The sequence below is a fragment of the Semicossyphus pulcher genome, unplaced genomic scaffold (assembly GCF_022749685.1).
Source record: "Semicossyphus pulcher isolate SPU_LCO1_2020_fin unplaced genomic scaffold, fSemPul1.0.p SCAF_11, whole genome shotgun sequence".
NCBI lineage: Eukaryota > Metazoa > Chordata > Actinopteri > Labriformes > Labridae > Semicossyphus > Semicossyphus pulcher.
Window position 1 is genome coordinate 28,367,580 of NW_027211615.1, and position 56,041 is coordinate 28,423,620.

The 56,041-nt window shown below is 41.9% G+C and overlaps 3 protein-coding genes and 4 non-coding genes across 7 annotated transcripts; 5 read left to right on the top strand and 2 right to left on the bottom strand.

The window, feature by feature from the left end:
* Positions 1 to 2,639: 2,639 nt before the first annotated feature.
* rnaseh1 (ribonuclease H1) lies at positions 2,640 to 6,129 on the bottom strand. The gene is made up of 8 exons (XM_069657135.1): positions 5,648 to 6,129; positions 5,116 to 5,240; positions 4,481 to 4,660; positions 4,277 to 4,376; positions 4,077 to 4,131; positions 3,443 to 3,527; positions 3,186 to 3,310; positions 2,640 to 2,753 (listed from the first exon to the last, which is right to left on the bottom strand). Exons 1-8 carry the CDS (start codon positions 5,773 to 5,775, stop codon positions 2,640 to 2,642), a joined length of 912 nt encoding a protein of 303 aa, XP_069513236.1. The 5' UTR covers positions 5,776 to 6,129.
* A 116-nt stretch (positions 6,130 to 6,245) lies between these two features.
* On the top strand, positions 6,246 to 12,081 carry rps7 (ribosomal protein S7). Its single transcript, XM_069657305.1, has 7 exons — positions 6,246 to 6,273; positions 6,983 to 7,068; positions 7,410 to 7,481; positions 7,998 to 8,141; positions 9,450 to 9,514; positions 11,108 to 11,258; positions 11,970 to 12,081. Exons 2-7 carry the CDS (start codon positions 6,994 to 6,996, stop codon positions 12,045 to 12,047), a joined length of 585 nt encoding a protein of 194 aa, XP_069513406.1. The 5' UTR covers positions 6,246 to 6,273; positions 6,983 to 6,993; the 3' UTR covers positions 12,048 to 12,081.
* On the top strand, positions 7,601 to 7,818 carry LOC138587370 (small nucleolar RNA SNORA73 family). The gene has a single exon (XR_011307375.1). It is a non-coding gene; the product is annotated as a small nucleolar RNA SNORA73 family (small nucleolar RNA).
* On the top strand, positions 8,953 to 9,170 carry LOC138587369 (small nucleolar RNA SNORA73 family). The gene has a single exon (XR_011307374.1). It is a non-coding gene; the product is annotated as a small nucleolar RNA SNORA73 family (small nucleolar RNA).
* LOC138587372 (small nucleolar RNA SNORA73 family) lies at positions 10,342 to 10,559 on the top strand. Its single transcript, XR_011307377.1, has one exon. It is a non-coding gene; the product is annotated as a small nucleolar RNA SNORA73 family (small nucleolar RNA).
* On the top strand, positions 11,560 to 11,777 carry LOC138587368 (small nucleolar RNA SNORA73 family). The gene has a single exon (XR_011307373.1). It is a non-coding gene; the product is annotated as a small nucleolar RNA SNORA73 family (small nucleolar RNA).
* A 423-nt stretch (positions 12,082 to 12,504) lies between the features above and the next one.
* On the bottom strand, positions 12,505 to 55,678 carry cnksr3 (cnksr family member 3). The gene is made up of 21 exons (XM_069685327.1): positions 55,540 to 55,678; positions 41,098 to 41,258; positions 36,131 to 36,333; positions 35,178 to 35,265; positions 32,206 to 32,247; positions 30,219 to 30,338; positions 29,813 to 29,872; positions 29,520 to 29,588; positions 28,929 to 29,078; positions 26,775 to 26,905; positions 26,493 to 26,674; positions 26,165 to 26,248; positions 25,404 to 25,682; positions 21,330 to 21,396; positions 18,023 to 18,194; positions 17,670 to 17,743; positions 16,184 to 16,255; positions 15,817 to 15,872; positions 14,343 to 14,639; positions 13,969 to 14,141; positions 12,505 to 13,623 (listed from the first exon to the last, which is right to left on the bottom strand). The coding sequence occupies exons 1-21, from the start codon at positions 55,589 to 55,591 to the stop codon at positions 13,444 to 13,446; spliced, it is 2,712 nt and encodes a 903-aa protein (XP_069541428.1). The 5' UTR covers positions 55,592 to 55,678; the 3' UTR covers positions 12,505 to 13,443.
* Positions 55,679 to 56,041: the final 363 nt, after the last annotated feature.

The following is a 56,041-nucleotide window of genomic DNA, read 5'->3' on the forward strand; positions in this document are numbered from 1 at the left end:
AGTTTGTTCTTGTTTGGACAATGGATTTCATGTTTTAGCGTCGTGTGAAAGCTGTTACTTTAAAATCTATATCAATCACTAACTCTGCAGCTCCACACAGCTTTTCTGAACCTGTTGGACTTTGTGATTTCTGCTCCTGTTTTGGTTCAGTCTCGATGTTTTAATCAATCTGGTTTTCAGATGCAAACACGCTTAAAGCAGACGGACGAAGTTAGAAAACTAGCAGGTGAAGAAAGTGGAGTATTACATACTTTGAGAGACGTATTTCTCATGAGCTAGAGGAGACCAAACCAGAGCAGGAAGAGTGAAAGTTGGACTAAACTGCATACTAAGGAAGTTAGCAGTAACAACTTTATCAGATGACGTCTTGGCTGGTTGTGTCGGGGGGAAAATTAATCAATATAAATAAGAATCAACTTAATTTGTCTTCAGGTCAAAACTTCTCCAACTTCTCCAAACTCTTCAGTTGTAAGAATTTCTTGGCACTCCTCTCATCATGTTGCTTTGTTTCTGTAGAGTGTGTTAATGCCTATAGCACATACAGCTCGCACAGTTATTGACCCTGTGGTGCTGAAAAGTTTCCTGTAGAGTCTAAAAAAGTTTTAAAGGTAGCGTGGAGATGCACATGAATATGTTTCCTTCCTCTGGAGGACTGGACGTGTACACACCTACCTTTTTGTAGCAGGAGTTTAGCCTAGCTTTAGTTTAGCTCAGACCAAATGCTAAAGTAATATCACCTTGCGTTACCTGTGTAAAAACAGCCTCACAGGTGCTTTGCAATCTGCAATGTCTTCCTTAATGTTATAATCTTATGGATTTTCACCCAAACCCTCTTCTGTTTTTTGTTCTGACTCTGAGCGGTAAAGACGTTGACTCATAGAGCTCCAGGTAGTCAGCGACAGTAAGTATAAGTGTGCGACGCTTACCTGGGGAAGACGTGGCACCAGGATGCACCATGTGAAGAAGGCGAGCCAGCGGAGGCAGTGTGATGCTCTGGGCAAAGTTCTGCTGGGAAACCTTGGGTCCTGTCACTCATGTGGATGTTACTTTGACACGTACCACCTACCTGAACATTGCTGCAGACCAAGTTCATGGAAACGGTACTCCCTGATGGCAGTGGCCTCTCTCAGCAGGATGATGCGCCCTGCCACACTGCAGACATGGTTCAGGAATGGTTTGAGGAACACGATGAGTTCAAGGTGTTGACTTGGCCTTTAAATTCCCCAGTTTTCAATCCAATGGAGCGTCTGTGGGATGTGCTGGACAAACAAGTCCGATCCATGGAGGCCCCACCTCGCAGCTTACAGGACTTCTGCTGCTAACGTCTTGGTGCCAGATACCTTAGCACACCTTCAGAGGTCTAGTGGAGTCCATGCCTCGACGGGTCAGGGCTGCTTTGGAGGCAAAAGGGGACCTATGGCCGATCAGTGTAAGGCATTAGGTTGCTATGTGCTGAACAATACCTGATTGGCTGTATTTGATGTTTTTTCATAAAAGGTATAAGACAGTATTTCCCTGTTAATGTGTTGTCTGTTTTTGTGTGTTATGTGTTGGTGCTGTGTGTTGATGTGTGAGTGATTTTATGTGTCTGTTAATGAGATCGGATCCAAGAGACAGTTTGATGATGCTGAAGGGAATCTTAATAAATTAAATCAGATGTTTGCTCGAGCGGTTTGTTTCATCCCCGTCCAGTGTGAGAGGTGGTCTGCTCTGAACTGACCTGTCCATGTATGTTAATAGTCTCTTCAATAGATGAGGACTAAGTGTGGCAATTTTCAGTCTTTATTTCTATCAAAGATACAAGTATAACTCAGTTCACCACCTGCATGAGCAGCCACGTGGACACTTATCCATATTGTTTATTAAATGTTTTACTCGTTGAGAAGCGGCCTTTCAAACTGGACTTTTCTATGTTTGTTGTTGTAACAGACAGACTTGTATTTTACTTTATTCACATTTAGTTAAAATACAATGTGCACAAAACAATGTGTATGAAACTGTTTGTCTCTCATGTGTCGATCCGATCCTTAAATAAACCCTAAAACCGTCTGTGTTCTTGTCAAACGACGAGCTGGAGCTCCTCCTGCTGGACGATTGAGTGTACTACAACACTTCCTTCCTTGCATCCTAGACTGCTCAACTTCTTCTTAGTCTCCTCGTCCGCTTCCTCATCTTTCCGGTTTGTATTTTATTCCCCTCCTCATATTCCTGAGTCGCCCCTCCTGCTTCTGCTTCTCCCTTTTTCTATCCCCATTCTTCTTCTCTCATCTGCCGGCTTCTCCATTTCTCTCTCAACTGTTAAATAAAGGCTCAAACTAATCAATTCGAGTTTACTGCTTCAACCAAACGTTTGGTTTTTGGTGAAGAAGCAGGAAATCAAAGACTTTATTAACAGCAGAAATACAGTGTAAATAGCTTTAAAACAAAAACCGATGCACAAACCGACAGAAAAACAAACCTCTGAATCAAAGCAGGTGACGAAACCAGAGCACACACACACACACACACACACACACACACACACACACACACACACACACACACACACACACACACACACACACACACACACACACACACACACACACACACACACACACACACACACACACACACACACACACACACACACACTCTCTTTAACTGTACTCGTCTGATTCTTCACACGGCTCTAAAGGCTTCACCGCGCCTTCTCTCGACAGTCTGTCGGCCTCCTCGTTGCCTCTGTAGCCGACGTGACCGGGAATGTGCATCTAGAGTGACAGATCAGAAGAAAAGAGATTGTAAAGTTTTTAGGACTTTAATCTTGGTATATTAATCCCCTCCCCCTCAAAGCCCGTATTGTGTTGATGAAGAATCATGTTCCTCAACTGTAGATACCATTTTTAAAAAGACAATCCAACAGCATAATGCTGAAGCACTGCTTTATAATGAAGGTCATGTTGCTTTCACTGACTGACAACACGTGTTCACTGACTGTGGCTCTAGCGCCCCTTGTGGCCAGTCTTCTCACCGTTGAGTTAAGAGGCAGGTGGAGCACTTTAATGCGTTTCTTAAGGATACATTAATCGTCTCAATCTTTCATTTCAGGGTCAAAGTAAGGCGGGTTGAATGATCTGCAACAGAGCAGCTTGTTGGCTTCAGTGGTTCGTCTGCACAGGAGCCTGATGACGGCCGATACTCACCCAGACGACCTCCAGCTCTGCATTCAGTCTGTCCAGCTTCACAAAGTCTTCTTTGTTGGTGACCTGACCTCCAGACTTCAGCCTCCAGCCGTTCAGCTTCCAGTTCTTCACCCAGCTCGTCACACCTGCAGAGAGACACACCACAAAGTCTTCAAGGTCTACCGATGTCTGTGGAAATGTGAGATGAACGTGCCTTTGATCAGAGTTTAACTTAACAGATTCATCTTTAGAAAGAAAAGTTGATCTTAGCTCCTCACCGTTGATGGTAAACTTGCTGTCCGTGTAGAGAACCAGCTTCTTTATGTTCTGCTCTTTGGCCTGCTCTAACGCTTTGCAAGCAGCCTGCATCATAAACACAAAACAAACAGACAGTTAGTGACCTTGTTAAAAATACTAACACACTCTTGTTTTTGCAATCCATCTGTACTTTTATCATCCGTATTGTCTATACTCTAATGTCACTATGCGGAAATTTATTTTTGTGATACTGGACCATTTAAAAAAAAGTGTGTTTACTAAAGCTGTTAGTGCATGACAACTAAACGTTTCCAAAATGCAACACAGGCGTAACTATGTTTCGTTAGACTTTTTGAGAGAAGCATTGTGTTTGCAGCCTGAACCTCGACATGCACATCACAATATTCCACCTTTAACCATCACGTTTTTTATCATGGCGGTATTGTTCCTGTCACTGGAAGAGCTTTAGACTGCACTTAAGTTTTGGTGTCAAAGCCAGCGGCTTGCTCAGTTACAAACACAAAGATTGTTCTTTGTCATGTGAAGTAATTCCTGTTTTCTGCAGCTTTTATGAACTGCAGAAGTTATCATTGTGGACGTAGTCTGCTTTTAAGACTACAGGACTGCTGCTGAGGTGTGATGAGAGTAGCTCACCTGTATTTCTGCCCGCTGGTTGGTTTGTCTTCCATGTAGTCTATCTGCAACATTTCTGCAGGAAAGCAGATTTAAATGTAACACATTACTGGGTTTACTCATTTCATATTTGTTATGGAAAGTTTGAAAGTTTAATTAAACTAAATTAAGCTTAAATGCTTGTTTAATGTGGGCATATGTGTGCGTTTGTGTTTCCTCACAGTGGATTGTTGCAGCCCCAGTACACCCCGATGCCGGCTCGGGCGCCTTTCTTTCCATTTCCCGAACAGCAGCCGTCAGTGTAAACGACCACAGCATCACCTGAGCAGAAGTATAACAGCTGTGTGAGACATGAACTGACTTTCAAGAGCCAGATGAAGTTCATGTTTTACTCAGTATATGTCACATACGTTTGACCGTCTTACCCATGTATGTGAATCCGTCTGTGCTTTGAGAAGAGGAACTTTCAGACAGTTTGACTCGTTTGGGATGAGACTCCACCTTCTCCTCCGAGTGACATCTCTTCTTACCGAGAGGGATGTACTCCAGAGGCTCCGGGCCTCTTTTGGGAAGCATGTTGACGGCTGACTCCACAATCTTAGACACTGAAAGGCAAAAGCAAAAAGGGTTATGTGGTTTCCAAGATTCCATTATAAAACATTGCTTATTTTAGTAACTGCATGGAGGAACGTATCCCTGATCCAGAACTTTATACTACATATGAAAGTATGGCATAGCTATCTCCCAGAACTTCAATATTTCAGTTGCCAATCGTCCTTGCAACAAAGATGGAAATCTTTTTAGGGAACTATAAGCTGTGAAAAATTAAATCAAGCTGCTGTAAATTAACACATGAAACAGATACCCACACAGGGCTGTGATGCTTAGTCTACACAAGACAATAAAAGTAAACATTAAATTGCTGCTAGAATCAAAACTACAACCTCCTTAAATAAAGGGGCATCTTCAAATCTCTCATTGCTCAAGAACTTAAAATAACCAAGCTCTGCAACAAGTAGTTTTGGGGCATTGTACAGAAAAAAGGCTTCATATTTCTGACCTTTTGTCACATCTGGAACTAAAGTAGGTTCAATTCCTCTGATAAACGCCCAGGCATCTTTCTCTGATGCAAACTTCTTGAAGGAGGCTGATGGAAACTTGTCCACCTGGCTCTTACATTCATCCCTAAAGCAAAGGAGGAAAAATAGATAATCATTAATTGTTAAAGAAAACAGATCAAGAAACGTTCTTATTACTTATACAAATACATAAGGGCAAGTGTGTTGAAAAAATCACAAGTCATCCTATAAATGTTGTCAAAGCTTGTCAGCACCTCCAAACACTAAGATAACAGATGTTCATGTATTGCCTCCAAGCCAAATTAAAGACTCGATTTGTGTGATTGCAAAACACCTTAAAGTTTTCTCTTAGCTGATGTGTTATTTTGCCACACATTAGAAGAGGTTAAATTACCAGATATGTGAATGGAGCTCGGTATGTACATCCTCTTACTGACGGAAATGCATTCTAAGAGTACACATACTGTGTTTGACTTACAGACCAATGTGCTGACATGAGGTAAACCATCTCACCATGAAGTGTAGACTCCTGGTTTGAATCCTTTCTTCACAGCGTAGAAAAACTTGCCCTTCCCCATGTCGTCGATTGCGCTGCAAACGCTTCTTCGTGCTGCTCTGAAAAGACCTGCCAGTCTAAACATCACTATCTGCTAAAAACTGAAGTGAAGCTGAGATGGCTAACATCCCCATGGTAACTCAAACACAATAAAATATCATTTAGCCTGACTGGTTATTGTGTTTTTTCAAAAGGAACCATAAAATGTTTTGCGAATTCAGCTGCACAAACGAACGGTTGCCAAAACTAGCTAGCACCGTTATTAGCTAGCTAGTTCGCTTACTCTAACTCATAAAATGACAATGTAATAACCTCTATTTTACCCTGCTCGGTTAGGAATTAAGCGTTCTATTAAAACCTGAAAAGTCCCGCAACAAAGAAATTGCGAAGAAATCCAAAAGTTGTGTTGACAAGTTCACCGGATCACTTCCGTTTGTGTCCTGCCCTCACAAAGCTGTCGCGATGTTTTATCACTCCAAACGTGGACTCCGCTAATTCTCGCGATAACAAGATGAGTCGCGCTGATTGGATTAATAGAACTCTCGCGATGTTCCGGTCTCTTCCTTGGCCGTCGTTGACTGAGGTTAGTCGTGCTATTTTTCACTGGACTGGCTTTTCTTGTCTAAAATGGCCTTAAATGTTGTTAGTTTTTTTTGTTTTCTTACCGTAAAGCATATTAAGTATCGGATACTTTAGATTATGTGGTTTGTGGCGGCGGATGGCCGTTTTATATCTCAAAATAAAGCGTAGTAGAGAACCCCCGGTGAATGGGTCCTTGTAATAGGGAGTAGTTAGCAGGCCGTGCATGTGTTCAGATAGCGGCTACTGGAGAATGTGGCAGACTGAATACGTACAGCTAATTGTAAGAAACGCTTTTCTGACTTAAATATGTTCTGCTGTTGTCTACATAACATTCTCAAGCTAAATTGCAGCAGAGACAAATGACAGCCGGCTAAGTCAACTTATTTAGCTAGCTAACGTTCACTGTATCCTGGCTCGAAGTTATTCTAGCTAACTTGCAGTTTGTCCTCAGGGATTGTGAGTGTAGTCTGTTGGTTTTGTTGCTCCAGGAATGTGTAATAAGTCTAAAAACTTTTCTTTTTTTTTGGTCAGTTTGTCTTATAGCGACTTGTGAGTTAGCCCTTCGCTCCTAGTTAGCATTGAACTGGTTTGCCTTTAGCTCAGGGTGTACATGCTGGTTTGAAGGCGCTCTTAAAGGATTCATGTGAAGTGTGTTGAGAGATGGGGGCAGCCTGTATATGTAACGGACATGTGTATATTTTTCTTTGCAGAGACATAGGCCATGTTCAGTACCAGCGCCAAAATAGTGAAGCCCAATGGCGAAAAGCCAGACGAGTTTGAGTCTGGGATTTCCCAGGTAAGATCTTAAAAGCATCTTGTTGTTTTTTTTGTCGAGCTGCATGTGGCGTAAAGGGCTGACTGCTGATGCTAAACGCATACATGTTGGTGGTGCACCCTGATTTATTAGATTGAGAAATTAAGCCATAGCATTATCTTAAACCTCAACTTGATTGTTAACTTATTCCAGAATTACTTAATGCCACATTAGTGTTACTTCAGTTACATGTTAATACATTTGCCTTCTGTTTTGTAACTGTTACAACATTGAAAAATGACAGCCACGGGACAGCATGCAAAGAATAGCTGTAGAAATGAAAATAAGTATGCATCTTAATGGTTGTACTTGTCTCCTTGCAGGCTCTGCTCGAGCTGGAGATGAACTCCGACCTGAAGGCTCAGCTGAGAGAGCTGAACATCACTGCAGCAAAGGTAGGAGGCTTAAAGGAGCATTTCCACTCATCAGCCTCTTTTCACACTATATTAGCTTTTCAAAATTCAGAAAGAATTGACAAGCTGTCTTGTGTTAAGTGTTGTACTGTAAATCTAATCCGACGTGGACATCCAGGAGTTGCTTTCCTGGCTCTGTCCTGGTGGCGTATGGGAGCGTAGCTTTCGAGCTGAGACGTACATTCCCGTTCCACAATGTCGGAGAGAAAGCTCTGTCCCCGGCTGCTGGTCGGTGAGGGCGGGCGTCCTGCATATTCCTACATCTTCCCAGAGTCCTTTGGGGCTGTTACTGGGGAGCTAAACCATGCAGTGCACATTGTTTTCATAGTGAAGCTAAAATTAAAGTGGTGTTACACTGCTTACATTTTACTTCATTTTTACTTGTTTACAGGCCAACTATACATGTTGCTTTCTTACACAGAAGACTATTTGTAGTAGATTAATTTGCTTTGGTTTGTAATAAGTGAGGATGTCATTAAGTCTGGTTCTAATCTTCAGGAAATCGAGGTTGGTGGCAGCAGGAAAGCCATCATCATCTTCGTTCCCGTTCCTCAGCTGAAGTCCTTCCAGAAGATTCAGGTGCGTCTGGTGAGGGAGCTGGAAAAGAAGTTCAGCGGAAAGCACGTGGTCTTCATCGCACAGGTGAGCATGATGGTTGCCTTAGCTCCTTATGGGCAGATGAGTTTTACAGGTTGTGGGGTTTCCCTGTCCACCTGTGAATGGCATTGTGGTAGGAAGATGACATTCCCAGAGGTCCTTGAGGGGACTGACGGGGATTCCTAGCACATTATTTTTGCTGTACTTCAAGAATGCAACTCAACTTTTTATTGGTTTCGTTCACTTTGTGTACTAAACTATCTAAAAGCAATGACCTTATGAGGTGCAGGACCCGGGGACAAACTCATCAAATGGTGGTGTATTTGTTTAAGGGTCATTGACATGACAGTTTGAGAATCACTGCCTTATGGTGTGCTGTGAGGACAGCAGGAGGGAAATGCAGAAATCTTGGATGCAAATGCAATCCTGTATAAATGAAGTGGCTGTAGTGGCAGTAATGGAGGTCTTACCCCAATTCTTTTTAAGGCTATGAAAGATTATCTTTTTTGTGGGTTGGACCAATTTATTTAGGACAATTGTGACTTTTGATTTGCAAGAATTCGATGGTCATCCTGTCTTACTTGCTTGTGGCAAGGTGCTTATTTTCCTCAAGAAACTCTTGCAGGTTGTTGATTAGTGATTGGATTAGAACGGTTTCTTTTGATAATGCTCCAAAACCCACTGAACAGTCTGGTATAAAAAAGTTTGAGAAGTCACCATTGCTTACCTCTCCCAAATTATATGTTTTATTGGTCTGACAATAACAGCTTGCAAGTTGTCTTGCATAAGAACCTCTACCAGGACCAGTCACAGAAAGATGCTGAATGTGTCGTATAGTTTGTCCTGACTCGTTTAACCGACGTGGACATCCAGGAGTTGCTTTCCTGGCTCTGTCCTGGTGGCGTATGGGAGCATAGCTTTCGAGCTGAGACGTACATTCCCGTTCCACAATGTCGGAGAGAAAGCTCTGTCCCCGGCTGCTGGTCGGTGAGGGCGGGCGTCCTGCATATTCCTACATCTTCCCAGAGTCCTTTGGGGCCGTTACTGGGGAGCTAAACCATGCAGTGCACATTGTTTTACATCGTGGCTGACTTGAGCCCGCATTAATTGATTTGTTTTTATAATAAAAGTTAGAAATTTGATTGTTCTTAAAGAAAAGTATACTCTTCTGTGTTAGCCAGTTATGACTCTGAATTAGTCGAGTTACTTGGAGGAATAGGAATATCTGCACCTTATCATTCTGACCCTGATTCATTTAGTTGATTTTATTTCTTGAAAAATACTGTTTAACTTTTATCTTCAATAGTTTGTGAATCCTGATCAGAGTTTAATGTGAGTTCTTGTTTGTTTCAGAGGAGAATTCTGCCCAAACCCACCAGGAAAAGTCGCACGAAGAATAAGCAGAAGCGTCCCAGGAGGTGAGTCCGACAGGCTGGGCTTTAACTCCTTGTGTTAAAGCATGGGGATGAGTTTGTGTGGGATGTTAGTCTTGCACATTCTTATGGCCTTCACTGCTGTGGTATACCGTTCAGAGCCCTTTAAAAGGTACATGAACACTGGGGTTGCATGATGAGATGATTCATGTCTTTAGTTGTATTTTACATCATTGTACCAAATAGAGAAAACAGTTTACAGTAAGGAATGGCTCATCAACTCACCATCTCCGGAGTAAATATGTAACGTATGTGGCAGCTGAATGTTTTGGTTCTTGATGTGCTGGACTGTTAAAACAAGTACTTTTTAAAATAAAGCTGTCAAAGACCTTATGAAGTTTATAGATGGAATAATTTAATTTGAACTGTCGACTTTAGATCTGAGAGATTGTTATGGGCATCTTAAAGAGGACATAATTGTACTAACACATAATCTTTACTAAGAACCCTCTGAGCATAGTTGAGCTGTATCAAATGGTTTTATCACGAGATAATTGTTGCAAGAATGCCTTCAACAATTTGGCTCTACAAACGGTTTACGTCATACACCCCAAAGTTATTACTAAGTCATAACAGGAGACTTAAAGAAAGTTAAAGCTGCAAGCAGAGAAAATGTGTAATTTTGCTTGGAAACTATTTTCAGAAGAGTCCAAAGAACAACTTAAACTTTTGAAACATGCTCTTTACAAGGTCTGTAAGGCAGTTTCAACATTAATGTATAATGAAAACATTTCTGTGCATTGTTTTTAGTTGTGCTGAAACTGTTGAGACTAAATTAATCTCAGTCAAAAGATGATCGTATAAAGTTTTTACCGACGTGGACATCCAGGAGTTGCTTTCCTGGCTCTGTTCTGGTGGCGTATGGGAGCGTAGCCTTCGAGCTGAGACGTACATTCCCGTTCCACAATGTCGGAGAGAAAGCTCTGTCCCCGGCCGCTGGTCGGTGAGGGCGGGCGTCCTGCATATTCCTACATCTTCCCAGAGTCCTTTGGGGCCGTTACTGGGGAGCTAAACCATGCAGTGCACAAACTGACTATACAAACTTTATTCTTACCAATGCAAATACAGTGTGAAAATTTTAGCAGCAGAGGTGTGGAATAACTTGTTAATCCCATGTAATTAGCTCATGTAGGTTAGACTCATTGTGCCTTCAGTGCTGCCACGAAAGATTTCTTTGTTTTTTAATTTCCTTTTCATCTTTGGATCTATAAAGTCCAAAAAATGAGCTACATGCTATCACAATTTCCTAATGCTAGTGGTGAAATCTCAACATACTTCATGTCCGAAGCCCAACAGCCCAAAACTCAAAGATTTATTTTAGAGATCCTTCGATCAGTCAGAGAATTAATGAGATGAAATAAACGCTCTGTTTAGTAGCTTTCTGTGTTTAAAAGAAACAGAAAACCTGCATTTGAAAAGTTGAAACTGATGACTGTCGATGACCGACACCATCGATCTCTTAATATAACAGTTTTGGATTGATTTTATATCTTGACTCATCTGTCAGGCCCAGTAACTTCGTGTTTGTCCTGCATGAATGTGTGGTATTCATGTGATCTTTGTCTGCTCCTCCTCCAGCCGTACTCTGACCGCGGTCCACGACGCCATCCTGGAGGACCTGGTATTCCCGAGCGAGATCGTTGGAAAGAGGATCCGAGTGAAACTGGACAGCAGCAGGCTCATCAAGGTCCATCTGGACAAGGCTCAGCAGAACAACGTGGAACACAAAGTGAGTGCATACATGTGTCTGGATGTTTTTAATAACGGGAATACTTTCTGTACCAGTTTATCTGCTGGTTGATTCTATCACATTATCTTTAAACTTTCAGTTGCAGTTCTTTACTTTTCTGATGAATAATCAGCTGTCTGACATCGTGCATGGATCAAATATTTAATGATTGTATTAGAACCAGGATTTGATCAGATTTTGATCCACAATCTCTTCAGAACTGGTTTCAGAAAGCCGTCACTGCCTAAATAGGCGTCTTTATTCCCCACATCTGTGCACTCAATTGCTGCTTTAGTTTTTACCGACGTGGACATCCAGGAGTTGCTTTCCTGGCTCTGTCCTGGTGGCGTATGGGAGCGTAGCTTTCGAGCTGAGACGTACATTCCCGTTCCACAATGTCGGAGAGAAAGCTCTGTCCCCGGCTGCTGGTCGGTGAGGGCGGGCGTCCTGCATATTCCTACATCTTCCCAGAGTCCTTTGGGGCAGTTACTGGGGAGCTAAACCATGCAGTGCACAAACTTTTATCAACCTTAGTGGATATAAAAATGTACAATTGGGTCTGGGATCTGATTTGCTATTAGGAATCATCTAATCTGCAATTATAGCCTTATTTTTAGACTAATGTTCTTGTCAAAATAAGTTCTTATTTATCTTATGTGAATAAAACAAGTGTGATTTTGTAGTTAAAGTTTGTCTCCTGTTGTGTTTCAGGTGGAGACTTTCTCTGGTGTCTACAAGAAGCTCACAGGCAAAGACGTCGTGTTTGAATTCCCAGAATTCCAGCTCTAAATGCAGATGACAAAATAAATTTGTTTACTGTCAATGCTGTTGGTTGTCTCTTCACTGCTTGCACAAAGGTTTTGTATATTTCATTTAGAGTATAAAATCTGAAAGAATAATGTTAACACCTTATGTAAATGTGTGAAACTGTTCTCCCTGCCCGCTTTGGTTACATTATTCAGCTGCAGGACTGTCGTCGGCCTGGATGCTGCTTTTGTGTCCTCTGCTGCCCCCATCAGGCCAAAACTAGAATTGTTTTCCACCTTTAGTTTTTCTGCGTGTAGAGCACTGCAGCATCGGGGAAGTGATCTTGTTTCAATTGAAAATGGAGAAAATGTATATTTTTCTCTGCAGATTTAAAATGCTGACCTAATGTGTAAACGTGAAGTGGTGCTGTGCAGAGAAATAACACTCAAGTCATTTAAGATGTTTTTCTGCAGAATATTCAATATAAAAACTACTCGCAATATAAGGAACATTAAGTTATACAAACATCCCTTTGCATATTCATCTAAAACAACTTCTTTGTACACTGCTGCAGCATTTCCAAACGGAGAACAAATCTTCATGGAGAGGATAAACCTGCAAAACTTGGTCCTAAGATGTAGTGTGGACAAGGAAACCTGTTGCGCAACATATGTGGCTTCCAAAGAACACATGGTTTGGTAAGAGCAGCAGTAACATGATGCAGTTAAAGAAGCATAACATGGAAAGCACAGATAAATAAATGTACTTGGAGTAAATGTCCTTCACATTATAGCTCCATAAACAGTCACCAAGAACATGTTCAGCACATACTGTAAAACATGGATGACATGACGGCTCCCTCGAAGTGAAGCCAGACCCTCTCTATCGCCCCCTGCTGACTGGCTGCAGTATAGCTCATAAAGCCCGCCTCCTCCATGTTAACAGATGGGACATGAGTCAAACTATAAAATCAAAATACACGTCAAATACATTTTTCCTGTCATTATAGTTAGTTCTTATCATGCTGATTTATGTCCAAGTGTTCATCTTTCTCAAAAGTTTACTTTTAATTAGTTATTTGATGCTATATAAAAAGGGGGTGTGGCCTCATGATTGACAGCTCTGTTGACAAATCAGGCTCCAAGAAGCTGTTCTGCTGCAGACTGATCCCACCTGAGGGCTCCGACACGGCAAGGCCACAAAAGCACACACTCTGGATACACATGAGCAAGATGGCAGCGCCCGCTCCGCCTCGGGGATTTTAGCTCCACTTTTGTACAACAAGAGGAGGTGGAGATGCGGCGTCCATCTTTATATCCAATCATTGCCTAAGCACTGTAGCTCAGCTTCAGTTCATCCAATGAGCAGCACAGGGACAGGCTTTCGTTCTCACTTTAACACAGAAGAGGTTTGGTGCTTCATTGTAGAAAGAATCTGTTCATAGGTCTCTCAGCTGCTCAGGAGGTCCCGGCTCTGCAGCGCCCCCTGCTGCCTGGTCCCTTTGACTGATCTCCTGCAGTAAGATGGAGTTGGAGAGTCTCCACTTCCTGTATGTTGGCGCTGTGAGAGTCGGGTCTGTCAGGATCTGCTCCACCGCCACCAGCTCCGACTCTTTGGCCTGAAGGGCGGGTAAAAGGATTAGTGGTTTTGCACAGACATACAATCCAGGTGGCTTTCTCTCTAGCGCCACCGTGTGGACATTTTCCTGGAAGGAAAAAGTCACACATGCAGCCCACCTGGACAATGTTGGGACATTTTCAGGAGTGCAGTGCAGGTGAAAGGGGCTATGGGAAGAGATGAGAAGATTGGAAATAAATCTGCTCAAGGTCGAGCCAGCAGGTGGTTAGCCTAGCTTAGCATGAAGAGTTTGCCAGGTGAACTTTGTTAAAGGATTTCCAGGATGTCTCCTCCTGCCCTGATCTGTTTCTAACATCATAATCATTAGTCTCATGAGCTGCCTCACCTTTAACGTGCTGCTGAGCATCCTGAGCAGGTGAAGCTTTTCGTTGACTTTGTCGTTGGGACATCGTCTGATGAACGACGCTCTGAAGTCCCTCTGACCGGACTGTCCCATCGGAGACAAGCTGGCCGCCTTCAGGTGGTTGTAGAGGCTCTCCATCTCATCCGGAGGCTTCTCTGGAAAGAGGAGGAGATCAATACTGCATACAGGTAGTGATGCACTCCTGTAATACGACATATTGACGCTATACAAAATCCTTTACTTTTTACAACTCTAACATCTACTTTATCTACTTTTGAACAGACTTTCGAGGTCAAGGTTTAGGAAAAGACGTAGGACATATTTATCTTCGATTCGACCTCAGCTCAGCTGTTTACCTTGGATGACTTCTTCTCTAACTTCTCCCACATGGAGCAGTGAGTCGGCTCCTTCCGGCCCGGGGAGGTCCAACCAGGACAGATGCTCACCGCCCTCTGAGGCTTTTATTTGTCTCCTGTTCCTGCACAAAGACGCTCCCTCAGAGGTACTTCTTCTTCTGCTATCACCTGTCAGAGTGCAGGATGGAGACTCACAGGGAGACGGAGGAGCGTCTGCTGTTTCCTGTTCAGGGTTCAGATCACAGGAAGTGGACACACACTCATCGATGTCCTGATCGCTGCCCTCGCTGTAGCACTCTGCACACGCAAAGAAAGAAAGAATATTAATGGAAAGATGAAACGAGTATGGGAAAGAAAGGACCGAATGAACAGACAGAGACTAAAGATAAAAACAAGGAGACAAAAAAAGCAAAAGAGGAAGAAACAAGGGAAGTATGGAAGAGATAGAAGGAAGGAACCACATAAAGAAAGTTAAGATAAAGGATGGGTTAAACGACAGAAGAAAGGAGGTAGAGGCAAAGGGAAAAGACGGGAAGAAAGAAAGGATGAAAGGTTGACATGATTGGAAGATTTGGAAAGAGGAGGGAAAGGAATAAAGAGACAATAAAATATACGATAAAGAATGGAAATAAGAATATAATGAAGGGAAGATTGAAAGATAGACAGGACACAAAGATGGAAATGTAACATTTGAGACGGGAAGAAAAGACTACTGGAAGAATTTAGGGGAAAACAAAGAAGGGAAGAAAGAAATGAGAAAGATTCGACGGGAGCTAAAGGAAGAAAGAAGGGAAGAAGGAAATAAAGATGGGAGCAAGGGACGATAAGATAAATGGATGGAGTAACGAGAAAAAAGAGAGGACCACAAAAAATGTAGGGGCAAATAAAGTTTGGAAGAAGAAAAGATGTCGCTGGACGGATGGACGGAAAGAACCACAGGAAGAAAGGTTAAAGGTGGGGTTATTATGCTAATTTAATACCTGTGGAGTAGCTTAGCATAATCTACAGTTAAAAAAACTCCTCATACAGCCTCTGCCTGACACGACTCAGTCAGCGCTGTCCCTCTAAGAAACCCCGCCCCTACAAGCCCGCTCTCTTCTGATTGACATCCAACGTTTTAACATTAAGTCTTAAAATGTGAAACAGCATAATAAACCTCTTTAAGGCGAGGAACAGGGGGGAGGGGGAGGGGTAAGAAAAAGCTGATTATTGAAGAATTAATGGAGGAAAGAAAGATAAGGAAAAGGGACCAGAAACGTGTGAAGAAGGGAAGAATAAAAGAAAGGTGGAAAGATTAAAAGGATGGAAGTCATTAAGATGAAAACATGGGACAAGAAACTGAAGACGAAGAGGAAGAAGGGTGAGAAGAGTTAAAGGTAGAGAGAGGAGGGGAAAAGAGAAAAAGACCAACAGGCACAAATATCTGAATATTTCTGTCTGACTTTATTGTCATGTTGTGTGTTCACTGTGTGACCTTCAGTGTTGATCAGTCCACTCGGCTCGGCCGCCTCGGACAGTTTACTGATCCACCTGCGACACAAAAACAATTTAACATTCAGCACGATAAACCGAAATTAACAACACTGACTCTTCATTCACACGTCGCAGCACTAAACAGGAAGTAGACAAACAATGGAGGAGGAAGAGGAACTACATCTGTGTCTGTATCACTCGACGTGTTGATAAAGATAATTCATCCTGAGCAACATATGGTCTCAGATATCAGCTCCACAGGCTCAGTGTTATTCACGAGATGCAGAGAGAGAAAATATGACATGTTTGATTGGAAGCGTAAAGCGTGCTCAGTGTTAATAAAGTTATTTTTGTTCGTTAACGCTCACTTGTTCATGTCGGTGAAATTCTCTGCAGCCATGAAAATGGTCACGACCAGAGGATGACTCGCCGTCAGGGCGCTGAAACACAACACAGAGCGGAGAACGACACGAAATAAGGCTCAATTATTATCAGTTTATAAAATGAGAATAAGATTATAATGTAGAAGAAAAATAAAGGTCTGAGGTTTGACATTAATAATGACCTAAGATAAGATAATAAAGGATAAGATAACCTTTATTGATCCCCTATTCTGGGAAAAAACTTGTTACTGCGGCTCAAGAGTCAGAAAAGGAAATCAAGCAATAAACAAAAAATACAAACAACAGTAACAAGACAATAAGCAATAAATGTACTACTGATAATGATAATTAAAACTATATACATTATGATTATGTTCACCCTTTGCTTATTTAATTAGGACTTGGGTGGTTATTGCACAGAAAATAGCACAAATAGATGTCTCACATTTTTGTGACGCATTTTGATAAATTTACAATTAAAGAATTGTAGAATATTGTTGCACGATGTGGGAAACCTGTTAATAGAGAGGAAGCTCACATTAAAGCTCCTGTGAGGAACTTCTCTTTGCTGTTTGTCCTGTTCATGTTTAAGTTTTAACATAAAATCTGATCCTGCTTTCTTTAACAGTCGTATGTGTCACTCAGTTCAAATGTTTGCCCTGGAAAATGTAAACAAAGGCAGCGTAGAGTTAATCACTTCCTCTGACACCTCCCCGCCGCCAGCGGTTTCAGGCATTAAAAAATAACTATACAGAAATAATCAATCTTGTCAATGATGGTCTGGTTTGCTTTTGTAGAGTCATCAGAATACGTTTCATGTCTGTTTCATAACCAGTGAAAAACTCAGCTAAAGGAGCAGCAGACAGTTTGAGCGCAGAGTGATGACTAAGACTGTTTGTGGTTTCTGCTTTTATTTTCTCTATGCTCCGACCGTCCTCCACCACAGGCAGCAAAGACAAAGTGTATAAAGATGGATGACGCGTCTCTGTGAGCGGCACTAACACCTGCCACTCACTGAGTTCTGTGAGGGAATCAGCTCAGTGCAGGCTCAGGTGTGTGTGTGTGTGTGTGTGTGTGTGTGTAATTGTTCCTGTTTAAGACCAGGTGTAGGAAGCCTGTACCGTTGGGCTTCAGTGCTGTGTGCTGACTCGTTATCTCACCATCAGAGGTGGTGTGAGGTTCTCAGTGTGTTCACTTGTAGGGGGTGTGAATCAGCAGAAGCACCACAGGAACCTGTCTACATGACAGCTCACCATTCCTCCTGAGTGTGTTGTCTTAGTGCTGGGTCGCTCTGCCCTTTGTGTTTACCTTTTAAGGTATGGCCGGCAGCCTTTGTGTTTTTGAGAGGTAGCGTTTCCTTGGTCTCACTTAAAGTGAAGTTCCTAGTCAGCAGCAATTGTTTTTTCACCTCTTCTATAAAAAGGTTCACATTCAGTGTATACAGAATATGAGAGACACAAACATGTCTTACTGCTTCTTCCTGCACTGTTTGGCCGGTTCGATGGAGAAGCCGGACAGGTTGATGAATCCTTCTGCTTTGTCCGCCTGCAGAGAGGAGAGATAAAACATCAGAGACTCTTATTGTGTCTTTATTGAACTTTAATTTCATCGAGATAAAGATCTGCGTTTCAGACTGAGAATAAAAAGAATGAAGACAGAGTTCAACACGATTACAGGAAACTGAAAATGCTGACGAGATAACGTCAAATGATGGGCAGGTCAGTGAGTCTTGCTGATCAGTAAGTCTCAACCACCAATCAGTTGATTTTATTTCTATATCAATATACAGCTGAGGATCTTGTGTATTTCCAGCTCCTGACTCACCATCTTGTCAGCGTACCAGTACAGAGAACTCTTCTTCAGGACGAACCAGTATCTCTTCCACCTGCTCCCCAGGAAGCTGCGAACCTCCTTCCTGCGGTGAAGCCAGCCCTCACAGTCCACCACGCCCAGATCCTTCACCGAAACCCGCCGCCGACTCATGGCTGCAGTCCTCCTGAGGCACAGGTGCATGCAGGTAGGAGAAAATATATCAACAAGGAAACACGTCAAACACACGTCAAGAATTGCACCCAGTGTCACAGTCATAACTCAGACGGATTTGAACACATGTAGATAAAAACAAATTTTTACATTCAGTATTTGCACTTTCCAAAGACACCATTGCAATGGAATGTCCATCACTTATAAACACCGATAAATCGACTTAGAAATCACAGAAAAAAGACGCTCCACGTAAGGACAGAACCTGACTGAGAATAACACATTTTTAAGTTTTACTCAGTTTAAAAGTCATCTATTAAAAGTTGTCCTAACATTAATGGGTATATTGCTTACAAGAGTTACCAACACATAATTCGGCATACTTTCAGTGGTGCCGATGTTAATGAATAAAGGGAAAGAAAATACTGGGTTGAAGTTGTAGTCCTTGGCAACGCTTTACTTCCTGTTTACACCTCCTAGAGCATCAAGGTAACTGTAGATATAAAGCTAGTATGAAACGTAGGCTGTCCCCCAAATAGAAGTAAGAGAATAAATATTAATTTGAAATAACTGTGTTTTCTTATTATATATATATATATTTTAACAAATGGTTGATGAAGATATCTAGATTTCTAACTACTATTGTAATTTTCTTCAAATGTCCCCATCCCTGTGCGTTGCTCTCGCGGCATTAACCCTTCCACTGCCAGTACCTTTTCTGCTGCAATTATAGCTGCTCCAAATACTCCCACAAGTGAGGCATCTCCTTCCGAACTTAGCACAGACGAACTTGTTTTCCTTATTTAATTCCACTTGCCATTCTTGACTACGTTGCTCCACTTAATTAAAAAAAAACCCAAACCAAAATCCCTGCCTTGGCTCAATGACTCCACTAGAGCCCAAAGGAGGAGCTGCAGAAAAGCTCAAAACTTCCATTCTTGTCCAAAGTCATGACGACGTTACTCTGCAGAAACTGTGGCCCCACCTCAATCGTAACATATTAGATAAATATCAGTCAGGCTTCAGGGCAGCTCACGGTACAGTCTGCATTACTCAGAATCCATAATGACCTCCTTCTAAACTGATTCTGGAAATTTTGCTATCCTGATTTTGTTAGATGTCAGTGCAGCATTCGACACTGTGGATCATGCAACCTTAGTCAGTCGTCTCCAGCATTGTGTTGGTGCAGGTGGTACAGCTTTGTCTTGGTTTAGCTCCTATCTTGAAAACAGAACCTTTTCAGTAAACATCTGCAATTCCACTTCCACTCCAGCCAATTTAACACGTGGGGTACCACAAGGTTCCATCCTAGGCCCTATTCTTTTTACTATCTCCCTTTGGGTCAAATCATCCAGAAGCACAACCTGTCATACCACTGTTACGCTGACGACACTCAGCTCCATCTCCCAATTAAACCCAACAATGTGTCAGATCTTACTTCTCTTAAAAGCTGCCTTGAAGACATAAAAACTTGGACGGCCATAAACTTCCTACAACTAAACAAAAGCAAAACTGAAGCTGTGCTATTTGCCCCCCAAGATGCCATCAAACTGGTCTCCAATAACTGAGGTCACCTGTCCTCCTACATCAAACCCCAAGCTAAAAACTTTGGAATTATTTTTGACGCTGCTTTCACATTTGACCCCAGGTAAAAGCAGTTGTGAAATCCTTCTTTCAGCTCAGAACCATTTCAAAGTTAAAAACCATTCTCTCCTTCAGTGACTTAGAAACAGTGATCCACTCTTTCATCTCTTCCCGACTCGATTATTTGAACTCCCTGTATACTTGCATCAGCCAGTCGTCCCTGTCACGCCTGCAACTGGAGCAAAATGCTGCAGCCAGGCTGCTGACTGGTTCCAGGAAGAGGGAGCACTTTAGTCCCATCCTCTCTTCACTGGCTTCCAATCCACTTCAGGGTCGATTTTAAGGCTGCGCTGTTTGTTTTTAAAGCCCTGAACGACCTGGCCCCATCGTATGTCACAGACCTCCTCAGCCCTTACAAAAGCTCCAGGCCCCTCAGATCAGGTCTCCTGGCGGGCCCCCACTCTAATTTTAAACTTAAAGGTGATCACGCTTTCTCAGTCAAGGCCCCTCGACTGTGGACTAGCCTCCCATCCTCGGTCAGGTCTGCCCCCTCTGTTGAATCTTTTAAGGTTCGCCACAAAACATACATATGCTAGCTTTTGAATCCCTTGGTCCTGAATAGGCCGCCTGATGTGTATAAATTGTTGTCGTTTCATTTGTTCAGTCTTATGATGATTTTTTTATTTTCTGTTTTACTTCTCTTATACTTTGTACAGAACTTTGGTCAGCTGCTGCGGTTATTAAATGTGCTTCATAAATAAACTGAGTTGACTCCATTAAAGGAACGTGGCTTTAACCAACGGCTTTTAGCACCTGCAGCTGTTGTTATGTCAAGGCCTCCTGTCCTTGTGACCTTATGACATTTTCTTTTATGTCTTTAATATTATTTTTGGTTGTATTTCCTGTGCTGTGGTTTTAATGTATTTGGAGCAGCTTGTGTGGTGTGCATTTGCAAATAGGTTACATGTCACAAGGTCCAGCTGTGTCCTCGAAACATGTGTCAATCAATAATCAGCTCTTTGTCTCCCTGCCATTAAACCTGCCATCCATTTTAATCCACATGTATCTTTATTTACAAGCCTAATGGACTGTTATTATATTAAAGTGTGCAAAACTAGGGGCTAAAATCAAGTATACATGTTAAAAAAAAGGGTCGATGTACCAAACAAAATTTAATTGCAGTTCAACTTTAAGGAAGTCAAAGACTAACGGATGGATTTAGACATCAAGCTAAGTCTCTTTGTCAAACCAGAAGCTACCAAAATGTCCGTTAAGTTTCTGTTTTGGAGCCTTTCATTGTATCTTAAATCTCCCTCCTTCAGATCTTTAGAAAACTAGGTCATAAAGTCATTAAAATAGTCAGAGACTTCTTTATACTTTGTCACTTTTGATGCGTCAGTTTGACAGTTTTTTCCCTCATTACTGTGAAAACACTTAAGCTGTGTAATAAGATCCTCATTCATAAAATTGAGGACATACAAATGATTCTACATCCTCCAAAGATTAAAACAGATTCTGTTGTACTCCAAAACATAGAAAACCTTAAAAAGATCTCTCACTGTACCTGCAGTCTTGATGTCCGGCAGCGCGTTGTCTTTTCAGCAGACAAGGCAGAGGAGGAACTCGAGCCGCTCAGCGCTGAACTGTGTGAATTTAATCATCGCCCGACAAACAGACCACAAAGTGAAAATCACATATACGAACACATAGCCACACCATCCTTCCTGTGTCACATGCTCTTCATGACCGTCTGCTCTTTGAGTCTCTCAGCCTCTCTTCTAAGAAACTTCCTCTAAGTTTCAAGAAGGTAAAAACGTTTCTGTCGAGCAGAAAACGTCTTCATTCTGCAGCAGCTTTGTTCGGTTTGATGTCGGTGCGGGGACTTTTTCTTTCAGTTTATTTGACACAGTTGTTAATTTCACCAAAGCTGCCTCTAAGCTACACTAAACATTGCACACTTTTTTTTTCAGTGACTCGGTGGTTGGAAAATAAATATTACTCTCTGCAGAAAGTAAAATTAAATGTCCTTTTTAATGGAGTTAAAGGAGTTTTCCCATGTAGGTTAGCTTAGTCTGAATATTCAATGCAACAAAGTTAACGTTAATTATTTATTTAAGACTTGTGAGCTACAGTAAGAAGGCAGTTTGGCTCATGCATGACCTCTCTTTCACCAGACTTTATTTATAATCTGTTGACTTTTCAGATACATTGCAAACAGACAGCCAGGACTAACAACGGCCTGGTTGTTGTTAGTGTTGAGATTCATGTGCACATTTTATTATGATTTTAATGACTATATTCACAGTTAATTATAGGGATTAATTAATTGGTCAGTTTTCCTGGGAAAAATAATTTGAGTAGATGCTTTTGTAGTTTCCGTTGTCCACTAGATGGCGCTATTAGCCCCTTCAGACTCGAGCTTTGGGAACGCCACAGGAGCTACTATGGCGTCATCTGTGTCACTGGCTCCAAACCGTTTGACCACCAAAGCCTTTGAAGCCAAATATGTGAACACAACTCTTCTCTGTGGCTGAGCTTTGAGTCGTTCAAACAATAATTTGATGTCCTCTCTGAAATTGTTTCACCTTAAAGCTGTAAGGAACACGAGCAGTTCCTGTTTTGTTAAAGAACCAAAGACCTTTCAGATAGAAGTTGCTGCATGATGAGATGAAAGTAGGTTTGGGATTATTTGAATACGGTTAAGTTGACTTCTTTTACTAGTGGATTTACATGAGCCCATACAGCACTGTGCTGATTCAAAGTTAATTTAAAGCCTAAAAAATCAGATCACATTAAACATTAAAATCACAAATTATGATGTAACAAGTGTCACGGTCCCTCTACTTGTTACATTCACTGTTGCGTTTGTTCTCTGTCTCCAGAGCTGCAGACCTGGTGGCAGGCGAATCAGGAGTATGGGACACACCTGGGCCCGCTGTGCCTCATGCATTAGAGCCAGAGCAGCAGCCAGTCTTGGGCAGACCTCCTCTCACCACACACCTCTGTGTTGCTCTTTACACCACAACATCCATGCAACACATTTACACTCATCCACAACTCACTTTATTATTCATATCTACTTGTTTTGTTCGTTTTGAATACTTTTGTTGCAAATAAATTACTTTACTTAGTTGTATACCCGTGTGTCTCCTGTTTTTGTCTCAGTCTAAGAGCCGGGCCGTGACACAAGTGCAGCCAACCTTTTCAGAGCTCTGAATTCAGTTAGAGATATCATACAAATATAGGGTAACTATGTTAGCCAGATAAAGTACATGTAGGAAACAAATGCTGAACTTTTAGTTAAGAGAATAAAACATCTTTCAGCAAGCTTTCAACAGAAAGCTTTTTGTGCCTCATTGAACCAAATGTCTTTATAATAACACAACTTCCTGTCCTAACTTTTTAGATGAATCCTATTAGATTACTTTTTGTGTTTAAGAGACACTTTTCAAAAAAGTGCCAGAAACCAGGAAGGCTGCTTTCACTCTCTTACAGCGTGAATATTGTCTCCCTACAAAGTCCTTATTAACTTTGTTATACTTAAAAAAAAAAAAGAAATCTTTTAAAATAAATTTCACTTTATTTTTCAGAAGTTGCATAAGTTACAGAGCATCATAGAGACATCATACTGCAGAGCTCTGGATTCAGAATTATATATGGTAAATGAAACTGTTACAAATACTTTGAAATACTTACAATAAAACATTCAATACATGATGCATGTAATTTGGCTAAATGATAAGACCCTTACTAACAGTAACATCAAAATTCTCTTTCAGTAAGATTTTCTACCTTGAAGTGAGGCTGCGTTACTTCTGCACAACAGCGGCCACTGTGGCCCAAAGTGGTAATTACAGGTTGAGTTACTTAGTCTCACTTTAAATAGAAATGTTATGTTCAGAAAACTAAACTTGTTAAATGTATAAGAAATGCCTTTATCCACTTTAATTTCCACGTTTCTATCCAGCTAAGAACATAAAAGGTTATGGCTGTGATATTTACAGCATCATTACACTCTGTTAGTCTTTTATAGAAGCTCTCATTGCTCTTGTATAATGTGTTGTTAGTATAAAGGCACCTAACATGAATCAGAAACACTCGTCACAAAAGAAAAACATCTTTGAATCTTCTCCGATAGAAAACATCAGAGGATCCAGAACGCTTCCCTGAGGAACTCCTTCAGAAGATCAAACACACAGGAGTTCTTCAAAGAACCTTAAGAGGAACCACTGAAGTCTTTATTACAGTGCAGTGTGCCACACCTGAAACACTTAAGATCAGCATGTTTTACCTGAAATGTTAAGCAGCTTCCAGCAAACAACTCTGTTTCCAGAATAAACTCAAGTGTCGGTTTGAGGTAAAATATCTAAAGAACAATGAGTTTGGGGATTGAACAGTTAAAAAGCCTGTTTGAGTCTTTTTAAAACTATTTAACACAAATTTGAAAGTTCCTGATTCTGAATTGTTAAATGTTGACATTTTAATTTACAACTTTAAGAATAACATCTTAAAATGTTTGTTTGTAAACTTTGTGTTGATCAACGTTTTATTAATATTATTAGCATTTGGATTGCTCCATTTCTTTAAAGCATTTTGTTACTGCATTTAAAAGCTTTTGCGAAGCTTTCAGAATATTTAGTAACCATGTTGAGTTTACTTATTTCAACTTTCTCTGCCTGGTTTTGACTGATATAATCTGAAAAGCACACTTTTCTAATACAAGTGATAAATGAAATTTGGTCTGCAGTGATAAAAATCTATAAAACATATTTACATTTTGTTTACACAAACATAACTCTAAATATAAGAGGCACTAACTGCTCCTGAGACTGTGAGGAAAGACTGCAGCAGCTGTGATGTTTAGAAATGCTTCATTATTTTTAAATGAGAAATACACTGAGGTTTGATTATCTGCTCTTTGAAGTTGTACATGGTTTGTGAGGCTTTGATGGTGAAGACTGAAGTGATTCTGATTTTGTGTTTTGATTCTTTTCAGAAAAGAAACAAAAATCAGTTGAAAACAAAAACCAGCTTCATTTTCAGCAGATTCAGACGTAGACGCTCATGGACAGAAACTTTTAGGTATTTTGTGATTTTTTAAAAATGATTAAGAGGTTAAAAACAGTGTGATAACAATATAACAATTTCCTGTTACCATGCACGAGCTAAATGTTGAATGTTCTCCAGTGGTTCTTATAGAGTGTGACATCCTTTATGGAAGCTCAGCAGGTCCAAACTTTATGATGAAATGTCTTTAAAGGGGAGAAAGTTTGAGTCCACGGGTGTCAGAGTGGTTCGGCCCCATCAGTAAATCACAGCCAGAGATTTCAGATGAGTAAAATGAAACTGATCAGTAATTAAAAGATCAAAATGGAGATTAAACTGATAAGGATCAACATGGACTCTCGCTTAAAGTTTGTTGTGATAAAAAATCCTGAGAAGACAATGTTGCCTTTACTGTCCATCAGCAGATCTTTGATTCAGTCTTTTTGTGGGTGCTGCTCTATTTCAGTTTTTACATTTCTTGCACAGCTACATTTTTCCTGTAGGTGTCTCGAAGTTCAGACTGAGACTACACCCAAGATGGATCCAGATGAGAGGAACAAACTGTAATCCACGTTCAGTCTCCGTCAGTGGCTGAGCAGCCTGATACGAGCCAGCAAGCCGCCGAGCAGCGACGTGGACTGTTTGGTGACGGGAGCAGAGGTGGAGGACGAGGACTTTTTGGACGCTGCTTCCTGGTAGGGGATGGTGGCGCTGTTGTGCAGGTCGGCGTTGATGAAGCACTGGCTGCCTCTGATGTGGTCGACGCCGCGGACAGACGGGTGTCCTCGGTACGGCAGAGGGAAACACGGCTCCTCCTCTGTGATGGTGCTGATGCCCTCGTTACTCAGATATTTGTGCAGAACGTTGTGACCTGCAAAGGAGACGAAACAAAGGGGTTAAAACAGCTGCAATGATGCCCCCGTCTTTCCCTATAGTTATCACTACTTATCTTAATATCATAGGCTGTCCTAGCTGCTGGTTATCTGCAATGTTTCTTTCATAATTCCCTCAAATCCAAAATGCTTTATTGGACGTAAAACATGTCAGGATGATTGGTAAAGATTAAGTCACAGCTGTTAACAGGTCAAGTAAATTCTGTTGATAGTCTCACAACTCTTAATGTGTCTTATCTTAGTCACACACATTCATATGCACACACTTCTCTCCTTAAGGTGAATCAGCTGTGTCCGTGCAGCAGCAGCTCTGAGGGTTAATAATCAACTACGTAAAAATTCAAAGCACGCGGCGCACCTCGCTGCGGTTTGTCTGCGGCCGTTAACGAGGCAGACAGGCGGCCATTACTGATAACAGTTGGATCACAGCTCCTGGTTGAGCCGGACAGGTGGAGCTTACCTTTTCTTCCCTTCGCCCCGGGTTTGGAGGAGTAGTCGGACACGCCTGAAATCTCCACCGGCATGGAGACGGGTCGGGGTTTACCTGCCAACCGTCACAAACAAAGTTAAAACATGCATGTAGATTTTCTCTGTGTTTACTTTGCAAGTTGAGGAAGACTTCTTGGGTTGTTGTTTTATATTAAAGACTAATGAAAACTGAAGGAAGACTAACTGGAGGTCTTTAGAAGGGTTGTTTCAGTTGAGACTTACTTCTATGGGAGCAGTTGAGAGTAGTTTATGTTAATGAGGGTGTTCCTAAATATAGACGTGTGTGTTTGTGCACTCACAGCGAACAGACGAGTGCTGTCTGAGGCACACAGCGACCGGTTTGCTGACTTCAGGTGGGGGGCTGACTGACGTCTTCTTGTTGTCGATGAAACTGGAGCGCCGGCGTGCGTCTGCGTCCAGACACGAGTTTGGAGACCTGGGCCTCATTTTGACACACGGAGACACGTTCATGTTCGCGTCTCTTCAGGGAGGAGCAGAGCAGGACGAGAAAACACGGGTATGATAAGTAAAGAAAAACGGTGGTTAGGATGATGTGATCAACTGATCAGTGTGGTACTCACAGTGGTTTGTAAGGTGCTGCAGGGGGAGGAGGGACGTATAAATCCAATATGGCCGTCTTCCCTCTCTTCAGTGGAGCGTCTGAGGTTTCTGGTTGTGGAGATTTAACGAGACCTAGAGCTCCGGCAGAGTTCTGCACAGGACGAGAGGAGGAGAAATGATTACTGAGCAGGTGAGCTTATACTCTTCTCTTCTGTGACCTTCATCGCCTCCATGAACACAGCAACTTCTCTTTGGTCGTTCACTGCTTTACCTGGGCTGCAAAAACACGTCTGAAGAAGTTTAACACAACTCGACTACAACTGAACTGAATGGTTCAGCAGTGAAGCTGAGGACTGACTGACTTCAGATCTGTTTTGATAGAAGAGATTTGGGCCTTCGAGGGGCATTTTATGGTGAAATCCTAATTGTCACATTGTGGAGCAACAAATGAGTCATCTTCCAAAGATGTCTGACATCAACGCAGCCTGATGTTAAGAGCGTTTCCTCTCCTCTTTTTTTCCAGGAAAAGAAAATAAAGGATCCATTGTTCCCTCACACTCCTCAGAGGAGCAGCAGACCGGGCGGCTGCTGTGTTTTCTGCTCGAGTTGCTCACAAACAGAAACAGCTTCACTTAAAGCTGCGATGACAGACGGGTGGAGAGCGGAGCAGAGAGGGGCGCTTTATTTACCCAGGGGAGGGGTACTGAGTCAGAGTCATCGCACCTTTGCAGTAATTTTCCCCAATGGAGAAGGCAACTGACCTTTAAGGTGACTGCACACGGCCCGGACAATGCCGTTCTGAAGTTTGCAGTTGCTGGTTTCAGTCTTTAGAATGTTCCAAAAACCAGCTGCTCGCTCCACACGGCCCCGACATGAGCGGACAGGACAGACTCTTGTTACCTCCTGGTTCTTATTTAAGTTTTTGCTTTATTTTGCATTGACGAAAGTCGTGCGTACTGATGTTCCGCATGCGAGTGTAGGCTAATGTCAAGGGAACGCACTCTCAGAATGTTGCGGTTTGTTGGGAAAGGCGCACAATGGTCCGACTTTTCACGACTCCACCAAACCAGACTGGACATGTCAAACTGGAACAACTCCATCAGACAAACATGGACTGTCAGCACACACTGACCCAACAGTCGGTGCTGGTTGGAGTTGGTCGGCGTTTGTCTGGGCCGTGTGCAGCCACCTTTATACTGCATCAACAACACACTAAAAATAACGTGCCTGACATAAAGTGGCCTACACAAGTTGAGTCATATCCAGTTGAAATATGGAATGTCAAATCCAACTGGTGTTCTTGAAAACAGCGTTTTAAATCTGTGTGTGCAGTTTTGCAAACTCGTACATTTAAGGTTTTATCTGTAAACAACTTTTTGAGGACATTTAAGTTTGTTTTATTGTACTTTTGTAGATTTGTATTTTCAGTTTTTTTCCTCTGCTGGCAAATGTTTTGTGCACCGAGACGCAGGTTTGCAGTTCACGTCATTCATCCATAGCCAAAACTATGCTTACAGACACATCTACCAGACAAAGAGCAACATTCATTTGGCATTGTATCTGTGTCAGCCTGATGAGGTCGGGGGTTTTCCAACAGTTTTGGGGACTCCCTGAGAGGGACTGCCCAATGGGGAACTGAACCAGGAACTACAAACCTACCAGGCCTTTCTGTGTGCGTGTGTGATGAGCAGGCTGGCATTTGGTACAACAATATTACTTTCAGAAACAATATCAATAGCCCTGTGTGTTTTTTTAGGGCTACCGTTACGAGCTGTTACACAGGTTTTAAAATAGGGTGGTTGCTGGTGCTGCATTTACTCATGTGTTCCAGTAATCAACATACACATACGTCTGAACCAATCACAGTACAGAACATGAGTCAAAGTTTCTCTTGTGCTTAAAGAGCTTAAAAAAAAAGTTGAGCAGAAATGTTTGTACTTTTTAAAGTAGCATAAAGTTTCACATGAGTTAATTAGTTATTTCCTAAAACCTTTAAAAGCTCCACAACAATGGAACAAGCGACTGCATCACTAAGAGTGCTAATAAAAAGATTAAGGAGGGGAAAAAAAGTAAAGAGCCCATGTAGCCGGTTTGATTCCACTAGTTTGCTCAGAGGCCCTTCAGCAGGGTTCATGTTAAAGGCACCGTACTGACAGGCGCTCTGGGCAGCTCACCTGGACACTCGGCGGTCTCCAGCGCAGGTTCTTCAGCGGAGCAGGTGCAAAGCCGCTGGACATTCCAGACGGCCTCTTCTTCAGCACCAGGGCGACGCCTCCAGACTCCGCCCTCAGCTTCTCCACCAGGTGCTTCAACTGCCAGCCCACCTGGACCAATCAGAGAGCAGAATGAGCACTAATGAACACTGTAGCCTGTGGAGGGCGCTGGCAGGAGCATAGACTTTAAGAATGTCATGCTGAAGGTTATACATGAAGATCTACCTCGACAGTTTTGTTCTAACAGAGCCACATAATACACCTGAGAGAGTTCATTTCCTGTTGCAAAGCTTGTTTTGAGAGGACAGAGTGGAGTGCTGCAGGGAAGAAGCATTTTTGTTGGCCAACCGGACGTTGACATCACAATGATCCTTTGTGGATTACTGCAGAAAGTAAGCTCTGTGGCATGACGGGGCAGCCGGAAGAGCAGAAATGCAAACTAATTTCTAAGTTAAAAACTCATTTGTGAAGCACCGTACAGCTTTGTTTGGGGATTTCTTTTTTGGGGGGGGTGGGAGGTATAAATATTAAAAGAGTGGGCTTATGACTCACCACTGTCTGTTTGTTGACCTGAACGACTTCATCTCCAGCGTGAATCCTCTGGGTTTTATCTGCAGGGGACTGAGGAGCACAGTCACAGTGAGACATGCAGAAAGGACAGGAGCGTCCACACATGCGTCTGAACACATCAGATGAATGTGTCAAACTGTTTCACCAGCCATGACACTCTTGAGATGTGCGTCAACGTTAGCAACAATCTAAGCTCTGAAGAAAACAGCTGCTTGTACGACTTTCAGCTCCAGAGACAGAACAAATGTGTGGAGAAGCAGCAGCAGCACACTCACGTTCTCTGTCGTTCCTGTGATGACGTGAAGCCCGTCGTAGGTGGATTTGATGTAAATACCCTGAAACATTAAACACATATACGTTTCAGAACGTATGTATGAATCTTCTATATAAATATCCTCTCATGGTTTCTCTATAATCTCTTCCTGCAGCGGTGGCTTTCCTTTAGGACCTCCATCTGCTTCTGTTTAGGACTCGGTGCTGATTGTGGTTCACTGCAGCCTCAAACTACCTGTTAGTGTTTCTCAGGGGAAGTCGGGTTGAGTTGTGGGTTTCTCTTTTTAAAGTACGCAGCACTTATCTGACAGAGATGTCCCGCTGATACGGTCTACATGCTACTGATGACGTCTGTTCTGTATTTGTATTTCCTGTATTCTGTCTTTATGCCGTTTTATCGGAGCTCACCAGTCCCTCCCCGGGCTTCACGTTGGTGATGTGCACCTCCTCCAGACAGGCCATCTCGCTCTTTGAGGGGTCGGAGGTCGCTTGCACTGTCTTCTCGCAGACGCTGTTTAGAGCTCGGGACTGAAAAACACACAAGAACAAAAAACAACTCAAGGTCAACACTGTTTCATTCCAACTGCAGTTTAATCCCCAAAATGAAGTTACACATACAGCTGAAAGGAGACACATCATGACACACAGGAGGACTTAATGCTTCGGCTTGTGGTGATGATGTCCTGCACGTTTGATGGTGCTTGCTTCTGCTCGGCTTAGTGCTGGCCTAATATTAGCTACAGTATTACAGATAAGCAGACGTCCACGGTCGGCTCCGGTTGTAACTCTTGATTTTCCTGGCTGACGGTCGCTTTCCTTTTCAGACTGTTTGCTTCATCTGAGCGTCGAGTTTGTTTCTTCTTCTTTGGATTTTAATTTCTTTCTGAAGTTGTATCTGTAGTCATCCATCTTTTCTTTGTTTGTTGTTTGTTCAGCCTCGCAACACTTGCAGAGAGCGGAAAAGCAGCCGCTTAGCTCCGCCTACCCTCTCTGGCAGACCAACCACTACTGGGTGATGGGAAACGCGTCACTAACTGGGCGCCGCTTGTGATTTTTTCCGTGAATGTCGCCACAGACGCCCAGTCTGTAATAATACTACAGGGGGCCATAGGCTCAATCACCATTGTGTTACCTCATTCGGCGATAGATAGAGACTTAACAGACATTTATTTACATGAAAATCTTTAAGATTATTACTCTAAATCATTTTTGATCTCCATACATAAAAGAACAACCTTGGCGTACGTCTTTGCCTCCAGTCTTATTATTGCTTTTGTCATTTTGTCAAACAAAAATGAAAACTAAATGGTTGCAGGTTCTTACGTTTTTTTGGGCTAATTTCAGTTCTTTCTAAACATGATTGGCCAAACAATAGACAAACAAACTCTGCTATCATCACGTTAAAGCTCTACATGCTGCAGCTCAGTCGTGGTTGGTTTAGTTGGACTCAAACTAGAGAATCCTCCAGAAGCCTGAGGCCTTCACAAACAGTCCCCAGCCTCATGTCATCATCATGCTGAACCCTGAGCCCAGCAGGGGATCTGAGGTCAGAGGAAGCAGGGAGGAAATTACAAGTCAACAAGAAAAACATGCTCCTGAGGAGAGATAATACCTGCGCTTCCTTTTGTTTGGTTTTTTCATATTTGGATGATTTTTGCTGCTTGTTTTACAGAAACATGCCAACAACTTCTTTACACGATCTTTAACACAAACAGCTTTCAGAGCTTTAAACCTCGCTGTGTTGGTTTACTGTCGTCAGGCTCTCTGGCTACTTTATCTGTCTCTGCAGTGTTTCCCTCTTTGTCACCTGGACAAACAAACCGAACCACAGCCTCGCAGTGCGTAAGAGCACAGAGGTGCCTCCAAATGTGTCACTGCTCAGACAGCTTAAAGACAAAAAGGATATGTTAGCTTAGCTTCTCATAAAGACTGCAAACAGGGAGAAACAGCGTGTCCAAAGGTCTGTCCTGCACCTCTGAAACGTGTTAAAGCATCACTCTTATTGATAAGAGATTTTTCGGGGATCTTTAAGGACACAGAGACGTATCCGTCCGTCCCGCTGTGGCTGCAGAAAAGCTTCTATAAGACCAGGATGTTATTTTACTGATACAAGCTCCTCACTGCTGATTTATGCAGCTTGAGGTCTTATTAGAAGCCGATGTCAGGACAGAAAGTGATTTAACATCAGCTGATTCAGTATTCTGGGAAGGACAGGACCGCCGACAGGAAGTGTTATCTAAGACAGGAAGTGGATGGTCCTGACTGAGCTGAATAAACAAACCTGCAGATTCACACACACAGTGAACACCACGGGACATTTAGACGGAGACAGGAAAAGGAAATGTTTGTGTCTGAAAACATTCAAAGCAGAAGAAAAAGGAGAAGCAGCACTCACCACTTCCAGAATCTTCTCTTCAATCTCATAAACAGTACAGTCCTGCAATTAAAGGAGACACAAAGTCTGACATCAAACATCTGAATCTATCAGGAGGGAACTTCTGCTTATGGAATAAAGTCGCTCCTATTATAAACAATAACTTTCACTTCTGATAAAAAATAATAAAATATTGTTGGTGTTTTTAGAGGAAAACGAACAGTTTAAAGTGATTTATTTCTAGAACCTGCCTCTGTTTTTGTGCTTTTATTTTGAAGCCTGGTAAGACAAGATAGGAAACAGACAGTACAGACTCTTTTGATCCCAACAGACTTTTGTATTTCAAACTCAAACAAATATATAACAAAATATGTAAAAAAAAGAAAAAAAAAAGAAAAGGTCTATATGTGGTTTAACATTTGAATCATACATTTAACTCATCATACTTTGAAATTCATTCTATAAAAGTGAAGAAAATTGGACTCGCGATGTCTTAAATCTTGGATTTATTTGCCCTTGTTAACAGAAAAACACAAGAACTCACAGGTGTAAATGTTTCCTTCACAGGAAGTCATTCAGCAATCACGTTGTTTCAAAGCGTTATTTGTCTCGCGCTGTCTCTTTAAATAATCTGGACAACTTGGATAAAATAATTTTGTTTCCGCTGCATGATGGATTCGATGATTTAACCAGTACTCTGAGTTGTGAGTCTATTTCCTTGTCCAAAAAAATATAACACAGCGAAATGTCTCTACTTTACATGTGATAGTTTTGAAACCACAGAAGATATGTAGCAACTTTCTTTACAAACTGAGAAGAGCCATTTACAACATCCAAGAGTAAATGTGAAGAAGGTATTTCATAATCCAGATGCTTCTTGAAACGTGTCAAAAATGTAGGAATATTATTATTTAATTAAATTCAATCAAATCAAATTTTATTTGCATAGCGCCAAATCATAACCAGAGTTATCTCGAGACACTTCACAAAAAGAGCAGGTGTAGAGCGACTCTTTGTTATGTTATTTAAAGAGAGACCCAACATGAATCGACATGAGTAGCACTTAGCAACATTCGACACATTGGGAAGGAAAAACTTCCTTTAACAGGCAGAAACCTCGAGCAGAACCAGACTCATGTTGAACAGAGATCTGCCTCCACTGGATGGGCTGAAAAGATGGTTTGAAAGATTGCCAGGGATTTATCTTACACAAAAGAACAGATGATCCAGCACTTTAATGTCACACTGATCGCCTGTATGAGAGCACAAACTGTGAGAGCCGCCTGTTAAATTGTATTCAGTAAAATAAAGCATGATACTCTAGCTTTATACCCCTTTTTTAAACCAAAATTAGCACGTTGATGCAGGTTTTTCAGACCCGGGAAAACCTGCTAATAGATGCTGTCTTTTCCTATTGCCAGTGAAGTATCCTCCTGTTGTTCTCTTTTCTGCTGCGTCACCGCCTGATGTCACAAACGCTCCTGAGACAGGGTTAGTAACCAGTGAAGATGTTACGGTGGTTAGGTCTTTATTGTCTCTATTACTCATTCAGTCTGTTTATCAAACTCAGCACTGACAAATTTAAAACGATGTTCGAGCGCTGCTCGGACGGAGATGGGCGGAGTTTGTAGCTGAGATGACGAGGAGTCGCAGAAGTTACCGATGGAGCATAGCATCGCGCCGGAAAGGGGGCGGAGATTAGCGTGTCGACACAGGTTTTGTGTTCCCATCAATGCTGATCGGAGCTGAGGTGATAATTACCCGGGTCTACTGCAGAGTCATGTGACCCGGGTCTGAATGTTGATTGTAACCTTTCCTACTAAGCAAAAACGCCGAGTGTCAGCGGGTGTTAGCGGGTTTTTTGACCAGTGGGAAAAGGGCTTTAGTGAAAAATAAGGACATGTGAGATAAAAGCTGTGACTTGAAAACAGTTTTATCCAATTTGAGAAATATTTTGAGGGGGAATTTTAACTGCATAATTGTAACATCACTTCTATATAAAGAAACACAAGAGACAAAGTGTCTTGTTTTTAAAAAGGGGAACTTCTAAACCATCCCATCACATGAGACAGTTTCCTTTTCAGAAGTCTGTCTGTGTGAAAAAGTCTGAGTGTGGTGCACACAAAAAAAAAGGGGGAAGGAATCAGCGGGAAAGCAAATATTTGAGAAATGACAGCCTACAGGAGAGTGAAACCAGAGGGAGGGACAGCGAACGTCTCCCAGAGACAGAGAGGATTCCTCCTGCGGTCGGAGAAATAACAGCTCCCTGTACACAGGCTGACAGGATGATTGCATGACAGTGCGGCGAGGCGACGCCTTCAGCGCTGCTCGAGAGTCTGCAGTCGCATGCAGGGAGGCGACATGCTGCACAGCCACAACTTCAACTGTGAACCCTAAAGCCTTTTTTTACAATTACACCTGTCCTTTTTAAAAACACGAATCAGCCTTTTAAGGTGTTGGAACAAAAATAACGTTGGTGTTGACTATAAGAATACCTGAACACGTGCACGAGAACGGTGTAAAAGCAAGAAACAAAAATAATGTATGCACTATTTAAAAATGCATTCAGGCCTGGGCATGACTTGACATTTCACCAGAGTATCTTGTGCTTTAATTGAAACTCTAACAGAGATCTCAAAGTTTCCAAAGACAGCAAAAATGTCTGTCTGAATTTTAGGGAAGTGTGCACAAAGTAATGCACCACAAATATTTTACATTTAAGGAAGGAGAGAATCAAGATTAATATGTAAAAACGCTTCTTCTGGTTTGTTTGGTTCAAACTGATTTCTGACCAGATGCATCATGGGAAGGACTTTGTACATGTAAACAGTAGTTATCTGCCTCATCATCAAAGCCTGAAAATAAACAGGCCAACATGAAAAGTCAGTTTGTGCAGTTCATGACCTCCTTTCTCTGTCTGATGTGTCTTTAACACACGCAGCTTCACACAGAACACTGCAGCATCAGACTCAGAGGTGATGACGCTCTCTTACCTTCTGCACGGTGGAGGTGAGCTCCAGGCACAGCTGGATGATTCTGCTTTTGGTGGCGGTGAAGTCGTTGGCGCTGGTCAGAGGAGTCCTGCACAGAGAGGAGAGCGGCCTCGTTAGAGTCAAGTGAACAACGCTTGTTATTTAGAGTCCTGTGAATAACTGCACATCCTTTGTGATACCGGGGTTATTTTTACAACAGAGATATGAACCATCTTAAAAAGGCTGCAGGGACCAATGAGTCTAACCTTTTGAGGCACATTTTAAAGTGTCACATTCATACAACATGTCATAACTCACAAGGGGAGTGTTGCTATGCTTCTGCTGCTCATCTCAGTTTCATGCTTCAGCTACAGGTTGTAGCTTTAACGAGACTGCGACAAAACAAACTGCATGCCCTTCTCAGTCAGTTTCTATGTTTTTAATAAATATTGAAATTAAAAAGTGTTAAAATCTGAACCTCACTAAGAGTCTGAATTAATTAGTTTCCATACTCGATTCAGATTCAATTAAAGTCTGTGAAGATGAAGGTGTTGGTAGGTGAGCGTTCTGACACACGACAGATGTCAGGTGTGTTGTGGTGTCAGTGCAGTAACTTGTCAGTGTGTGAGCGTCAAACAGCTGCAGCGAGCTGGAATGCTCTTCATGCCGATACAAGCTGAGAAGAAGCTGAAGGCCTCACACAGCAGACAGCTGACAGACGCCACACGTGTTAACAAGGAGCAGAGCTAATGACTGTGAGGGAGAGAGGCAGGGAGAGTGTGCGGGGCGCTGTTCTTTACATCTCTTTACTTTTCTTTTACAGAGTTTACAGAGTGAGCGTTAAAACTCACAGGCTGCCAATCAGACAACACAGAAAGCATGTGAAATGTTTTAGTTTCTTTCCCTTTTTGGTGAGATGTCTTTATTGTATACTGCATGTATGTAACGTATGCAGTGAATGTGTTTGTGTGTACCTGTCCAGCCAGCCCAGCAGACTCTTGGCGGCTCCGATCAGCTCCATCACGGCGGTCAGGAACTCGTTGGAGGGCTGATGGGAGATCTTGCTGTTGTAGACGGGGTTCTTCCTGCGCTGCGACACAGCGCTGCTCAGGTTGTGATGCGCCACTCTCATCTTCCCCACCAGAGTCTTCAGGTTGTCCGACTCCACGCCGTAGTTCTATAAAAAACATGGTTCACATACTGAAATGATATAACTGATCAAATATAATCAGAACCTATCAATATAAAGGAATCTTGTATGTTTAATCATTTCAAGCTGATACGGCTACTGAGAGTCATCACTCAGGCCTTCCAAAACAAACTCCAGATTCAGACACCTTCAGCAAGTTTAACCAGATAAACAACAATGAAAGGAGGGAAAGAATTTGTTCTCAACTGCTCTTAAAATATTACTTCAAATAGATTTTAAAGAGTTCTCTATCACTTTATAACCCTTATATCGCTGAGATAGTTCTCTGCTTATCCTTCAAAGTATCCTCCAGATCTTACAGGAAAGTTTCTGTCAATTTAACCAGATCATTTTGCCCAAAGTGACAGTTATTATTTATTGATTTTACAGCATTAATGTTGAAATAAGAGCCACAGAACCAACGATCCCAACGAATGTCAAGAAAACACAAAGCACAAACTTTCACATCACACGCAGGATTTTAAAATTCTCATGATCCCTGATCAACATCACCTCTTCTCCCCTGACCAACACACACACACACACACACTCCTGCCAACCAGTCACCAGGGCGATGATCTGACTAAAAAAATATTTCACACCACCTCAACCTCGAGCCAAGCCTAAAGACAAAGTGAGCTTGGTTTTGGTTTGCAGGAAAGATTCTGATAAGCAGTAAAGCTGATCAATAAAAAATGAATGAAAAGTATTTTGATCTGTTAAAATAAGAGTCGAAGTAAAGAAAGATGCTGCTGGAACATTTAATGCTGTCCTGAAGAGTTTTTTGCAGCAACAAAACTCTTCCAAACTTTTGCACACATTTACAAACGCATCAATAACTGCAGAAGATGTGAGTCCTTGTTCTCTGCGTCTCCACAGATCTGTACAGGACCTGTTATCAACTCTCTGTCAGCTGACGGTGTGAACACGCTGGCTCGCCTCGGGCAGCTCAGATGTTTGAGGCGTCGGGACGCTCACAGCCAATCAGAACATCTATAGACAAACTGACAATCCACCTGTCGAGTCACTGCAATGTAATATACATACATATCCACCTTAACCAAACATGACACCTGCCAGAGTCATGTTTCAGGTCAACTCTCAGATCATGTCTGAGGTGAGATGATCTCACCCCGCCAGCAGCAGATGTGTCAATCCGACAGCAGCTCTGACATGAAGTTCGAGCTGTGTTGGCGTGAAACAGGCAGTTTGTGCGTCTCGCTTCAATGAACCAAACTTTCAAAAGAACGTAAAGCTTTTATTTTGAAAACCCAAACAAATCAAAGGTGGTGTTTCCAGCTTCTTTAGGTTTCAGAAGCTTTCACACAACATCGTACAGCAAAAAGAGATGTTCTTCAGATAACTGCTATATTTACAGCTTAACCAGATATTTATGACTAATAGTACCATTAACTAACCCCTCTGCTATAATGTGTTCAGTTAACTCTGATCAAACCTGCGGTGTTTGAAAGGTTAAAGCCAGTCTCTGATGAAAAACGGATCATCTGACAGCCAACGGAAGCTGCTGCTGGAACAAACCTGCAACAGCTCTTCCTCTGCCTGCTGTACAATGGGTTTGAATGTGTGTGTGTGTGTCAGGGGAAGGGCGGGGGGTCTTTCTGACAGGTGGGAGGGGTCACATCTGTTTCCTGCTCCTGACTGGAGAACAGTACACTCAGCTTTGTGCTGCAGAAAATATCCACAGCACGTCACCTGACCTTCAATTCAGCCCCACAGGAAAACGCCGGAGCTGCTGATGTTTCTAAGGATCTATTCATGACTCTGTTTGTTACTGCACCTTTCATTAGTATGAAGTCATGTTCATATTTTAGAAATGTTCCAGGGATCGAAACATCATTATTAATTTCCCTTTGAGCAGGGCAAAATGTCCAAACTCCTTAAAGAAAAACTTGTCCCAAAAATCAGGTACGCACCGTTGACAAGTTAGCTGACAGTTTTGATATAATCTGACTTTATCTGCCCTTCTATGAATCTCATATTGTTGGATACAAGACTACATTTTTACCCAAGCTTCAATCACACCACTTTAAACAGTAGCAGTCTGATAACCGTCTCACTTTTGTGTTCGGACGTCCTTTTATTTTGTTTGTCAGCGGTGACAGGCTCCATTTAAACAGCCGGCTCGGTCCCATTCAGCTGAGTTACACCATTAAAGCTGAGCAGCACCGACTGTAAATCCTTCTTTTCACAGTGACACAGTCAGAGCTCATAAACAGCTGAGTGAGGGGCTCTGTCTGCAGCTCAGCACTAAAACTGTGTTAAACAAGAACTTTGTGTTTTTTCTTCGTCATGGGAGGTCGGCCTCAGCCAAGGTCAAATACTGCATCTTAAACATTGTAAAACAGAGAAGGCGTTTTGTGCTTATGTACTTATGGGGGGGGGGGTCATTTCCATGTTTTACTTGTGTCTATTTAAAATTAAATTAAATTTTTCCTAATGTCTAAAGAACATAGAAAAATCAAGTCTGTGTTTGGGTAGCAGAAGAAGAAGATAGTATCTTAGTAAGTAGTATAGTTAGTTTAAGGGCTTTTTACCTTAACTTAACTTACCTTTTGCAGAATATTTCACATGGAATAATCTAACTATAATCAATTCATGTGCAATCATTTTTAGGAATTTTGTCTGTTTGAAAACAACAACAAAAGCAAGGAGCTTTTTAAGAGTTGTGCTTTTATACGACTTCCAGCAGAAACCTTTGACCTTTTTTTTAGAGTGTAAACGAATGAAACGCAGCAGTTTGGGCGTGTTGAGAGATCTGATAAATATTTAACAAAGTGCTTTATATTTACATCAGCACATTCTCTGGCATGGGAGCGACGCCAATGATAAACCACTGCCATTAAATCATGTGGTGGACCTCAGAGTCGCACATTTAAGAAGGATGCAGAAGACGCGTGAAGACAAGGAGCTTCTCCTGACGAAGATGCGAATACTCTTTCTGTCATAAAGGAGCCAGTGTTCTCCCTGTTCTTGTCTGTCCGGTGCTTTGTCTACAGGGGAAACATGGAGATAGTCATTCTGAGAACTTCTTTTGACTGACCTCTGTCAAGGTCACTTTCTCTTTTTCTGTTCTCCGTCAACGAACCTCTGCTGCTTCTCTGCCTCTGCTAAGATGTCCGTACATAAATACCGAGCTAAGACCGATAACAGGAGAAGATAACATTAAGGGTTTTCCAAACTTGTCGCTGAGGATCATACCTGCTCCAGCCAGATACATAGTGTAAAAACAGGCACTCAGGAGGGCAGAGCAGGGATATTTAGAGTCAGAACCATCAAAACAAGCGGTTGTTTCAGGGTTGAATAGTAAAATAAAGAGGCTTTTAAGAAGTCAGATAATTTGCTGCCTCTTGGGGTCACATGTGTGTGTGCAGCTTCACATGATTTATCTGCTGTGTAACAGAACACAGATGTTTGGGTTTGGTTCAGGACTTCTGTCTCAGCACGTGGTGCACAGAGCTGCGACTTCCATCCAGAGAGCTTTAGAGGTTTGTTGACTCCTAACTTAAGCACGCTCGCCAGGTGAGCCCCGCCCATATAAGTTAAATCATCAGCGCAGTGAGCGGCCAATTACAAAAGCAGTGAACTATAGTGACTCTGAACAAAGAGCAGCTGATAGGACAGAAGCTGTGAGTCGACACTGTTCAGGCCAAGTCATGTAACAGTGTTTATCTGCAAACAGACACATCAAACATATTAAAGTCATTAGAGCAGGCATTACAGAGAGTGTGTCAGCAGAGAGAGGCAACATGAAGTCCTCCTCACTGCCTCTGACTGCACATTCAAAGCTGCAACGACCACAGGAGTGTCATCACTGTGGACCTCTGACCTCTGATACACAGAGCACAAGATTTAAGTATCATATGCGCAACTCTTCTTTTGAGAGGCTCTTTGCTGCTTGGTGACTGGACAGTGGTACAACAGTGTGTCTGCATACATCGATGTGACCAAACAATAAACGTATTTTAAAAATATATCCTGCCTAGCAGAAAACTCCATAACAAATTTACATATAAACTGTTATTGAACATCAGAGCTGCCTTTTATGTCATCATGACTGCATTTCTGAATGTCCCCTCTTGGGATCAATAGAGGATTATCTCATCTTATTTGGAGGATATTTTTAATGCCAGCGTGTCCGGAGCTTGAATACTGTAATATTTCAAGGGGATTTCAATCGGTTTCATACAAAGGTGTCGGACGTACTGATAAATCTTTTATACTGACTAAGTGTAATTATGCATGTACAGCTCACTACAGGCTGTTTCTCTTGCATTGCTCTGTCTCCAATGAAGAAGTTAAAAAAACAAAGTTTTGAAAAGGAAGTTGGCTCAGGATCCTCACACATGATTTCTGCATCCCTAAGTGTCAGGAGGTGGAGGAGTCCCAAACTTTAAATTGCATAAAAGGATTTTGTTATAAAAAGCTTTACTCGTTGCCAAATTGCCTGCGGCCTTTCTAGGTAGACCATTTCATTCTTAGGAAAACATATAGGTATGGTATGCCTGTCTAAGCGTGCAATGATTCTGTTACAAGCATGCATAAGACGACAGAAGTCATGCTGTTTTTAATCAATGGAAATATCTCATTCATTGCATTTTATGAACTACACTTAAAATTTACATTTTCTTTGTTTATACAAAAATATTCCAAATTGCGGGGTGCATACTGAACAGAGGAATGTAGTGTAATTTAACCCCACTATATTCATCCTTGGTACGTTGTGATACTGACCAGTGCACAGAGCAGATCCACGGCCTCCTGCATCAGCTCCTGGTGTCCGACCCGCGACACGCCCAGAGACAGCAGCTCCTGGTGGGACATCCTGAGCAGCTTCTCCCCGTCCACCTGCTGCTGGAAGGACGGGATGTACTGCTGCAGGCTGTCGTCCAGACCTGAGGGACAGACGGACAGACGGCACGGTGAGGAGGTAGACAGAAAACTCCCTACATTTCACAAAGCATCGCTCTTCCGTATAAGTTGCTTAACTGACAGGGTTGATGCATTATATGGAAATTAAAAACATATTTGTATTATGGTTAATCTGCCCCGAGGAACAGACATGAACTGTCCATGTAAACGATACTGAGTCAGAGGTCCTTTGAGTTTCAGTGAAAGTCGGCTCTGTTATGATCCATTCAAGTTTGACAGCAAACAGAGCTGCTGAGTCAACACAAACTTATTGACTCTTCCTGCTGATCCATCGCTGTGACGGCGAGCAGCTAACACCGTCATGTCACCTCGCCACACCTCGCCTCACCTTAAGACAACTCTGGTTTCAGACAGACAATCCTACTGTCCTGCAAAGGTCCAACGTTTCAACCCTGAATCTCTGACATTAATCCCCACCAACTGTACTAAGCCCTGTTATTATGAAGAGCTTAGATTTGAACTAATATTGCAGCAGAACTCCGACCTTATCCACCCTTTCTATAGCTCTACATCTGTTCCAGCTCTTAGAGGTTCAGGTTGTAAACAATCAGCTAAGACCTGGAGCATTCTGGACAGGCAGAGAACTCATCCTGACATCATGAGACCTCGAGTGAGACACCGCCAGCTCCAGCGGCGCCACTATGTGGCCGACCCTGAACCCTGACCTCTGACCTCTCTGTGAAAGTCAGCAGCGGGAGACGAGATAAAAGAGTTCTCACCGCTGGATCAATGGAGGAGCATCAACCCACATGCAGCACATGATTCTACTGACACACATCAGAACAGGGAGATAATTAGGATGTGTATCAGACTGTCACACTAAAGAATGTAGAATGTTATTTATTTATTTTTTTCCTCCACACTACAGCAGGACAATAATCTGATTTATTTACTCAGGTCTATACAGACCTAAATCTAAAATCAGCTCTATCACACAACTGTATTTGAAAAGTTATCTTCAATTCAATTTAACACTTTTATTTAATGTAAACAAGGTGATGTAGGAAAATATAACGTATCACTAACGTATCACTAAGAAGAACTTAGTTTGTTTGAAAGAGCTTTGCACAGAAGCGTCCACCAAATGGCAGAAGATCTGCAGAAGGGCCGGACATCTGCGGCCAACAAAATGCCTGAGCTGGTGTGAACAGAGAAGAAAACAACTGCCCCTGCATGAGGTCATTAAAGATCCCTGAAGAAGTCTTGTTTGTGTTCAGGCCGCAGCACGACAGATGGCCGACACTCACGCTGTCAGCAGGAGGAACATTCCTCATTAACTGACCGCTGGTGTGACGCCTCCGTGTTGTCATTAGGTAAGAATAATACACCAGGAGACTTATCACAGCACAAAGCACGTTTCTTTGTTTGCTAATCTCATTATGTTCAGGAGCATAAGAGCGGTGTACGAGCTCTTAGAGAGCTGGGATTAGTCAATTCATTCATTAGTATAATAACCTGCAACAACTAAATACACAGTGTTTACAGCAAGAAAAGGTGACTCTCACTGCTGTTCTGTATCTGTAACACACTAGAATTAACATCTGGGGGTTTTGACTGACGGTCAGCCAAAATAAAAAGGATGATGTCACATCCAGCTCTGGGAAAGTGGGAGGGACATTTATTATTTTGTCACATTGTATAGCCAGAACAATTCTTCAGTTTGTTAAGAATATAATTGGAAGGTTATCTGCTGAATTTAAATAACCATTAGTTGCAACTTTGATGGACTTAAAGCTACAAACAACAACACATTATTGACAGACAGTTTGATAAATTCATCAAGCAGTTCATCTTGGGCCTTAACTATCAACTATCACTATAAAGGCAATATTTCCCCCCCAAAAGAATAAGTCACTTCTTTGATTTTAAAAGTGGTGCCTTTTAAACTTAACTGAATTTGTTCAGTTAACAATGAAAAAAACAAAAGTCTGCAGCATTTTATTCAATTTTAATTTTAAAATCACAATTAGATTAAATTTTTTTCACTTATTTCACAAAAAGTGACAAGCTGAGGTTAAAACCTCGTATGTGGCTGACCGCATCAGGTCAGTGTGTGCTTCTGTGGGCAATGTGTTACAAGGCCTGTCCTTATGAGGCCGATGACAACATGTTTGAAAGCAGGTGCGCGCTGCGGACGTAGGTGAGGACAGCGGAGGAGCAGCGGAGGAGCAGCCCCACCTACTCCCCGAACAAAGCATCCAGAGCCGTGTAGACAAAGAGTCGCGTCAGTGGAGCTCCAATATGCTCCATGATCCACCATTGCGATGTAGCAACTCTCTCTCTCTCTACGGCTGTGAAAGTACCGTCACTCACTCACTCATTCAGTCACATACAGACCCATGTGTTTGTGGGTCACACTTAAAGTAATCCATGACTCCATAACAATACTGGCAGCCCTGAACTTCTATATTAAATCTTTAACTCGTGTGTTTTGGTTTGTGCTCCACTCGAGCTGCAACAAACCTGCGATAAAGTCAGAAAACTCGTTCGGCTCCTGCTCGTTCCTGGAAAGATGCACAGCTGCAAAATCCATAATAATCCCAACTTCCTCAGTGAAATCGTGAAACTTCCTGCCTCAACAAGATGTGACGATGAAATAATGAATATACATTTCAAATAAAACTCCTTTCACTGCTCGTCCGAGCTGCACTGTGGTCAGCGAGAGCTTGTGGTCAGCAGGAATGTGTTGGCGACAGCCTGGATCACATTACTGACACCCGAGGAGGCAGATAATCTCTCCTCTGCACAGCAGGGTCGGCTAAATGTCACGCGACGGCCAAATCACCTGCTAATGAAAGCATGACAAGGCCGGGGCCAAGCCTCCCTGGAGAGAACAGAAGCTTCAATGAGCAAATGTGCGCTTCTGTTGAGTCTTAACGTGAGATTATTCCTTCAACGCGAGCAGAAAGGTTCAGCTCAGGAGGATGATAGTGATGGTTTCAAATTTAACTGACTCCTCTTATTTTGACGATTCTTTCGACTGTCCATCTGCATTATCCGTTTTTAATTTGGTTTAAAGTTCAGTTTTAAGACTTAAAAACCAGGTTAAAGACAAATTTTACACTGTGGAATAAGATTCTTGATCCCAGGAGGATTAAACACCTCCTGAGCCCGGCACGGTGCCAACATCCAGAGCTGGATCCAAAGTTCTCGTGAGAAATAAAATGTTGTTAATTTATGTGACAGTTGAGACATTTTTCTCATTCCACATTTGGTTGGGTTTGGCGCTCGGCCCAAAACTCCGGCAGAGCGGCTTCAAATGGCTGGCAGACGGTAAGGAACGAGGAGCAGGATCACCGAGCGGAGCGCTTCGTGCTCGTGGCTGCAGAGATGCTTCTCCAGCAGCAGGATTAATGAAACACAGAGCTGCTGTTTGCATCAGCACTGCAAAAATATGTAAGTTATGCATCATTAAGGTGGTTTCAATAAACTTTATACTTGTTCTTTCTGCTTATTATATCAGCGTTCTCTTACTTCATCATTCCTTTTAATGTTTTAATTATGTTTCAGAAGCATTTTGTCATTAGGGCTGCTACTAGAGATTATATTCATCACCAATTCATCTTTAAATTATTGTCACGATAAATAGAAAAATGCGTATTACAATTTCCCAAACATACAAAACATCTTTTCGTCCAATCAACACGTCAAATCCCAAAGACTCTTCAAATACGAGCCGAGTAGCTCTGAACATTTTAAAGCATATTCAGCAATGAACTTCCCTTTGACCCGTCAGTTAATCCATGTTGCAGCTCTATTTTACACTTTATATAAACAACTGTGTTGGGCCCTGACAATCATACCAGCCATAGTCTTGAAGAAAGGATCCAAAATCAGCAGATCGAGATCAGATGAATATTATTATGGATAAAAAGTTTTGGTGAACCATAAAAGGATCTGCACATGAAACCACTAAACTCACTCAAGTACCGACACATTTCCTTTATTTTTTCTTGGATGAATGAGTCGTGAGATGAGTTATTTTTACAGTATTATTAAGATAAGAAGCAGGTGAGAGGAGGCCGGGCAGAGACGGTGATGCTGGAAGCAGATCAGATGCTTCACTACAAACACAAGAAGCACAAGTTAAACTGCTTCATTAACCTGCTTCATTAACCTGCCTCAGTTAGAGACAATAAATCAACTTTAAACAGAAATCTAACTTCAAACCTTCAGACTTTCAACAGATCTTCATTTCATCATTTGATTTATGGATTTCTATTGTAAGTGATGTCATCTCTTCCAAATTACACAAGGCCGCTGTTAGTCTCGACTAATATCATGATAAAAATAAACCACAAAAACAACAGTCCTTCTCGGAGCTGACATGACAAACGGTCTGTTTGGATCTGGATCTTTGTTCAGCACTTTGAAACCGACATGTTTGTTGACAGTATGAATCTGATCCAACATGAAAGCTCGTCACAAACTCATCAAAGAGAGATAAAAACTGTTTGCTGATAATATCTGCAACCAGAAACAAATTAAAATGACGTGTGGTTTTGTGGGGTTTTTCCCACACATCAAATGGACCTGTGCTGAAGGATATTTCTGTGCATTTCCAGGAGCCGATGTTTCCACAGTTGACTTTGTCACCGATGTAAGAAAAGTTAATTTCTCTGCCTGTGCTCTCGTCTCTGACCGGTCTTATGTTTGCAGACGACTGAGGGCCTCTGCCCTCCTGTCAGTCAGCTGCTGGGAAACTCTCCGTGTACCAACAGGCAGCAGCTCAGGGTGGGAAAGTTTGACTTCTTACTGCAACGACAAAACCACCGGCTCACCTCCAAACCCATCACTGTCACTGCTTCACCCGGCTAATGCTCAGATAGCACACACGTCTGTTTATGGAAAGATTCGGATTCAGGCTGCAGAATGAATCACAATGTCATGGTTATATAAATAAATACATCGCAACGGTCTGAATTTATCGTAACGAATAAGAAAAATTACTTTACGTTAACACGCTTTGCTTTCTCACTAAACATGCTAAACTTTTACCTGTTGCTGGATGGAGCCCCGGGCGTCATGGCCGTGCTTTCACACCATTAGCCCCAGCTAGCTATCAGCTACCTTCAGATTCAGAAGTTCAGAAAAAAACAGCTTTGGGGATTTATTTAAAATTCTGGAGGGACATGTTGCAGAGCAGCCGTTACACATATAAACAAGAGTTACAGCTAATATGCACTCTTTAATATTTGTCTGTTTATCAAACTTCATGTTGTTGTTGAAATATTGAACAATGCAATTGCACAGCGCAGAGTTTGGATCAAGGATTGATTTGACCTGATATTACGCTTGTTAAATATCCAAGTTGGTTGTTCATCAGCTGAAATGACCCAAAATTAAAGAATTAATGATGTAAATGTCGTACGAAAACCTTCATGAAGGGTTGACTACACGTTGGTCTTTCAGGTGATAAAAACAGTTGAGTCACTGATCGGACACATTTGTCTGATTAAATACTTGAGCTGATCTTCACACATCAGATCAAAGTGTCTCATTCAAACTGAAACTCTGAACTCACCTTCGGCCTCTGTGTTAACAGTTACATTTATGGACTGTCCCCTAAATTCCAGCTCTGACAGTATAACTCTGAACTCTGAAAGTATTTACAGGGCGTGCTGCTGATAAAGCGGGTTAGTCCCTCCGGCTCCAGTCCAACACGTGAGGACGTCAAACAGCCGCAGGTGAAACTCCAGCTGCTCATAAACAGTCCAGTTAATCATTTGTTAGAAAGATCAAAACAAACATGTTCGGCCTCATTTTACAGAGCGCGACGACAGGGTCTCACCCTGAAACACACAAATCACTCCAACAGGAGGCACAGGCTGGAGGATGTGTGTCGCACGTGTTGATGCAGAAATCTGGAATAACAAATGAGCAAAAGAAAAGACCCATTCTAATTTCCCACAAGCTGTGGTGACATCTGTCCATGTCGTGTTTTGTCCGTCCTAAAGTCAAAACCCAAAGTTTATTCAGTTTACTTTTTATGTACAAGAAGGTAAGCGCAACACATCCTCACGTTATAGAAGCTGGAACATGTTTATTTTCTGCACCTTTTGCTTAAATGATCAAAATCCATTAACAAGAGTCCAATAATGGTTGCAGCTCTAGACAAAACAATCATGTTATTAACAGTTAATTTAGCATCTTTCATGTAAAACAATCTCATATTCTACAACCTTTACTACTAATTATGTTAAAACTTTTGAATTTAATCATAACACATACATTTATTTGTTGTTAACTTGACTTTCTAGATTCTTTTTTTTATGCAAAAGCTGAAAAACAACTGAATTTTACAATATGTGTAAGGACAAATTGGACCAGAAGCTTCTAACTAACTAAACTGAAGTATTTAAGTGAAACACATCCTTCCTCTAAAAGGTTTATTCTTGACTCCAGATGAGACCAAACTGCTGTGTAATTCTCTGCACTGTGGATCAGTCCCTATTGAACTCCACATATCGCCTGTTCATTACAACAAATGGCACGCGTTGTGTTGTTGAAGCACAAAGGTGGAGTTTGGCCCCGACACACCCCCGCTGAGGGCAACAAAAGGAATATTTACCCCACCTCCTCCATCACAACAGGACGAGGGCGGAGAGCAGAGAGGAAAAGTGGCAAAAGAGCACTAAAGCTATTCATAGCTTCAGTGGGCCTCTATAAAACCTTACACTACACACACACAGTAACACACACACCCTGCCATTCATCTGAACTCATGGTACAAGGCAGCGGGGGGAACACACTGCGATGAACAAACACCATTCAGGAGGAAAAAGGATTTCCTTGAGCTCTGCGCAGATTTGTGCTCAGCCGCTTATGAAATCAAACAAACAGGAATTGTGGGAGTTCACTGTGAGCAGAGCGGAGCTGCAAACACACAGCACAGAGAGGGCTGTTAATTCACTGTAATGGATTGATATCACAAGAAGACTCAATTAAAATGAGAACAGAGCCAGATAGGGAGCTGCTTTACTGTAAAGCTGTAGTATTTATGACAGACAAGTTAACACAATTGCTCAATGAATACAAAATGACTTTTCAAGAGACTCAAAGTTGCAGATAATGTTCCAATGAGAGTTTTGTCTTGTCTTAAAGTTCCAGTGAAATCATACATGTTCAAAATGAACTGAAGTTTCTGGTCTTAGCTCAGACAAAAAGTTCAATGGCATTAACAGGCACTCTCTCCAGCACCAAACAGGAAGCAACCTTATAGTCTACGGAAGCAATAAACCTTTGCTGCTAGGACGAGATGTTAGCGCACTGGTGGTTAGCTGCAGTGAACTGGTTCAAAGGACGGAGTGCCTCACTAATGCTAACCTAGCTAATGTCCCTACATCAATTATCCCAGTTAACACAAATCACTGTATACATAACGGCTGCTGTGGCCAAAAGCTGCCTTTCTGCTCCCTTGTTTTTTGTTTTTTTTATATATTTCCACCAGGGGCATGATGGGAAATATTCTGTTGTCCTCTAAATAGTTACCCTGCAAGACACCCGGTCTTTGTGAAATCTTATCGGCCAATCTGTGCATAAAATGTTTTTACCTGCGAGAGTGTGTTTGCACGTTAACATTAGCCTTTGACTTGAAATGTCCAGCATGTTAGCATGTTAAGTTGCTTTAATTAAACACACATTCTTCACACGTAACTAATAGTGACAAAGTAAAAAGTATGCCATTTTTTTCAGAATATTCAAACCCCCATGACTTCAAGCGAGGGCATCCATCCAAAAACTGTTTTATGGGGGCACTGTGTTCTGTCACATCATAAAGACCAGTCCTGCAGGTTTCAAACTTCACTTTTTAACAACTACAGGTTGCTGGAGCCGTTACGTCTGACGCAGGTTGAACAACTGTTCCAATCAGTTTTAATAGGATCCATTAATGAGGAATTACATGAATCAGAGTGACGTAACAGAGTAATACAGCTCAGGTCCCACAGAGTCCTCTGAGTCCATGTCAGCGCAGCAGCAACATGAGAAGGTTTTTGGTTTTGTTCAGCTGCAAACGAGCAACAAATTCAGATCACCAAATCTTCACTCAGTTTGATATATTTACAGTTCAATAACCTGGGGTTTGTTTTGGTGTCTTCTTGTTCTCCAACAAAATTATACATTTGAAGACTTCTTTTTGGGTTTTGTGTTCTGTGTCGACATCAGTGTGGACAGGAAAATCAATAAATCCAGAAATGATAGAAACACTGGCAAAAAGGGGCAGCTGCAGCTGAGATTGATTCAGAGATCTTGTTCTGTACACCTATTACATGTACCAATATATTTTGCAGTTGACAGGTGATTAAATGGTTAATATATCAGTAGTATAATTACTTTAGTTCCTAATGTGAACGTGGCTTTGGACACTCTCACTGCTGAATGTCGTCAATGTTGCTCCCAAAGTGGGGAAAAGCAGGAAGAGGCGTTCAGGGGAGACAATCTGGATGTTTCCTCTGATTCAGCGCTCCCTCAGTGACCTCCGTTTCACCGATAAGAACAAACGTTGGGAGGGAGACCAAGAAAAAAGAACATGTCTGCTATCTGGACGCTTTGATTGAACTCACCTAAAATATCCATCTCTTCACAGTTACCTCACCATCCATCATATTCACACTGCAGGTTTTTTCCTCTGACGTCATGCTCAGAGTTTAAGCTCACATGCCAACAGGATAATGTTGCTGTGTTGCTGGGTTATTAACTCAGCAAATCATTATATTCTGACTGCTTTCTGATTGATTGGCAATGGACAGGGAAAATATTGAGTGACATTAAGTCATATTTCAAGGTAAAACAACAGATTTGATAACCAATTAGCTACATTAGACACCAGCTAATGTTAGCATTCAGCCAATTCCAAGATATGTTCGGTTGTGCTACATAACACGATAGAAGAGACGTGAATTCCTAGCTAATGGTAAATGCTTGGGAGTGGATGTATGCTAACGTTAGCTGTTGTCTAGCTAACGGGTTACCAACATATTTGATAACTTTGAAGTATGTCTGATGTCCTTCCAAATTTCATGAAGTGTGTTTCCAGCAACCGGCCCTTTCCTTTTCACATGGCGATGCCCCCGTGCACAAAGCCAGCTCTGTGCTTTTCCCAGTTTGGTGTGGAAGAACCTGACTGGGCGTTTAAGAAGCCCTGACCTCAATCCCATCCAACACCTTTGGGATGAACTGGACCTTATCCCTCAACACTGGTGTTAAACTAAAGCTCCTGTGACCTAAATGGGGCAAAATCCTGCAGCCAGGGTCAAAATCTGGTGGAGAGCCTGCCAGCAGAAGAGTGGAGGCTGTTACAGCTGCACTTTAATGCCCTCCTTATACTTCAAGCGTCCACATACTTTTGGCCATATTGTACGTCATAGTACTCCAACAATTTAAACTACATCAGGCCGTGGTGGTGATGTTCTCGGCTGACAGGGTTCTCCTCCCACTGAACAAACAGCCGCCTTCACGCTCTGGTTCTGATGGGAAACGTCATCACGTGCCGCTCAGGTCCTCCTTATCAAAGCAAAGCCACAGTTTCTGTTATCTCGTCTTACAGGATCAAATGTTGCTGGTTTGGATTCTTCCCAGCTGAGGAGTTAAAACAGCACACCTGAGTGCCTTTACTCACAAGAGCCCTGCTGTCGACAGGTGCAGACAGGAGAGGAGGCACTATTGGAAGTCAAGCCAGCATCCTCAAAACAAGAGATAGATATTTCCAGTTATTTGGGCACTGTAAGAATGCACATTGTTTAAAGTTACTAAAATAATTAAAATATGCCTCCCAGGCAGCTCTTGACAACTGAGGATCTCAAACCAGGAAATGTTTGGCATTTTCTGAGTCGTATCTCAGTATTTATTGGCCCTATATCTACACACCCTTTATACACAGAACTATATTGTGTGTCACCTTATCTTTGCACCCTCTAACCAGCCTGTCGTCATTTACGCTAAGATGTGTGACTGCACCTGCCAGACGAGCAGAGAAGTATGCAGATTTGTCTGAACATGCTGCGCTCCATCTCTGGGATGTGTTTACCTCTGAGCTACAGCTGTGTGATCAGTTTGATGCAGGAACAGCCTCAGGGCTCAGTCACAGAGACATCTCACTGATCGGAGAGCTACATGACCTGGACTGTTTGTCTTTGTTCAATGTGTCCAAAACACTCAAAACTATCAAAGCTGACACTGAATACTGTTGGTCCTGCTTCTTCTTTGATCATAAGCAGCAAGTTTAACATCATAACGTCTGCTTTGCTAGAAAAACATGTGAGACTCCAATCTCAGACAGCGGCACGACAGACTTTAAAGGGTATTTTGAAACTGGTGCTAAAGGAAGGGTAGCTACAATGAAAAGGTTGCTAACGGGTACCTTTAAACAATAGCTAGAAGTACCTGAAAGAACAGACTAAAGGGTAACTTCAGAAACACAGTCACTACCTTGTGCATCTGTTAAGTGGCTAAATGATCGTTGTGCAGCTGTTTGGCACAAAAAGACGCCTAACTTTCCGTAAGATGTCATACAACCGTTGTATGAGGATACGTTGATATGAAAACATTTCCTATAAAACTGCTCCATAACTCGGGTTAGGTTTCCAGATCGATGCCTCCATAAATCTGGCACAGGAGAAGTTCTTCTCTCCTTCCTTCTTTGTCAAACTTGTTGTTCAGTCTAATCAGAAGACTGCAGGTCTGAAGGTGAAAAGTATGAAGCTGACCCGTATTCCCTTAATAGAACTTCCTGACTATCCCTTCCTGGAATTCACCTTCAACTTCCTTGGTATTCCAGGATTATTCCAGGAGAATTTTCTGCTTGGATTAAGTATTTTGTGGTGTTTGTGGTCAGCTGGAGCGGCTCAGCTGGTGTGGGAACCGACTCAGATCCAACAGAAGGATTTTACATGAACCTGCCATGAAAAGAACCTGTTGCTTCTGTGGTATAATGCAAGTAAACACACACACACACACACACACACACACTGCCTAGAGCTGCAGGCAGCAATCTGCTCTGCTGTCTCACTGATTCTGATATGAATTTACAGGTTTAAAGATCATGGTTTAGTCAAAAACAAAACATCAACACTGTTGGATTAATGTGAATTAATCCGCCATTGAAAATTGTCCCCAACAAATGCATTTTAACAACCATTACTAAAAACGTGTTTTAGAAAATTAAGTTTGTTATTTGTTAAAGATTCTCGTCTCCAGTAGAAACTGTTTGGCATGGAGATTAGAGCCACAGACAGGAAGTCAGGAAGTATCAGGCGACTATCGCGTTGTTGGTTTCAGATCATGTTGATGACACATGTGGTTACATATGTGGTTTAATCACATGAGCAAAATATTGCAGTTAGAGTTTTCATAACAAGTTTAGTTCTTCATGTTTTGTTTGAATCTGATAGCAGCGTGGAGAGTGAGAGGAGACGCAGCTTAATGAAGCCCTCCAGGTCATGTGACTGACCCCAGAGTGTTGTCACTCTTTTCATGCAGAACAAAAGTCACATCTTGTCGATGTGGTTAAATGACGCCGCCTTGTGCGACCTTGTGACCCTCCACACGGCAGGAGGCCGACCTTTGTGAAGAGCTGGGATTGTCTGAGTCTTTGTTGACCGTCAGCGACACTCAGCTCCTCATTGTCTCTGCCGCTAAATGACATGTGTTGGTATGCGTGTTTGTGTGTGAGCTGTCTGAGGACAAGCGGGGCTGAATGGACGATCACTTTCTCACAACATTAAGTTCAACTCTAACAAAACATAGATCCAAACTTCAGAGAGGAGAGCTGACTGTCAGAGATTCAATGAACCAGTGAGTATAAAAACACATTCTTAAGGACAAATTCACAGAAAGAGTGCGAGCAATATGTTCAATTTGAAAAGCAGCAAAAACATCAGGGTTTGACCAAGTATTATTTACATGTAGATGGCCCCTTATCCCCATACTGCCACCCTTTGCCCATTCAACAGCACAGTCCAACCAACTTCCTGATTTATTCGGGCCTTTTGGTTCAATATTTAGGCCCGTTTACATTTAGGGCAGGGTGATAAATTAAGTCTTTGACAACAGAAAGCAGACAGCAGAGTGGGAGGAGTGGCTGTATTTTCAGGCCCAGCTCTATTTACATTTGGGCCACCAAAAATGTACTTTGCCCACCAATTTTAGGGGCTAAGAGGTTCATGGGAGCAGTGCTTCAAATATAAGCAACCATCCCTTAGTTTAATTTACTTTCAGTTTAAAAGCCAAACTTTCAGTCGGACAACCAAGCAGGAGGCTAACTCTGGCTGCCTTTGTTAGCATCATGGGATGACAGCACGTCTCGCAGAAACGTTCCAGATATTAATAATAATTCACTTCTGGATTCTGATTCTGATTCTGATTCTGATTTTTCCCATGACATTTGCAAAAACACTTTAAAGACTGGCCCTATTCAAAGCAATGAGCTGCTACAGTGTTAATGTTAGGACACTAGTTTAAGAGTTTACGATCATGTTGTTTTTAAATAGTAAACAAACATTATTTTTTAGTAATTTTCATCCCAGGTGGAAGCTAAATGTGCTGCAAAGACTGTGAGCTACCACAAACGTTACAGTTATTAAAACATTAAAACACTTGTGTCTCAGGGACCTTCACAATCTAGCTTGTGAAGCATTCAAGAGTTTCAACGTGTTTAAACTGTTGCATAAAAAAATCACATCTCATGTGATTTATATTAATTTAAATTATCCCTCAACACACCGTATACAGTATATACTGTATAAGGAGGCTTGCTATGTCCATTACAACAAATACTGCAAAATTATATCAACCTGACTGTTGATGGTTTCCGGGTCATTGTTCTTCAGGAAATTGAGTCTAATTTGAGCTTAATCTAAGTGCAAACATCTGTGTGAATGTAAAATACAACATTTAGAGACTAACTGTGGCTTCACACTCATCCTCCTGCTGCTGCTTCTTGTGAAAAACCTCCCGGTAATTAAAAACAGGTCTTTATCACACCTGGATCATGAGCCTGACTGTCACTTTATGGCTGATCTGTTAACTGGTCGGGCCTGTTTATTGCTTAATGACACACTAAAATGAATATTTGAATACTTGGCTCATATACAGGGTTTGTATTGTCAACCAGCTGCTACTCAACAACCAAGTGTGTGTTCTCATCATGTTTTTATCAAACCTGATGGCAAGATGATGATATAAAATGTAAACAAGGCAACAATCTGCAGCCTGTTACTGAGCTACCTCATAGGCCTATAACCAACGCCTCATTAGCCTGAACCCCCATGACGAAGGGAATACATACTATACCTTATGTTAAAGGACTGGAAATCAAACTAGTGTTCTTTGTGTACAGACTGATACAATCCCCGATTCAAATACATGTAAGGAGGCTGTGTAAAATTAAAAGAGAGGTAGGTGTCAAACGAAGCGATTAACTGCACGCTGCCTTTGTTTACATTTTCCAGGGCTAAAATTTGAAGTGACTGATACATATGACTGTTAAAGAAAGCAGGATGAGATTTTTTGTTAAAAACACCATTTAAGCATGTACAGGACAAAATTAGCAAAGAGATAAGAGGTATGGCTTTGTCAACAGGGAGCGCCAAAATCGACACAAAACGAAAGTTCCTCAAAGCAGCTTTAAGTAATCATAAAAAGAAATACAAGCTGGAGTTTAATAAAATCACAACCAATCATAGCATTCTACATAAGTGTCAGTCCCTCAAGTAAAAGTTCAAAACTATTGGTTTCAAACTTTACCTACCGTACAAATAGGACTTTTTGCTGAATCTGAGTATGTACAGTCTGCCTGGATTATAATGATTAAATCATTATTACTTTAATGTTGTCGCTGGTAAATATTTTTAACGCTTTACAGAACATTTAACTTGAGGGAAATTTGTTATTATATGGATTATTAAAATGTATTAATTTAGTATATGTATATATGTATATTATATGTATATAATTTAGATGTTGATCATTTTTGTAATCTGCATTTTGGGATTAACAGACAGTTGGTAAATGAAAGTATTGCCTTAGAAAGTATAAAACTAACATTGAATTGTTGTGGATTAAAAAAGAATTGAGTAGCAAAAAATGTAATGTATATATGAAAAAAGTAACAGCTAACAGCACCTAAGTGGAGTATAAATTTAGCTGGTCAATGTGCTGAATTAGCCGTTTATCATAAAACCAAAGAGAGGACCGTTAGCTTCCTCAAACAGTGACCCTAGATGAGATAACGTTAGTCAGCCTTACCTCTCATCCAGTCCACCACTTGTTGCGGGGTCCACTTGCTAACAGCCTCCATTTCTCCAAAAAGTGTTAATTAATCTCTCGCTTCTCCAGAAACCCGAGTTAAACCGTTAATCGGACATATTTAGGAGCACCGAGGAATTCCGTTACAAGTCACAGACAGAGAAGTTCCAACGGTCCGCTACTCACTGAGGGGACCAACTGACTGAGCTCGTGGAGAAAGTTTACAGTCAAAGCAGCGCGTGGGTAAGGTGTCAGGTTACAAGGCTTGAGCCACGCCTCCCACCCCTTCCTCTCCAATCCCATAAGAGAATGCGGATGCTGCCTTTAGGTGCTGTGGGGGGAAATGGATGATTAGCGCTTCAGGGGTTAAAAACGCGATAATGGTACATTTGACTTGTTTTAAAACATAAATGTTACATAAGTACTCTCATATAATTTTTAATTGATATCCTGAAATTGATCATGTGTTTTAAATGTGGATCGTCTACTGTTTAATTTCCCT

What these genes read in the sequence shown, in the direction of transcription:
- rnaseh1 (XM_069657135.1), bottom strand. Translation starts at nt 5,775, where the DNA reads ATGTTTAGACTGGCAGGTCTTTTCAGAGCAGCACGAAGAAGCGTTTGC. An exon ending in AGTTCCAGATGTGACAAAAG is followed by an intron (nt 4,661 to 5,115) that starts GTCAGAAATATG and finishes TTTGCCTTTCAG; the next exon opens with TGTCTAAGATTGTGGAGTCA. An exon ending in CAGCAAGTTTACCATCAACG is followed by an intron (nt 3,311 to 3,442) that starts GTGAGGAGCTAA and finishes GTCTCTCTGCAG; the next exon opens with GTGTGACGAGCTGGGTGAAG.
- rps7 (XM_069657305.1), top strand. Translation starts at nt 6,994, where the DNA reads ATGTTCAGTACCAGCGCCAAAATAGTGAAGCCCAATGGCGAAAAGCCA. An exon ending in TTGAGTCTGGGATTTCCCAG is followed by an intron (nt 7,069 to 7,409) that starts GTAAGATCTTAA and finishes GTCTCCTTGCAG; the next exon opens with GCTCTGCTCGAGCTGGAGAT. An exon ending in AAGCAGAAGCGTCCCAGGAG is followed by an intron (nt 9,515 to 11,107) that starts GTGAGTCCGACA and finishes CTCCTCCTCCAG; the next exon opens with CCGTACTCTGACCGCGGTCC.
- cnksr3 (XM_069685327.1), bottom strand. Translation starts at nt 55,591, where the DNA reads ATGGAGGCTGTTAGCAAGTGGACCCCGCAACAAGTGGTGGACTGGATG. An exon ending in AGTGGTGGACTGGATGAGAG is followed by an intron (nt 41,259 to 55,539) that starts GTAAGGCTGACT and finishes TCTGTCCCTCAG; the next exon opens with GTCTGGACGACAGCCTGCAG. An exon ending in GGAGACCGCCGAGTGTCCAG is followed by an intron (nt 26,906 to 28,928) that starts GTGAGCTGCCCA and finishes CGTCCTGTGCAG; the next exon opens with AACTCTGCCGGAGCTCTAGG.